At 41.0% G+C, this 72,089-nt stretch overlaps 1 pseudogene across 1 annotated transcript; it reads left to right on the forward strand.

Annotated features, from left to right (window-relative positions):
- Nucleotides 1–26,652: 26,652 nt before the first annotated feature.
- On the forward strand, nucleotides 26,653–39,770 carry LOC104603193 (prohibitin-3, mitochondrial pseudogene; annotated as a pseudogene). The gene is made up of 2 exons (XR_016079829.1): nucleotides 26,653–27,702; nucleotides 39,527–39,770. The product of XR_016079829.1 is annotated as a prohibitin-3, mitochondrial pseudogene (transcript).
- The last annotated feature ends 32,319 nt before the right edge of the window (nucleotides 39,771–72,089 follow it).

Consider the following 72,089-nt stretch of genomic DNA (forward strand, 5'->3'; position numbering starts at 1 on the left):
TAGATCATCCATAAATCTATAATCTTGTTATGAGCAAATTAAAAATATATATGTATAGATGTTTCTTTTTTGATTATTTTATATTTTCCCTAAATTTCTTCAAAAAAAAATCCAAAAATCTACTCATAACACAAAAAAACAAAAAATGAATTTTAATACAAGAAATGTAAATCAGCATAGATTTAAGCTTTCTTAAGCATTCAAACAAAAAAACACAAGAAATCACAAGAGAGAAATTGAAAACTATAGCCATTTTTGTAATATTTTCTTGATCTTAAAAAATGTTCACAAAACTTGATGATTAACATTTGTTTTCTTGTTTTTGTAGATTTCACAATTTGGGAATGGGGTTTGTTGTTTTATATGCTATTTGGGATGAAAGAATGCTTCTTTTAAGGGTTAGAAGCCTTCTTTCCCCCTATATATTTTTCATTTTCACCTTTCAGGAATTCCTAGTGTATTCATTGATATGCCATCAACGTGGTAGTGTATCAGTTGATACGCTTTTGAAACTCACCGATACATTATTAGTATAGAGCGATACAGTAACAAAATAGTTGAAATTCTAAACATTGAATCTGAGGGTTCCAGCTTGACAATAACACAAAGCCCCACAACCTTGTTGAATTATAAGACAAAAGGCTCAAAAGTTAAATCAGTAACTTTGTGGGGCTCTAGCTTGACAATAAATTTGAAAAAATTGGTAACTCTGAGGACTCAAACTAGACGATAATTCTAGAAGACCTGAATGGTCCTACTATATCAAAAGAAAGGCTTAAAAACCAAACTAGTAAAACATTGGTAACTTTAGGGGGCTCCGATTAGACGGTAATTCCAGAAGTGATTTCACACCTCAATGGCCTGACAATATAAAGAAAAGGCTTAAAAGTTAGACCGATAACTCCGAGGGGCTTCGACTCAATAGTAAATCTAGAAAAACTGATATGATTAATGGCCTAGTTATATCAAAAGAAAGGATTAAAGAAAAGCTCCAACTTGACGGTAATTCCAAAAGAATATTCCACATCTTTATGGCTCAATTCAACATCAAAAGAAAAAGCTCAAAGATAAACTATTAACTCCAAGAGATCTGGCTCGACAGTAATTCTAGAAGAATATTTCATGCCTCATAGGCTAACTCAATATCAAAAGAAAGGCTCAAAGCCAAAGGTAATTCTAGAATTTATTACAAAAAGGCTCTGCATCACAAAAGCTCAATGCTATTACCAAAGGTTCCACGCCTCTATATTACAAAAGGTTTCATGCCTCTATATTATAAAAGGCTTTATGCCTCAAAAGCTTAGTGGTTATACATATATAAGAAAGCTCTAGTCTCCCCAGACATTTATCAAAGCCCTAGTCTTCCTAAGCACTACAAGCAAAGCCCTAACTCCCCAGGCATCAACAAGATCATACTTCATGCATTCATATTATGCTTACTCAACATACATGAAAATTTCAGCACAATTACATGAAATGTTATGTTTAGTATTTCTACAAATTCATAAACCTCATGCTTATACCTACATAGCCCACAATCACAACTCATGATTTTATATGCACATAGCTTACTATTTATCACTAATAGATCATAAGTCCTCATGATTTGAACTCTCCTACACAAACGATGTTTGATACATATAATAGGAAGTTCAAATTTAGAAGTTTACAAATGCATGTACTTATGATCTATATACTTGAGCTCGAACCTAGAAAACTATAAACCTACATATTCATATATCGATCATAATCTCATATCCTTACATGGTCATAATTCATATGATAATATATGGAACCACGTAGTCATGTCATAAAAATGTCAGTAATCTAGCTTCATGCCTCACTCTTCAATCATAGTTATTAGGTAATATTAGGGCTGTTCACGGGTCGGGTTGGGCCCGTTTACTGCGGTTTTTCCAACCAACCCGACCTGGTTGGGTTACCTGACATAGAAACTGAAATCAACCTAGTGTTAAGCAAAACCGACCTGGTCGGTTTAGGTCGGTTTCGGTTCTAAGTTCATCCCTGTGATAAAATCTTGCTAATTTTAAAAACAGTCATAAATTGAACATCATTTCAGCCATCTCATATGATAAAATTTAAATGAAAAGTTAATCACAAAACTTGTTCATTAATCACTATTCACTAATCCAAAGTTTCTTGCAATCATTCAAAAACTAGGTGGCCTAATGGGCTTTGGAACTTCATGTTTGAATTAGGAACTAAGTCGGTTCAGTTCGGGTCGGTTTTGGTTTTCTTGTGTGAAAACCAAAACTGACTCAAATCATCGGTTTAGGAATTTGTACAACCCGAAACAGCCCTAGATAAATACTACCAAATATGCAAAATGATATACAATGTACTCAGGGTTCATGTTATTAAACACCTAAACATTATAAACTCATAAACTCACAAATAATTCCACAAAATGATCACCTCATGGAAATCTTATTCCACACCTCGCATGCTATTTTAACCCCATGCCTTGTATACATACTCGTGCATCACTTTTAAACCCGGGCATGTTCCTCCTCCCATAAATACAACCTCGCACCTCGTATGACATTGTACCTCGTGGCTACATACTAATCATGTCTCACTTCTCAATTTGACCTCATGATTATGACATCACTCGTGACCTTGCTCGTTTATTTATCACAAATTTAATCCTAATAACCTTGCTCAACGGGTCTAATCTATCAAAAAAAAATTCTTAGACATTCAGGAGCTAATATTTCATAACTCTCTTCAGAATTTTGGGGGCTAATCTTTAACAAATCTCTTCAAAATTTTAGGAGCTAATCTTTTACAAATCTTTTTAAATATCTAGGGGCTAATATTTCTAAAATCTCTAGAATTTGGGAGCTGACCTTTCTAAAAATTCTTTAAACACTTGGTGGTTAATTTTTCATAAATCTTTTTAGATATTTCGGGGTTAATCTTTCAAAAAAAACTATAGACACATGGGGGCTAATATTTTGAAAATTCTTCAAAGTTGAATTGTTTTAGAATTCGAGGGCTAATACCTATGTGAGTGGAGAGGTAAGGCAACAGTGAGGGTCTAGCTTAAAGACGATAGGTGTGTTAGACAGTCGTATGCCCTTAGCTCCAATCAAAATGATGTACATTATGAATTTATTGTAAATGAATAAAATACATATCTGATTCATGTTCTTGTGGTGTGTTTCTGTATAATACCCTTAAACTGGACACCTGGACACTTATGAGACTCGTGTTAGTTTAGAATGTTCACAGTCGTTGGATAAATCTGGGGAGATTTATCTTGCCAAGGCTGACACTGGTGTGCTGCCAAATGTTGGGGTGGCCTGTCTCATCTGCTAGAGTGAGACCTAAGGCACATGCAGTGTAGGATTAATTGAATCTTTGAACCAGACCAGATTTCTAATATTGCCCTGGACCTTGGAGATTGATGGGCAAAACTGGAGAGTTACACCTGACCCTAGACTCGATTATGATACTGCACTAGGTGTCGGATTGGGTTGTCTTTGAATGCTAATTAGTGAGATCCTTACTGAGGGTCAAAACCTGGGTATGTTGGGACAGTTCGAGAATTCATCTAAGTGGGTGATCATAGTGATAGGATCAGCCCCTTTGTCAGACAAAGGTAATGATCGGAGATGCACTCTCTCTGATGGAAACCAAGACTGCCGGTAGCCGATTTCAATCGTTGAAATTTTGTTTTGCAAAATATATTTATATACTGATATACATATATATATTACGGTTTCCAAACATTTGCAAAAAATTTTTAATTCCTAGGATCCATGTGAGTAGAGAATGCAGCATTGTTCCTTGCAGCCGAGGGAGAGGTCCTCTCTTGTCGGGCAGTGTTTGATCATTATGTGCTAAGAGGTTAAGTGTAAGGACATTGAGGGTAATACCTGATGGGTTAATCTTGCATCTGCCCACAGTCCCTAGGTGTTACAAGGTGGCTTGGCCCAGGGACCACTTAAGGTAAGTGTTGGGCCCATAGAGCCCATGCGATGGGTTTCAAGGGGTGCACTGTCCACAATAGTTTATTCGGACAGGCCTTGTAACAAAGGCTAGGTTGAACCCATGTGATTGATGTGTAGATCAATGTTTGGGTCCCACGCCATACAAGGAAGCCCAACTGGGCAGCAGTTTGGAAGGGTAAGTGAGCTCATAACCTTATTGGGCCTAAAGCCTATTTCGAATTGGGCTGATTTGATCAGTTAAATGAGGGGTGAATTCTGAGATTAGATTAGTAAAAACCTCCTAATAGGATTAGGAGAGGGCTGATCTAATCTGCAGATAAGATAAGGGTTTACCCTTATCACTTAAAGGGAATTCTGATCCAAATATGATTTGGATCAACAACTCCTAATGGGATTAGGAGCCGATCCCTTTAAGCTTATAAAAGGAAGAGGGGGCAGCAGCCTTTAGACACACAGCACAATTTACATTGTCGTCAGAGCTGAAATCATAGAAGAAAGAATTCAGCACCTCTGTGAAAATTCTTTCTTGCCGCCTCCTTCCTGCCGTCGCCATATCTGCCAGTTCGATCTCCTCTTGTCAGTGGGAGTGATCAAGATTAGATCTTGATATCAGTTCTTTGTGAAATGACTGATTGGAAGTAGTGCTCACGTGTTGTCCAGCTTATTCTTGCGAAGGATCTGGTTGTTTTGAAGAACGTTGTTGATTCTGCTCCATCCTGCATTGCGCCATCTTCAGTGAGAGCAGTCTTTAGTTCCTTCCTTGGGCGTGAACACCTCCATTGGGAGATACTATTTCTCTGTATCAAGTATATCCCTTTCCTACTGCTTTTGTTTAGATCTGGTTCGGTTTTTTGTTCAAGATTGACCCTTGAAAAATATGATTTTTCTAAAATAGGGAATACGATTCCCAGTAGAATGGAGAGAAATTTTTTGAAATTCGCCCATTCTATTCCGCAAGATTCGGGCGTCCATACGATGGATCTCTCTTCCTTTCAGTGGTATCAGAGCCAGGTTCAAGTCTTGAACCGAATTGGATCAAATCTGAACCTGCGCAAATGGGCAGAAGGCGTTATACCTGATTTGCGCAGATATAGGGTTTTTCTGGAAAATTTGTTTCCAGTTGATAGGTGATTAATCTGAAATTAAATTTTATAAATCTGAATATTATTTAGAATTGTTCTTTATAATTTTCTTGATTTTTGGGTTGTTCGTACACATGGAGATCGAAATCTTGATTGGCGCAGGGAACCTGCGATTTTGCAGTTTCTTGATTATTTTATTACATTTGGTCTGTAAAATAATTTTTTTTTTATTGTTTAGACTAAATGTATAGGCATTCGATCTGATGTAATATTAATAGAAATTAGGTTTTCTATTTATTTTATTTTGGATCGAAGATGGCGGCGCAAGGAAGGAGATTTCGCAGATGGGAATATCGCTTACTGTGATTTGTAGTTTGTGAAATTGCAAACTGTGATCTGACCTCTGTTTTACAGGATGGATTGTGCGAACAGCCCTATCTGACTGTTTCTTGATTTTCTTTTATCAGTATTTAATTTCAAATTAATTTCTTGAATTAAATCTTTAATTAAAGATCAAACCCTAGACCCATTCGAACCAGATTGGTCCAAACTGGTTGGACCGAATCTAGGGTTCGATCAAGGCTGAATGTCAGCCCTAATTCTCCCACAAATGGGCCTAAGGATTGATAATTAATTGAATGTTTAATTTGGCCCAACCTATAAAGGCCTAGTTTTAAATTGTTAAAACTGCTAAAAGCCCACTTCGCAGATAAAGCTATATGGGCCGAACTAATCAACCCTAATTTGGCCCATATACCTAGATAATATTAATGGTTAATATTATGGATTAAAATGGGCTTTACAAATATTAATTGATTGGATCAATTTTTCCCTACATGTGATGTATGGATGTGTGATGTACTACGTTCATGGGCCATAAGAGCTTGGCCCATGCTGATTCGATAGTGGCTCTTGCGCACACCATGGCTGAATGCACATCATTGCCATGGTGTCCCTGCTGGTTATTGGATGACCTCCCTCAGTGGTGGGCTCCACACCTCCTAAAGAGGAAATGTGTGGAACCCTAGCCGACATGGGCCCACTGAAATCTGGCTTTATGAAAGTCAGTGGGAACCACTTTGGTTTGACCTAATTAAAATAGGGCGTAATTTTTTGTTCCCTCCAGCAAATATGAGTGCATGTGATAGGGAGATTCATATGATGAACTCTCTAAAGGCCTTCCATCATTAGCATGAGGATGGGTCCTTCAGTAATGAGGAAACGCACCAGAAAATGGGTTATTCATTTGTTGTTGGGCTTGTCTGAGTGTTTCATAAGATGATAGGGGCGTCATAGACCGATGTGGGAGGGGCTTCACCAGAAAATGGGAACTCTCTCACGGTACCTTAGTGTTCACGAATATGATGGGTGAGCACTCACTGGACAGAAGGGTTTAACCTAAAATGGCTATGAACCTTGTCTGACAGAGGCCAAAGGGAAAACTCATATAATGAGTGGATATGATCCTTCACAGAAAGGTGGTGGGGTTTTACAACTGAAATAGTTGGCTCCATGCACCCTATGTGGTTTCCCACATTTCCAGAGACAAGTCGCTGTCTCTATCACTAATGTTTGTTGTTTTACCAGAAAATGGGAAACGGACAATTTGCAAAGCTTCTTGACGACAACAAGCTTAAGGGCCCGAACTATGCCGATTGGTACTGTAAACTCATGCTGGTCTTAACCTCTAAAAAATTGGATAAGGTAGTCAAAAATCCTGCCCTGGAGCGTCCGAGTGACAGGGCTTCTGAGGCCAGAAGGAGGGAATTCCAAGATTGGGAGGACAAAAACTCTCTAGCCCGTTGCTATGTCATTGCCTCCCTGGACAATCCAATACAGAGGCAATTCGATCAGATCGAACTAGCCAAGGACATATTGGATAGTTTAAAGAAATTGTACGAAGAGCTGAATCGTTCTACTCGGCAGAAGGTCTTGAAACAGTCATGACCGCACAGATGTCCAAGGGGCAACAGGTTCACGACCATTGTCTTCAGAAAATGGGTTATATCAACGAGCTTGAAGCCCTTGGATCCGGGCTAGATCTTGGCACACAAGTGGATGCCATCCTTAACTCTTTGCCTCCTTCCTTCAATCCGTTCATAATGAATTACAATATGAACAAGCTGAATGTCAGCGTTCAGGAACTCAGCAATATGTTGTTGAGGGCCAAGGATTTGATTAAGAAGGATGAGCCTATGGCTATGCTTGCTGAAGCTAGCAAATCGGGCAAGAAAAAGAGGAATTTAAAGAAGCCCCAGAAAAAAGCTACCAAACCCAAGAAGCAAAAGAAAGACAGGGCATCAGATGCGTGTCACTTCTGCAAACAGACCGGCCGCTGGAAGAAGAATTGTCCTCAATACCTGGAATCCAATAAAGGTAATTTCGAATCTTGTGTCATAGAAACCAATTTATTGGTGGCTTCTGAGTCCTAGTGTATTGACTCCGGGGCTTCAACTCATGCGTGTAGCTCACTGTAGGGGTTCAAGGTAAGCAGAAGGCTGAATGAACATGAAGTGACACTCTACTTGGGGACTTCTGCAAGTGTTCCAGCTACGGCGATAGAAACCGTAGAGTTACTTTTTAGAGAAGGATCCATTATACTTAAAGATTGTCTTTTTGTGCAAAATTTAAGAAGAAATTTGATTTCTGTCTCAAAACTGTGTGCGGATGGATATTCTATCTTTTTCAGTAATACGATTACTATTAAAAGAAACAATGAATTCATCGCACACGGGGAACTAGAGAACGGTCTCTATGTTCTACATTCTTCTCTAGAAACTAACAGAGCCAAAACTACGTCGACTGATATACCCAAGAAAAGAGTACGTGATACAGTTAATCCCACGTGCCTATGGCATTACCGACTTGGCCATACCGGTATTGACCGAATCACAAGACTAGTAAAGGATGGTCCTTTGGATTTTCTAACTATATAACATTTTTCCACTTGTGAGCCTTGCTTTCAGGGCAAGATGACAAAGAGGCCATTTAACGGTAAGCCTAAAAGATGTATAGGCACACTTGACCTTATACATACTGATGTATGTGGTCCCCTGAGTGTTAAGACCCGTAACCAGCACGTGTACTTTATTACATTTACCAATGATTCTTCTCGGTATGGTTATGTGTACCTAATGAGACATAAGTCCGAATCCTTTGAAAAGTTCAAAAAGTTCAGACAAGAGGTCGACAAAAAGTTAAGGAGAGAAATTAAGACCCTTCGATCGGATCAAGGTGGCGAGTATCTCTCTGATGAATTCAGGGACAACTTGAAGGTCAACGGGATAGTATCATAGTTGGCTCCTCCTGCTACACCACAACTTAACGATGTTTCAGAGAGGAGGAATAGGGCCTTATTGGATATGGTCCAGTCACTTCTCGTCCATTCAGAGTAACCCACATCCTTTTGGAGATACGCATTGGAGACTGTGATATACATGCTGAACCGGGTTCCAACCAAATCAGTTCCGAAGACTCCCTATGAGCTTTGGACCGGAAAGAAACCAAGTGTACGACACTTGAACATTTGGGGTTGTCCGGCACACATTAAAAGAACGAGTTCGGACAAATTGGAATCTAATACCACCCGTTGTCTATTTTTAGGCTACCCAAAATGCTCTATGGGTTACCTATTCTATGACCCAAGTGAGCAAAAGGTGTTCTGCAGTCGAAATGCACAATTCTTGGAAAATGATTACATCCTAAACAATCATCGTCAGGATATTGTTCTTGATGAAGAGAGCTCGTATGTAGTGGGAGGTGTCCCACAAGTTCTAGGTAGAGACCAACCTAGAAGATCTACCCGGGTATCTAGGCCACCAGTCCGTTTTGGTTATGACCAGGAAAGTTACCTGGTGGAAGCCTTGACTAGTGAGGAGGATCCCGTGACTTATGTGGAAGCTATGTTGGATATAGACTCCCTTAAGTGGGTAGATGCCATGAGAGTTGAGATGGACTCAATGGAGACCAATGGAGTCTGGACTCTTGTATATCCACCCCCGGGGTAAAAGCAATTGGTTGCAAATGGATCTATAAGAGGAAAAAGGGCCCCGATGGTAGGGTTGAGACCTACAAAGCTCGTCTGGTGGCGAAAGGGTACACTTAGAAAGAGGGCATCGATTATGAGGAAACATTTTCGCCTGTGGCCATGCTTAAATCCATTAGGATCCTACTAGCTGTAGCAGCATACCATGACTACGAGATTTGGCAAATGGATGTCAAAACTGCATTCCTGAATGGAGATCTTACTGAAGATATCTATATGCAGCAGCTGCAAAGCTTCATAATTGTGGGTCAGGAACACATGGTATGTAAACTAAATAGATCCATATATAGACTTAAGTAAGTTTCTAGGAGTTGGAACATCCGATTTGACTCTACTGTCAAAACGTTTGACTTTGAGCAAACTCCGGATGAGCCCTGTGTTTACAGGAAGACCAGCGGGGACAAGGTTACATTCTTGGTTTTGTATGTAGACGACATTCTACTCATTGGGAATGATGTAGGAATGTTGACTACGGTGAAAGTGTGGCTTTCACAGCAATTCTCCATGAAAGATATCGGAGAAGCCTCCTATATACTGGGTCTTCGACACTATAGAGATAGATCAAAGCGGATAATAGGATTATCCCAATTTGCTTACATTGACAAAATTGTCAAGAGATATAGCATGGAGAACTCCAAGAAGGGAAATGTTTCTTTCAGGCACGGAGTCACTCCCTCCAAGAAGATGTCTCCCAAGACCTCTGAGGAGATTAAGGGCATGAAGGACGTTCCCTATGCCTTAGCCGTAGGGAGCATCATGTATGTCATGCTGTGCACTCATCCTAACATTGCTTAGGCAGTGAGTGTGGTAAGCAGATTTCAGGCCAACCCAGGCAGGAGCACTAGACTGCAGTAAAAAACATACTTAAGTACCTTCTAAGGACAAAAGAGTTTTGTCTAGTATTCGATGGTAGCTCACTACAGATCCAGGGGTATACTGATGCCAATTTCCAGTCGGATCCAGATGATAGAAAGTCTACATCTGGGTAAGTTTTCACGATAGGATCGTGTATTATTTGCTGGAAAAGCAGCAAACAGGGGTCCACGATAGATTTCACAACTGAAGCCGAATACATTGCCACAAGTGAACCTACCAAGGAAGTCATGTGGATGAAAAATTTCATTCACGAATTGAGAGTAGTTCCATCCAGCACATCACCCATCCCGTTGTTGTGTGACAATAATGGAGCGATTGCTCAGGCTAAGGAGCCACGAGCCCACTCGAAAGCGAAGCACATCGAGAGGAAGTACCATGTACTGCGGGAGATTGTTGGTAGAGTGGACGTCCTGATTCAAAAGGTAGCGTCAACGGAGAATGTAGCAGACCCATTGACTAAGCCACTGACACAGAAAGTGTTTGATAAACACGTGAAAAGCATGGGACTCCGGCTTATACCAGATTGGACCTAAGTGCAAGTGGGAGTTGTTAGACAGTTGCATGCCCTTAGCTCTAATCAGAATGATGTACATTATGAATTTATTGTAAATGAATAAAGTACATATTTGATTCATGTTCCTGTGGTGTGTTTCTGTGTAATACCCTTAAACTGGACACTTATGAGACTCGTGTTAGTTTGGAATGCTCACAGCCGTGGGAGGTTTATCCTACCAAGGCTGACACTGGTGTGCTGCCAAATGTTGGGGTGGCCTGTCTCAGCCGCTAGGGTGAGACCCAAGGCACATGCAGTGTAGGTTTACTTGAAACACTGAATCGACCAAATTTCCAGTATTGCCCTAGACCTTGGATGGGCAAAACTAGAAAGTTACACCTAACCCTTAGACTCGATTATGATACTGCACTAGGTGTCAGATTGGGCTATCTTTGATATGCCAATCAATGACATCCTTAGAAGGGGTCAAAACCTGGGTATGTTGGGACAGTTTAAGAATTCATCTGAGAGGGTGATCATAGTGACAGGATCAGCCCCTTTGTCAGACAAAGGTAATGATCGGGGATGCACTCTCTCTGATGGAAACCAAGACTGCCGGTAGCCGATTTCAATCGTTGAAATTTTGTTTTGCAAAATATATTTATATACTGATATACATATATATATTACGGTTTCCAAACATTTGCAAAAAAATTTTAATTCCCAGGATCCATGTGAGTAGAGAATGCAGCCGAGGAAGAGGTCCTCTCTTGTCGGGCAGTGTTTGATCATTATGTGCTAAGAGGTTAAGTGTATGGCCATTGAGGGTAATACATGATGGGCTAATCTTGCATTTGTCCACAGTCCTTGGGTGTTACAAGGTGGCTTCGCCCAGGGACCACTTAGGGTAAGTGTTGGGCCCATAGAGCCCATGCGATGGGTTTCAGGGGGTGCACTGTCCACAATAGTTTATTCGGGCAGGCCTTGTAACAAAGGCTAGGTTGAACCCATGTGATTGATGTGTAGATCAATGTTTGGGTCCCATGCCATACAAGGAAGCCCAACTGGGCAGCAGTTTGGAAGGGTAAGTGAGCTCATAACCTTATTGGGCCTAAAGCCTATTTCGAATTGGGTTGATTTGATCAGTTAAATGAGGGGTGAATTCTGAGATTAGATTAGCAGAAACCTCCTAATAGGATTAGGAGAGGGCTGATCTAATCTACAGACAAGATAAGAGTTTACCCTTATCACTTAAAGGGAACTCTGATCCAAATATGATTGGATCAACAACTCCTAATGGGATTAGGAGCTGATCCCTTTAAGCTTATAAAAGGAGGAGGGGGCGGCAGCCTTTAGACACACAGCACAATTCACATTGTCGTCAGAGCTGAAATCACAGAAGAAAGATTTCAGCACATCTGTGAAAATTCTTTCTTGCCACCTCCTTCCTGTCCCCGCCATATCTGCCAGTTCGATCTTCTCTTGTCAGTGGGAGTGATCAAGATTGGATCTTGATATCAGTTCTTTGTGAAAGGACTGATTGGAAGTAGTGCTTATGTGTTGTCAAGCTGATTCTTGCGAAAGATCTGGTTGTTTTGAAGAACGCTGCTGATTCTGCTCCATCCTGCACTACGCCATCTTTAGTGGGAGCAGTCTTTGGTTCTTTCCTTGGGCGTGAACACCTATCTCCATTGGGAGATACTATTTCTCTATATCAGGTATATCCCTTTCCTACTGCTTTTGTTCAGATCTGGTTCGGTTCTTGGTTCAAGATTGATCATTGAAAAATATGATTTTTTTAAAATAGGGAATACGATTCCTAATAGGATAGAAAGAAATTTTTTAAAATTTGCCCATTCTATTCCGCAAGATTCGGGTGTCCATACGATGGATCTCTCATCCTTTCAAGGTGGGCTCTATGGGGAGGAGGAAGAGTTGCAGAAATCTTTAAGCAAGCTTTAATGGAGGTTGTGGAAAGGTTGGAATTATAGTTGGTAGAGCTTATGCCTAGGAGACGATAATGTATATGTGTGGAATGCTTTGGGCCTCCTCTATTTATAGGAAATACCCCTAATAGAATAGGAAGTCACATAATAAGAAAGGGAACTTTCCCCAAAGTGGGAAAGTTTTTTAGTTGGTTAGATTTGGAACAAAGAAGTCAAGAATAGGGTTTTACTACGTGTTACAATGGAGATCTTGGGGTTAAGGTTCCCACCCTTCTCTTCAGGGTTTGCATGTGTGCATGCGTTTGTCTACAACCCTTCTTCTAGAAGCCTCTCCCTTGCCTTAAGCATTTGTTTAAAACATTGACGTGCTGATGTATTATCATAGTGCATTTGTGTCATTATGTTGTGATGCTCAAGCAAAGCATTGTCGTTGACTTTTGTGAGTATATCATGCTATTGCGCTACAACACTTAGGTGATATGCCATCATAGTGCATAAAATCATTGCATTATTGCACTAAATCGCAAGACACTAGTGCTTAAGGTAAGCTCGATTGTGTTCTACATTGTAACCATGATTTACTGTCTTATAGTAAGGATGCACATTTGTTCTGATTAAGGCTTAAGTGACTATGCTATAGAAACTTTTAGGCCGTTAACTATGATAAGGTGTTCTCTAGCGTAGTTCTTGTCATTTAAGTGTGGAGCTTGGGTTTGTGAGTGCGATGTGATTATGCTATGGTCACTTAAGTGTTTGTAGCATAATCTCCTTGGAGCCTAAACCCAAGTACTTACATTAGCCCCTTATTTATTGACAAAAGTCAATAAGCACAATTTGTGTTTGTGCAGTTTTAAAAGGTTCAGGTCATTTTGTGATTTAGTAAATTATAACTCTGCATTTTGATGCCTTAAGGGCATCAATTTAGGGGTATTTTCGGCCTTAGAGTAGTCAAATTGTGTCATTTTCCCAGTTAATTTCAATGTTGTGACTTCTAAGGGTCTTTATGCAAATTCTATGGAAAACTGAGAAGGTTTCATGGCTGAATTGCAGTTTTTGGGAAGCTGGTGTGAAGTCCAGCTGAGAAAGGAGGTGTTTTTGTGAAAAACTGAAAGCAGGAGGGCGCCTCCTATCTGCTAAACCCAGTTGGCGCCCCTCCTACAGTATTAGCATGCTCCCCACGCCTTAGCAAACCCTATGGCGCCTTTTAACCCATTCTTTTCACTCTTAACAAACCCTAGCCGCCCCTAACTACTAAATCCTCACCTTCCATCCCTTCTAATCTCCACCATCCATTCTAGGGCACTCTCTTTTTAGCATTTTAACCTTAGGAGCAAAGTAATTTCTAATTTTCACCATTCAGTCTTTAGCCATTAAATCTCAGCCTTACATAATATTGGGTGCCTTCTCCTTTTCTTCTCAGCCTTAGAATCACCATAGAACTATCCTAGCCCTTCATTCTAAACCCTAGGGCACCCATATTTTTGCTAAAACCCAACTGCCACCCCCCACTTTCTCTCTAATCCTAATTGTATCCACCCTTCTCTATAAAAAGGACCCAAGGACGATGAGGGGTTCCTACTTGCAATTTGCCAACACCACTACTACCACCTCTGGAATCGGATCCCAACCACTTTTGCTTTATTTTAGTTTTAATTTTTGTTTTTTTCAATTCCAGTTTCGTTATTTACTTTCTACAATTTATTTTCATTTCGTTTGATCTTCGTTTTGTTTTCTACAGATCTGCAATTCAGCCAGGTAAGATGAAAGGCCTAGCTCGAGAAGTTCAGGAGTTAAAGGAGAGATCCGGAGACTGCTACTGATGTAGCGCGATCTAGCTGCTCCCTACTGGAGGTGATCTGGCTTCTAGATGGACAGCGGACTGAACCTGCAAGGATATCAGAGAACCTAGGGATGCTAACCCGACGAGGTCGCTTCGATGCTTAAGTCAGTAAACTGGTAGCGAGCTAAAATTGCTTTTAAAAGTAGAGAGCTAGAGAGCAGGAAAATCACGCGTACCTTGCACCCCGGGGGGTGGAGCCTTTATATAATGGAGTCCTCGCAGGTTTCGCGAAGCGGTTCCGAGATCCTCATCACGATGAGATCTGTTTCTGCGTTAATGGGGGATAACTGATAGGGTTTATCAATTCCGCCCGAACCGGTCGGGGGAGATAACGCTAGCTGTTACGCGGCATGATCCCGTGAAGTTCGAGAACCATCGGAGGGATTTTCGGGATCCTCACAGTGGCACGTCGGTATCCCCGAGTTGACGCCTTTAAGTCCCGAACTGGACTGAGTGTCGAAATGCCTTGGCATTGAGGTGTTCCTGTTGCGATCTGGTACCGAGGCAATCTCATTTCGAGGTGACCTTGTCTCGAGGTCACTTTAGCCTGGGGTAGTTGGGTACCCGAGCTCGATCTGCTGCGGACTGGTTCCATTAAGCTAAGTTGTCATCTCTTGGTTAGGTCGTGTCCACGTGTCCCCTCTTTACTAGGTCGGGCCAAATCACCCTTCATCAATTGCCCCCCACTCCCCGAGCCAGGGGTTCCGACCTGATGTGGGGAGTTCATGACAAGACAAGTAGATTTGGCCCGAGGTCCGGGCGGCTTGTCGGATGAATCGCTAGTCGGACCTGTTCGGCTATCCGACTCAACCAGGAGTAGCCTAGGTCGCGTCTGGTTTATCCGCGGACGTCACGCGATCTATAAACTCTGTGGATGTCAAAAAATGCACTAAACTGATTTCAACCTCGGGGGCCGCATAACCGGTTTTCCTAGGAGCCGTTGGATTGCTTCCATCTTAACCGTTGATTCTCAGGTACATCGGCTATAAATAGGGGGACCCAATACTCATTTTCTTCGCCATAAGTTCATTACCCTTCGGTCAGAGGTCGCGTTCAAACTCCTTAGCTCGGGTCTTCTAGATTGATGTTTCTTTTCAGTTCGGTCTTTCTCCTTGGTGAGGCTTCCCTATCTCTCCTCTTTGATTCAGTTTGTCTTTTTCATGTCTAGTTTCAGTTTTGATAGTCTTCTAGATGAGGCTGAGGTGGGTGCCTCGGCCCAGGTCGATAGTTATACCAAAGCTACTTCGGATCTGGAAGCGGTCCGTGGCCCTCCTAAGGTGCAGTCACCTCGGGAGGCACGAGAGGCCTCAGGCAATCTAGCATCCACCTCACACTGAGGTCGGGTGCCAGACAACTTCGGCCCATCGACAATGATAGTGGATAGGCTCCAAACCTTAATAGCTCGGTACAATCTTCCAAACAACCTCACTTATAGTCTTCCGCTAGGCAACTTCCCCTAGGAGCATGATCACAACGAGATCGTGATCTTCGAGGAGCAATTTGTAACTGGTCTTCGTCTTCCATTTGACCCCTTGATTGTAGAAGTCTTGAAGCTTTTCAATATTACTATATACCAACTGCACCCGAACTCTATCTGCAATGAAGTAGGGACCATCTCGCTTTTTCATGACTATAACCTACCCCTTGACCTCAATACCTTCTCTTCGATCCTATCCATAAAGAAGAATGCCTCTTGTGTCCTTCCCGAGCATAGGCGGACCTATTACCTATCTCCTTGTTCGGGCTACAAGCTTTTACACAAACTCCCAAATAGGGTCCCGGCCTGGAAAAGGGGTTACTTCGTGGTCCGTAATACTGAGGGATGGCCCTTCCCAACCCATTGGAGGGCGGCCATTCAGGATCCCGGTGTCAGACTGAACCTGAAAACAATGGAAGTGCTCCAATCTTGGGGGAAGCTCGGCCTCAACTTCGCGGACTACGTGGTTGAAGACAAGCTTGTGCAGGCTGGCCTGAGTTCTAGTAGGTCATCTCTGTTTGTGTTTTTACTTTATTTCTGATAATGTTGCTGACGTACTGCTTTTGTTGCAGCTCCCATGAAGCTCGTTGTAGATAAACTCCTTGGCCAGATGAAGGGGAAGAAGAATCGAGCTGCCAAAAGAGTTCGCATTGAGCCACCGCAGGCTACTGTGCCTGAGTCCGAACAGCCCTCCACTATGCAACCTCCGTAATTAATCTGATCAAGGAGGAACGAGGAAAGGCCTCCCTGCCCCGCGTGCCCGAGGAGGCATCTTCGGAGCCCGCCCCTGCAACCGTCGCGTCTTCGGGCAGCGAGAAAATAGTTTAGAGCATCCTGACTCCAAAATATAGCCTTCTCAAGAGCAAAAGCACGGTGTATTCTGAAGAGGTCGCTAGCTGGGCCGAGCTGTCGGTCGCTCAGCTCGGAGCTCGAGCGGATACTCACTGCATGGTGGTAAGTTCTGTCTTGACTTCTTCAATTTCGCACTTAAGATTTTTCTAGTACTAACTAATGTTCTCTTGGCAAGTGAACTCCGTCGTGCACGCTCTGACGTACTAGTCCGAGATACATTTGAAGCGAGCTCTTGTAGCTGAGTCCTCGTCTCGTGAAGCTCACGCCAAGCTGAATCTGGCTCATAACGAAATCAACCAGTTGAAGAATGATGCACGGGCTCAGAAGGAGATCATTTCAGTGTTAATGTCTAAGAAAGCGGCACTGAAGTGGGAGGTGGAGAACCTCGAGGCCCATGTCAAGGAACGAATCGAGGTACTCCTTCAGGTGGTGGAAGAGTCCAAAGCAAAGGTCGTCGAAGAGTACAAGAGCTCGGAGGAGTTCCAGGGAGAGCTAATCGAGGCCGGGATGGGAGGTTATCACAAGGACTTCAAGCTCAACAGGTGGCTGATCAGGCGCGAGTTCCTGCAGCTTGATCTGAGCGTTATCACCACCTCGAGGGTCACGGATGAAATGGCCATCGAAGACCTAGACTCTAAGGCGGAGAGTGATGACGAGCTGCTTGACATCGAAGAGGCCGGCGCTGACGAAAGGGTTGATCCTCCTGCTGAGGCCTCTCGCAAGGGCGAAGAGCACTAAATCTTCCATGTTGTATATCCCGGGCCTGCGAGCTCGACTTAGAGTAGAGAAATTTCTTTTCTTTTTCTTTTGTAGCGAGCTCTTCACATTAATGAAATACACTTTTTTGCCAAATGTTCTAATTGCAAATAATTCCCTAACTGGCAAACTAACCAAATAAATATAGGCTACCCCGAACTGTCGAGCTGGACTACTAATAGGGGCAACTTCGCATGATGTACGCCGAGGTGCGCAGACATTGTAAGGCGTGTGCCCGATCTGTCTGCGCATGGGCTACTTAGTAATGTTAGTTGCCCCTTCTGGGGTTCAACTTTTTCATCATATGCCGCAGTGAGCTAAACATCATAGGGCTTATACCTGAGCTGTCTATGCCTTAGGCATGAAGAGATGAGTTGCCTACACCGAAGAGGCGATTAGGTCTTGTCTGCCTATGCCAAGGAGGCGACTGGGACTAGTTCGCCCATGCCGAAGAGGCGATTAGGACTAGTTCGCCCATGCCAAAGAGGCGATTGGGTCTTAAGTGGTGCCGAAGTCTTTGCCAGTTCGGCACTTTAGCCCTTAGGCTCCTGGAGCGACTGTAGTCCACTCTCCTTGATTTTTCCCAGGCCGAGGAGGCAACTGGGACTTGTCGTAGTGCCGAAGTCTTTTATCAACTCGGCATCATGGCCCTTGGGCTTCTGGGAGTGACTCGTGGTCCACTCTCCAGTTCGGCGATCACAGGTAGTATCGCCTTAGGTTTCTGATGTTCTACGCTCGAGGTACCTATTTTCCTTCTAAGGTTTCGAGCTCAAACGTATCTTCCCTGAGTACCCATCTTACTCGGTAGGGGCCTTCCCAGTTCGGTCCGAACTTACCGACACTGGGCTCAGGCACCATAACTTTCCGAAGAACCAGGTCTCCAACACGGAAGTGTTGCTTCTTGACCCGGGCATTATAATACCGAGCCACTCTCTGCTGGTAGGTTGCAATTCGGATATATGTGAAGTCCCATACTTCTTCCACCAAGTTGAGGTTGGGACAGAGCTCGTCATCATTGGTTTCTTCGTCGTAGGCTTCCAAACGTAGCGTAGGTACCTCTATCTCAACTGGGATCACCGCCTCCGTGCCATAGGTGAGGTTGAAGGGGGTCTCATCCGTGGCAGTCTTAATAGTGGTTCTATAGGCCCATAAGACACTGGGCAGCTTGTCCACCCACAATCCTTTAGCTCGGGCTAAGCAAGCCTTTAGTCCACGAAGTATAGCTCTGTTGGTGACTTCTGCTTGCCCATTTGCCTAAGGGTGTGCCACCGAGGTGAAGTTCTGTTGTATTCCCATCTTGGCACACTAGTTCTAAAACTTGATGTCTTTGAACTGCTTTCCGTTGTCGGAGATAAGCATCCGAGGTAGCCCGAAGTGGCATACTATATTCCTCCAAAAGAAATTTTGTATATTTTGGGCTATGATTGTTGCTAGAGGTTCCGCCTCTGCCCACTTCGTGAAGTAATCCACCGTACCACCAGGAATCTCCTCTATCCTGTCGCTGGCGGGAATGAGCCAAGAATATCGATTCCCCACTGTGCGAAGGGCCACGGATTGGTGAGATATTTGAGATCAGCAGCAAGTCGGTGGTGGATGTTGGCATGCCTTTGACATTTATCGCACTTCTTGACAAGCTCGAGTGCGTCTGCCGTCATCGTGGGCCAATAGTACCCCTGTCGCAGCGCTTTTTGGGCGAGAGCCCTGCACCCCAAGTGTCTGCCACACAAGCCTTCATGAGTGTCGCGAAGAACGAGCTCAACCTTTGAGGGTTGCAAGCAACGCAAGTAGGGGAGCGTGAAAGATCTTCGGTATAGCTGTCTGTCTATCATAACGTACTTGGCTGCCTAGCGCTCCACCCTTCTGGCCGCATTGCGATCTGTAGGAAGGGTCTCGTGAAGCAGGTACCTCGCGAGTGGGTCAATGCAGCTCGGCTCTGCTTGTACAACAGGAGTGACCTCTTCTGCCCCCCCCCCCCCCCCCCCCCCCCCCCCCCCCCCCCCCCCCCCCCCCCCGAGAATGCTAGGCTGAGGTAGGTTCTCTATATACACGGTCCTCATGGTGTTGCTGCTTGTGCTGGCTAACTGGGACAAGGCATCGGCCTCAGCGTTCTCAGACATTGGAGTCTGCCTGATGAAATAGGACTGGAAGTTGCGTAGAACTTCTCTGACCTTGGCTAGATAAGCAGCCATGGTGGGGTTGTGAGCTTCATAATCGCCGGTGACCTGGTTGACTACGAGTTGGGAATCACTGCAGATGATGAGGTGTTTAGCTTTTACTTCGTTTGCTAGAGTGAGCCTGGCTATCGGTGCTTCGTACTCTGCTTCATTATTAGATGCTACGAACTCAAACCGAAGCGCGTACTCCAGCTTCACCCGCTTGGACCGTACAGAATAATGTCTGCTCTGCTTCCTTGTTGATTGGATGAGCCGTCTACGTGGAGGATCCAGGGCTCCTCGTCCAAGGTCGGCCTTGCTCTAATCGGGATTGGTGTCGCACTAGTTGAAGCTTCCTCTTTGTGCTCGAGCTCGATCAATTCAAGGATTGTAGTGCTAAAGGTACATTCTACAACGAAATCGGCCAAGGCTTGGGCCTTAATTATCGTTCGAGGTTCGTACCGGATGTCATACTCACTGAGTTCGATGGCCCATTTCGTCAGTCTGCCATACACCTCGGGCTTGAGTAGGATTTGCCTCAAAGGTTTGTTGGTGAGGACGACGACGATGTGGGTTTGGAAATACGGACGAAGCTTCCGAGTTGCTATAACCAACGCATATGCCAGTTTCTCAATCTCCGAGCACCTTGTTTCGGCATCCTGCAAAACCTTGCTGACATAGTAGATAGGTCGTTGGACCCGATCTACTTCCTTTATCAGTACCGAGCTGACTACCTCATCACTCGCGGAGAGGTACAACTTTAAAATATCCCCTTTCTCGGGTTGGGTCAAAACCGAGATACTAACTAGGTCTTTTTTTCAGCTCGTCAAAGGTGAGCTGGAACTCTGTGGTCCACTCAAAGTCTTTACTTTTCTTAATAGCCTTGTAGAAAGGTAGGCAGCGATCTACCAACTTAAACATGAAGTTGCTCAAAGCGGCTATACGACCGTTCAGCCTCTGAACCTCCTTCAATTTGCGAGGTGGCCTCATATCTAGGATGGCCTTTATTTTCTCGGGGTTAGCTTTGATGCCACGTCGGTTCACTATGTAGCCCAGGAATTTACCCGAGGTGACACCGAAGACACACTTGTTAGGATTTAGTTTCATGTTATACTTGCGCAAATTTTCAAAAACACATTGTAAATCATTCATTAAAAATTTTGAAAATTGGGTCTTAATGACCATATCATCTACATAGCATTCAACCTTGTTGCCGATCAACGGCTCAAAGATCCTGTTTACAAGTCTTTGGAAGGTTGCCCCGACATTCTTTAGCCCAAAGGGCATCACCTTATAGCAATACAGTCCAAGCTCGGTTATGAATGCGGTCTTTTCTTCATCGGCAGGGTCCATCTTTATTTGGTTGTATCCTGAGCACACGTCCAGGAAGCTTAGCAACTCGTGCCCTGAGGTCGCATCCAATAGACGGTCGATCTTACGCAGTGAAAATAGTCCATTGGGCAAGCCTAATTTAGGTTGGTATAATCGACGCACATGCGCCATTTACCATTCGCCTTTTTTACCAGGACTGGGTTGGCTACCCAACTCGGATAATGGACCTCCCTTATGAAACCGACCGCAAGGAGTTTTCCAACCTCCTCGTCGACTATCCTCCAACGCTCTAGGGCGAGGTTGCGTTTATTCTGTCTAACTAGCCTGACTAAGGGATCAGTGTTTAACTTATGGGTTAGGATTCTAGAATCTATGTTGGGCATTTCTGCCACAGACCATGCAAATACATCTAAATTATTAATTAAAAAGCTTACCAGCTGAGAGTGAAGTGGTTCCTCGATCGAAGCACCGATTTGGAGAGTCTTAGCTAGATCCTCTGCAGAGACCAGGATATGGATTGTCTCCTCCGTTGGTGTAGCTCACTCCTCGGAGGCTGTATTGGCCGATACGTATCGTGTTGATGGCTTCCCGATACGCCCCTATAAGGGTTGTATCGGGTCAGCCACTGGTTCGAGGGTAGTCGGGCCTTAAACCATCCCCTTTGGACCAAATTTGAAAAAAATAAGTGAAACATAAAAAAAAAGCATTGACACAGGCGTATCAACCTGTGTCGATATTTAGAACCATGATCCTAACCAGTAGGGATACCACATGTTGGTCAGATTGCCCCAATAATAGTTCACATTTGCTAGGTACCAATAAAAGAACTTGCTTCAATTGATAGAATTTGCCTCATTGTCATATAGACCTAGGATAAAATCTCACTACTAGGGTGTAGTGTATTAGGATTGGAATTTTGTGAAAATTAGAATGGCCCAACCCAAACTCGAAACCCTAACTAGTGTAGAATGTTAATATAGGGGGTGGGGGGGATGTTAGGCCATTAGGATTCAAGCCCTTTTAAATTTGAGTCCAGATCTTCTCCCCACATAGCGCTCTTTAGACCGACCTTACAACATGTTTTAACCACACATTGGGAACACCTCCCATACTTTTATGTTATTATTCATGAGAGTATATATATTAAAACAAGACAGTGAAGAAATTTTCTCCTTTTTTTGATTTTTATTTTTTTCTTCCATGTCATTTTTAAAAAACCAATGAGATGCTCTCCTTCCTCATAAAAAATTATCTAAAATATCTCTCTCTCATCCACATGTTCCCAACAATCTCCTCTCCTAAAATTTATCCTAAACTACCTCCCCCACTTTCTCATAAATCATCTCCAATTCCTATTTATCTCCTAACTTATCACCAGTTTACTAGAGAATTTCTCTCCAAATTATCTCTAATTCCTATTTATCATCTTTGTCACTTTTTCTCTATATCTATCTAAAGAAAGTTTAAATTAAAAAATTTAAGAATTATTTAAATATTTTAACAAATTATATAATAACTTTAAAATACTTATTAAAAACACAAAAATAATTATAATAGATTTAATAATATATATATTATTAATAGTTTTATATTTCTACAAAATTCATCACGAAATTATGTACTAACAATATAAATTACGATTTTCCAAATTATTCAAATTAAGTGCTATTCAAATAATACAAATTTAACATTAAAAAATAAAATATTATTTCAATATTTCAATAACTAAATATCTTAAATTCAAATAATGAGTATTTTTAAATATTTTATATATTATTTAAATATTTAAATAAAAAAAATATTTAACATAACTATATTTTAAATAGTTAAAATAACGAAATTATGCAATAAAATAAAAAAAATTATAACATAATATTTAAATTAATAATAATTTAATGTTTTTACAAAATTAATAATGAAATTATGTAATAATAGTATAAACTTTAAAATATCTATTAACAACACAAAAAATAATTACAATAGATTTAATAATATTCATATTATTAATAGTTTTATATTTTTACAAAATTTATCATGAAATTATGTACTAACAATATAAATTATGATTTTCCAGATTATTCAAACTAAATGTTATTCAAATAATAGAAATTTAACATTAAAAAATAAGATATTATTTTAATAAATAATTATCTTAAATAATAAAATACTAAAAATAGCTAAATAATTATATAGAAAAATATTTAATTATTTAAATATTTCAATAACTAAATATCTTAAATTCAAATAATGAGTATTTTTAAATATTCTATATATTATTTAAATATTTAAATAACGAAATATTTTAAATAACGAAATATTTAACATAACTATATTTTAAGTAATTAAAATAACGAAATTATGCAATGAAATAAAAAAAAATCTTCAAATAATATAAAATCATAACATAATATTCAAATTAATAATAATTTAATATTTTTACAAAGTGTTTAATGAAATTGTGTAATAATAGAATAAATTATAATTTTATAGATTATTAAATTCAATAAATAATTAAAATTATATAATTTAAATAAGAATATTATTTAAATAACTAAATAATATTTTAAATAACCAATTTCACTTATGTAAATTAATAATTCAAGAAAAATAACTTTCAAAAAAAATAATATTCATTAATAATGATTATAAAATCTTAATCTATATTTATTATATATTTAATATACTAAAAATTATTTATTGTATCTATAAAAATTATTTATAGTTTTTATGATAAATATATTTTCAATAATTATTTATAAATCTATATTTGTTTTTTTATTTACTAGAAAATTTTTTGTAATTATTGGATATTAAACTACTATTATTTGACTTTTTAAATTTAATTCCATATACTTATTGTATTTATTTGTACTTTTGTTGTACTTTATTCATTTATATTTATTAGAGATTAAACTATTATTTGAGATTACAATATTTATTAACTAACTTAATATATTTTTTAGTATTTTTTGTAATTATTGTAATTATTTTATTTTTATTAGTTATTTATTTTATTTTCATTATCAATATACTTTCAATAATTGTGTATTTTCGCTATAAATTTTTAATAATTTTTGGAGGTTAAACTATTTTTATTTATTAGAGATTAAAATATTAATTTAAATGAAATTAAGAGTGTAGATCATGACCTAGTTTAGTTCGGTTGTATCTATTTGGCCAATCAAATCAACATGGTCAGGTTGGGGAGTAGATTACCTGAAGTCTACTGACCATTAGTGAAAACCAACTAAATCAGGTTATATTAGTTTGGGTTGATTTTTGGTTTGCTCAACTGGTTTAAATGATTAAATTGAAAACTTAATTTTAAATTTTGAAAATTATATTAACATTATTAAAAAAGAAATTTATAGTATAAAATATTTGAGACTAAGAAATATAGGATTTACTTTCCCGTATTAAAAAATTGGGTAAATTACAAAGACCCCCCTGTACTATGGGGTCTGTGACAAAGACCCCCTTGTACTTTGTTTTGCAACAAAGACCCCCCTATAGTATGACCGTGAGACAAACACCCCCTTCCATTAGCCTTCAGTTGAAATCCGCTGTTACAATATTTTTTAATCCCCATATTATCCTTATAATAACTATTTAAACAATTGGAAAAAAAACACTGTTCATCTTCCCCAACCTCATGATACACGAATAGCAACGATAGCTATTGCAGCGGCGACAAACTTTCATTGAAGTCTTCCACCCACACCAACCTCACGATACACGAACAGCGGCGGTAGCTATTGCAGCAGCGGCGGACTTCCGTTGAAGTCCTCCACCCACAACGTTCATCCCCACCGCACCCTGTTGTTGAAAACTAGTCACTTCAAATCCATTCCTCTTCTCCGGCTCCGAGAATATGCCATGTCCCTTCACATCCACTGTCGTATATGGCTGTAACTTCATTCCATCATAACTTTTGTTTGTCTGATAATCTGCCAAACCCCTAATACCATCTAAATCCTTCGTTGGAAATATTGACAACCCATGTTCAGGTCATTCCTCTTGGCAATTGGCACTAGTTGCTTCCCTACCCTATAGGATGGTGCTGAATAATCACCGAATGCTACTGGATATTTTGCCAATAGCATAGCAGAATCTGGTTGCGATGAAAGCCTAGTCTGTATTCTGCTCCCATCCCAGAAACCATGACTCCTCACTGGAAAATCTTCCAATCCCGAATAATTGCTATGATCAAGCTCTATTGAAACTGCAGCTCCATCAAACGCATGATTGGAAGTAGACTTCAAGTTGAATGAACTACTGCCTAGTTTGGACGATGCTCAAGCTCCATCAAACGCATGATTGGACGTAGACTTCAAGTTGAATGAACTACTGCCTAGTTTGGACGATGCTCAATTTTCATTGTTCTCTGGAGAACTTGAATTTCGCTTTAAAGCAGGAGTTGGATGGATCAGTATCTCTGAGAATATGCCATGCATTGTTTTCAAAATCAGACCGGATCGGACGGTTGGATTAGAAAAACTGGGAACCTATCACCTGACCGGTTTTGTTTTCCCCCAAAACCGTTGATTTTGATCAACAAACCGCTGAACCGGTCGGTTAACTGTTTGAATCGGTAACTAGACCCCTGACCGGTTCGTTTTTAAAAACCATGATGCCATGTCCCACAACAGGGAAGCAGGAATGAACATTGTGGGTGGATGTTCTTTGGATGAACGTTGTGGGTGGATGTTCACCACAACAGGGAAGAAGTGCGATGGGGATGAAGTGGCTAGTTCAACCTAGAAGCTGAAGCAAGAATTGCAGTAGCTATTGCAGCTATTGAACTGTAATTTTGGAGTAGTTAGTACAGGGTGGGCATCGGACCCAACTCAAGCTACATCGGGTGTCAATGTTCACCCAGAAATCTTGTTTTGGTGTGCCCAGTCTGATTTCTCTCCATCTGCAAAGAACGGATAACAGAGGAAATTGCAAAGAAGAAAGGGGAAGAAGAAAAAGAGAGATCTGGGGAAAGAAAGAGAGAGGACTTCAACTAAAGTCCGTTGCCGCTGCAACAGCTACAGCTGCTGTTATTCAGGGAAGATGAATAGTGTTTTTCTTTTAATTGTTCAAATAGTTATTACGAGGGTAGTATGGGGATTAAAAAATATTGCAACGGTGGACTTCAACGAAAGATTAATGGAAGGGGGTCTTTGTCTTACAGACATAGTACATGGGGGGGTCTTTGTTGCAAGACAAGTACAGTGGGGTCTTTGTCACTGACCCCATAGTATAGGGGGGTCTTTATAATTTACCCTAAAAATTATATTTAAAATATAAAAATATTAAGTGTGTGTGGATGGATGGGTCATTTTATTTTGGTCAATTTACAAATGGCTACAACAAAATTGATCCAATTTCAACCCAAAATATTATAAGCTGAGTAATTTGGCTCGAATTGATCGGATTGGTTGGATTTATTAATTCGATGAATAAGCTTAGCTAAAATAAATTATTATTATTTTTGTATAATAAAAAAATTATTAAAAGTATTATAAAATATAAATAATTAATAATTATTTAAAAAATAAAAAATATAAAACAATTATATACTGTGATGTGTTTTATTATTTAATTTTTCTTTACAAATCTCATACATTGTACAGATACCCATCAATAATAAACTTAATAAGATGTGACTGTAAAGTCGGTGCGAAGAGAACATATCCAATTCTTCAAATTTAACATATAACTTACCCAGCCCAAAATTACCACATACATCCATCTACTCATCAAGCCAATTACTGAAAATAAATAGTTCCAATCTAAATAACCAATATGTTTTCATGTGCACATGATAAATCCGTTGCAATATTTCAGTCGATCACTGTAAGGTTCCAATCAAACAGCTTTACACTTCCCTCCTACCACATCCTTTTATGAATCAAACCAAACGGAGCCTAGAGGGTTTAGCCGTTTAGGGAACTAGGGTTTTGTTTGCCACCATCCTCTCTCTCTCTCTCTCTCTCTCTCCCTGAAACTCGCTCTGTGATTTCTGAAGATGGGAAGCAGCCAAGCAGCCTTGTCCTTCCTCACAAACCTCGCTCGAGCAGCCTTTGGCTTCGGTGTGGGTGCAACCATCCTCAATTCTTCCCTCTACAATGTCGACGGTGGCCAACGAGCCGTACTCTTCGATCGTTTCCGGGGAGTTCTCGACGATACAATTGGAGAAGGTACCCACTTCTTAATCCCCTGGCTCCAGACTCCCTACATCTTTGACATCCGAACTCGCCCCCACACCTTTTCCTCCGTCTCCGGCACAAAGGACCTTCAAATGGTCAACCTCACACTCCGAGTCCTCTCCCGTCCTGAAGTCCCTCGCCTCCCCACTATCTTCAAAACCCTCGGTCTCGAGTACGACGAAAAGGTCCTTCCCTCCATCGGCAACGAAGTCCTCAAAGCGGTCGTCGCCCAGTTTAACGCCGATCAGCTCCTCACTGAACGTCCCCACGTCTCTGCCCTCGTCCGCGAGAGCTTGATTCGTCGCGCCAGGGACTTCAACCTTGTTCTTGATGATGTTGCTATTACTCACTTGTCCTATGGTCATGAGTTCTCTAAGGCTGTTGAGCAGAAGCAGGTGGCACAACAGGAAGCGGAGAGGTCCAAGTTTATTGTGATGAAAGCGGAGCAGGAGAGGAGGGCAGCCATTATTAGGGCTGAAGGAGAAAGTGAGTCGGCTAAGCTGATTTCAGATGCGACTGCAGCTGCTGGGATGGGCTTGATCGAGTTGAGAAGGATTGAGGCGTCAAGGGAAATTGCTTCTACTTTGGCGAAGTCACCCAATGTGGCGTATCTTCCTGGTGGAAACAACATGTTACTTGGGCTCAATCCTTCTTTGACGCCTGGGCGTTGATCATGGTAATTTTCTCTTTCTGTATATCTTTCTAGAAGTTAATTATTTAGTTTAGAATTGAGAATAGCAATGCTTCTGAGTTTTCACTGTTTCTCTAATCCGTTATGGTTCTTTGCTTCTGCAAAATTTCAAATGTTTTTCGTGTGTGTGTGTGTTTCCTGAATTGGAGGCTTGTTAGCGAAAGGGGCTTAAGGCTGCATTTGGCATTCCTTATTTTAAGGACTTATCTCATTTTTGCAATTAAAATCAGTGTTCATAGGGGCATTTTGACAGCAAAAAAGGAGACAAATCCTTAAAATAAGGAATGCCAAATGCAGCCTTATAGAATATATTTTTAGCTTGAATTGGTGTTGTTTGCTTGTCTTTCTGTTTGTTACCAAGACTCCTTATATGGTAGGTATTTACTTTTTTGATGGAGATATTTGATTTTTTATTGATTTTCAATACATATAGTTTTAGATAATATAACATTTGCATTAAATATCAAAATACCAATGTAAGAGAGTGCAAACCAATTCACAAGCGTGGTTGCCAAGTCTCTAAGTTGAGGCTGGGGGACAACTTAGCACCTTGTAGCCTAGGGAATTTATTTATATATAACTTCTAGATGATTGTCACTTGTTCCCCTTTTCTTTTGTGAATTAACTATTTTCTCTAGTTGGTGTTGCAAATAGAAAGCATTAAAAGTGACCTAACATGATCAAAATCAAACATTAAGGCTATGTTTGGTTTGAAGGAAAAGGTAGGGAAAGGTATGAAAACCTATACAAAGTTTGTAAAGGTTTCCCTGCCTTTCCCTTCCCTTCCCTACTTTTTCCTTCAAACTAAACATAGCTTAAAAGGAAGAATAGGTGAAAGGAAACATATTAGGGGATGAGGCTATTGTTATTTTGAATGTGTTGTGATAGATTACAGAAGAGTAGAGGTTGTGCATGTGTGGCTAATTGCAGAGAAAAGGCAAAAGGGCTTGGACTGCTGTGGTAAAGTTATTCAACTCTAGTTCCTTGAGGCAACAGAAGAAGAGAGGAAGGATTATGTGGAGGACCATTTGGGAAGAAGGAAATCAAATAGTCTTCAGTGAGAAGAGTAAATCTGAGGAGGAACCGATTGAAGTCATAACAGTTAGGACAGCACACTGGGTAAAGACCATGGACCTTTTCAATGAGTTCTCAACCAATGACACTTTAAGGGATTGGACTGCTGTAGTGCAATCACATAGATTTGTAGAAAAAGTGCAGATGGATAGGAGACCTCCAGCTGGGAATAGTATGTAATTGAACTTTGATGGCAGCTCGATGGGCAACCCAGGAAGAGCAGGCATATGGGGTGTATTCAGAAATAACCAAGGAGAGGTAGTGGCCTTGTATTCGGGTCCAATTGACTTTGGAAATTAAATTCAAGCTGAAATAAGGGATATGCTACAAGGAACGAGGCTTGCTGCACAACTTGAAATCAGGGAACTGGAAATTGAAGGAGACACAATTAGTCATTTCTTGGACAAAGAAAATCAATTCAGCCCCTTGGAAATACAGACAAGCTTTTAGGGAAATTGATGTTCTAGTAAAAAGATTCAACACGGCTTTCAGATGGGTAAGGAGGACTGCTAGTGGGATGGCAGATGTGCTTGCAAAACAAAGAGTTGACAAACCTCTTCTATTTTGGGAAAAATTATGATATGATGTAATCTGAGAAGGGGGAATGGTTTAATGAATGTTCCAATCTGTACCAAATTTTATAAATTATTAATGAAATATTTTATTGATAGAAAAAGGCAAAAGGGCTGAGCCTTTATTCTGGTTACGGTTAGAAAGACAGATGGGAGTAATTGTATTTAAAAAAAAACAAAAGAAGGTAGAAAACCCCTTTTTGAGGGAAGGTAAAGTATATTGTATCAGATTTGTAAATGGATGGCTGTACATGGGGTGAGACTTCCCCAAGAGAACTTTAAGGAAGATAATTACAAAAAGAAGGCATCTGTAGTAATATTGTGGCTTTTCCTAGGAGAAAATTTTTGCTAACATGTTGTGTATAATTTTGTCAGTATCAGAAGATTTGCCTTAAAAAATTCTGCTGTTCCTCTCCATCCAAATTGTCCAAAATGCAGCTGCAGGAATCATATTCCAAATAATTCTGCCGTTAACAAAGAGGTCTTCAACTCTCCAACCATCTAGGAAGTTCAAGACTGTGTTGGGAAAGATCCAGCATAAATGCAGATTAGCCAACAAATGGTTCCAAATGATTCTACTGAGAGGGCAATGCAGAAAAGGGTGGTCTGGAGTCTCTTGAGAAGCATTGCAAAGAGGACAGTTGGGGGAGTTTATGGGAATACCTCCCTTAGCTTATCTTTTGTGAGGCATTTGCCACGGGCTGCATTCCAGACTAGGAAAGCAACTTCTGATGGCACTTTCCGTGCCCAAACAACTTTGTGTGGGAAAGTTGGCCCATTCAAACTGAGGTGCTGCATCATGGATTTGACTGAGATAATTCTCCTCCTGTCCCATTTCCAAATTCTACTTCCCTCTTCTGTGTTGATAGGCTGAAGTTGCTGAAGATGGAGGAGCATATTTTCTAAATTTTCAATCTCCCATTCAGACAAGTTTCTTCTGAAGACAGGGGACTAATGACCAATAGCTCCTTCATTAGGGAATGTCTCAGCAATTGTTGCCTCTTTGTTTGTGGCTGCATTAAAGAAGCTAGGGTAGATTTCAACCAAGGACCTATCTCCACACCACAAGTCAACTAGAATCTTTTTTTTTTTTATCAGCGAAGAATTTATTTGTTTATGAAAATGAATATCAGGTTACAGATTTTTTAGCTGCTCTACACTCCAGAGTATAACAATATACAAAATGTCCCAGATTACATGGATCAATATCCCTCTGTTGAAAATTTAAATGGCTCTCAAAGGATATGTCAGTTCGAGTGAGATGGGTGAAGAGAACTGCCAATAGTTTGGCGGATAGTTTAGCTAAGCAAGGGGTTCAAAGAACACAGCTGTTTTGGGCACAATTGTAATTTGGGTTGGGTCAGCTTTTTAAAGCTGGATTTCACAACTTTTTGTTGTATCTATTTTTCTTCTAATTAATGAAATCTTTTATCTGTTTCTGATAAAAAAAAATCCCTCTGTTGTAATCAAGGTTCAAAGTATTGATACAGGCCGATACACCGGTAAGGCCTATCGGCCTGTACCGGTGCCTTTTTTTTGTTTTGTTTTTTTTTCAAAACTGGTTCAGAGGGGTTGGTTTAAGGCCCGGCTACCCTCTGAACCATGGTCTGACCTGAAACACCCCCTATAGGGGTGTATCGGGAAGGCCACGATACGATACGTATCAGCCGATACAGGCTGATATGTGATGATATTTTGAACCTTGGTTGTAATGCAGCTGCCTACAGTTTTGCCCAAAAAAGAGTAGGTCTATCGACTCCCTGTTTTGCCAGGGTATTTGTCAATCCATTTGCTGTTCTTGTAGCCCACCCAAATGTAGAGTTAAAACTCTTAGGAAGAATGTCAATCTCCGTGAAAGAAAATCTGTATTTCCATGGTGCTGAATTTACTTGCTTAGCCCAAGAAATGACCAAGAGTGAGTCCCCTTCCACTTCCAATTCTCTAGCTTCTAATTGTTCTGCTAATTTCAAGCCTGGTAAGAGTGCCATTTTCTTAGCCTAAATCAAGTCTCCATACCCAATTGGTCTTGAGAACAAAGCCACAACTTCTCCATGATTTCAAAATACTCCCCCTATGAAGGGATGAGAGATCCATCCTATGGACGCCCAAAGATTGCGGAATAAGGGGCGAATTTCAAAAAATTTCTCTCTCCCTTCAATTAGGAATCGTATTCCCTATTTAGAAAATCATATTTTCAAGGATCAATCTTGAACCATAAACTGAACCAGATCTGAACCAAAAGGAGTGGGAGAGGATTATACCTGATACGGAGAAATACTATCTCCCAATGGAGGTGTTCACGCCCAAGGAAGGATCTAAAATCTGCTCCCACTGAAGATGGCGCAGTGAAGGATGGAGCAGAATCAACAACGTTCTTCAAAAGAACTTGACCCTTCGCAAGAATCAACTGGACGGCTTGTGAGTACAGCTCCAACCAATCTTTTCCCAAAAGATTGAGATCAAGATCAAATCTTGATTGCTCCCAAGAACTGGAGATCGAACTGAAGGAATGGCAATGGCAGGAAGGTGGCGGCAGGAGAGAATTCGCAGTATGCAGGAAATCTCTCAATCTCTCTTTCTTTAAGAGAAGAATGCTGTTGATCTTATTGTGTTCTTCAAGGCTGCCGCCCCCTTCCCCTTTTATAATCTTAAAGGGATCAGCTCCTAATCAGATTAGGAGTTGCTAATCCAAATCATATTTGGGTTAGAAGTCCCTTAGTGATAAGGGATAATCCTTATCTTATCTGCAGATCAGATCAGCTGTTTCCTAATCTAATTAGGAGGTTTCCAGATCTAAATCTTATTTAGATCTTGGACTCTCTGAGTGGATAGGGTCTAAGCCCAATCCTTTTTAGCTGACCCACTTCAGAATTCGTCCCCTTTAAATGACTGATCAAATCAGCCCAGTTCGAAATGGGCTTAAGGCCCATTAAGGTTATGTACTCAAAACCTTCCAAATTGCTGCCCAGTTGGGCTTCCTTGTATGGCGTGGGACCCAAGCATTGATCTACACATCAGCCACATGGGTCCAGCCCAGCCTTTGTTACAAGGCCTGGCCGAATGCACTGCTGAAGACAGTGTACCCCCTGAAACCCATCAAATGAGCTCTATGGGCCCAACACTTACACTAAGTGGTCCTTGGGCCAAGCCACCTTGTAACACCCAGGGACTGTGGGCAGATGCAAGATTAGCCCATCAGGCATTATCCTCAATGGTCTTACACTTAACCTCTCAGCCCATAATGATCATACACTGCCTGACAATGAGGACCTCTCCCTCGGCTGCAAGGAACAGTGTTGCACTCTCCACTCATATGGATCCCGGGAATTAAAACCTTCTTGCAAACATTTTAGAAACCATATATATACTTTTATATCTTATATAAAATATATTTTGCAAAACAAATCTCAACGGTTGAAATCGGCTGCCGGCAGTCTTGGTTTCCATCAGTGAGAGTGCATCCCCGATCATTACCTTTGTCCGACAAAGGGGCTGATCCTGTCACTATGATCACCCACTCAGATGAATTCTCGGACTGTCCCAACATACCCAGGTTTTGACCCCCGCTAAGGATCTCACTGATTGGTACATCAAAGATAGCCCAATCCGACACCTAGTGCAGTATCATAATCGAGTCTAGGGGTCGGGTGTAACTTTCCAGTTTTTGCCCATCAATCTCCAAGGTCCAGGGCAATACTGGAAATCTGGTCCAGTTCAAAGATTCAATTAATCTTACACTGTATGTGCCTAGGGTCTCACCCTGGCAGCTGAGACAGGCCACCCCAACCGACTTGGTGGCACCACAGTGTCAGCCTTGTCAGGACAGGTCTCCCCAGACCGACCCACTGGCTGTGAACATTCTAAACTAACACGAGTCTCATTAAGTGTCCAGTTTAAGGGTGTTACATAGAAACATACCAAGGGAACATGAATCAAATATGTATCTTTATTCATTTACAATAAACTCATAAAGTACATCATTCTGATTGAAGCTAAGGGCATACAAAACTGTCTAACACCCTATTCCTTCTCTCCCAGGGTTTCCAAGGGAGCTACCATCAAAATTCAGCTTCAATTTATTTGGCTCTGGTGGTTTCCAATCCATCTTAGTAATTTCTTTGTGTTCCCATCTGTACCACTTCCTCCCATTTTTATCATTTGTTGAGATATCTTTGAATGTATGAACAGTTTCTACCCAATGTGTAGATCTGATTTTAATTGTTTCAATTACTTCCTCTTTAAGTCTTCTCTTCTCATTGAAAATTCTTTGATTTCTTTCTTCCCAGATGGTCCAAACTACAGCTGCTCTTGTGACCATCCATAAGCATTTTGCCCGTTTTTCTATAGCCTCATACAATTAGAACTGAATAAGCTAACCACATTTTGTGGGGGCTCCCATTTACAGCCAAAGAGTGAAGAAAAGGTAATCCCAAATGCAGGACACAAAAGAGCATGAGATTGGTAAATGAGGTATGGTCTCACAACTAGCTAAACAGAGTATAAAAACATGAGTTGAGAGGCACTTAATTGGCCTTCTTATCTGTATCTGTAGCAAGTCACAGGTATCAACCTTTTCAAGGAACACTTCCCAACAAAGAGTTTGCACTTTGGGAGGGATTGACTTACACTAAATTTCTTTCGCTGGGAAATTCTCCCCGAGTGGTTCTGAATGGAGTTTGAGTTTGAGAGCAACAACTTTGTGCAAAACCAAAAAAGGGTTAAAAGTTAGGCCCATATCCAGTCCACCCTTCCAGCCTTTATTGTTATGATTGGGAGCAATGTATTGGAATCACCAAGAAGGAAACTATAGGCCTTTATGGAGTCATAAGGGTATTTTTCTGGTTCATTTCCACGGTTCACCTGCTATAGATGGGAGGTTTGCTACAAGTTAAGGACAAGTTGGGCTTATCAGGATTATGCCAGTAAGGCTGTTTTTCGTTTGACAGAAACTGAAAGTTGAGAAAAAGTTACTATTTGTGGGGTTATACTCTCCCAAGAGTAGATGGATGTTCTTTCTTAGATTATTGTTTTCATATTTATGAGTTGCATATCCCTGATTATTGCCTTTCCATTAAAACATATGAACTTGATATGGTTTGTTTGGTTATTATTTTTTCACCCGAGGTGGTAGTAACAGCTGATTCTTCTTATCTTCTCTTAGAGTCTAAACAAATTCCCGCTCATTTGGAAAGTAGATAAAAACGGAGCATCTACCATTTTCACCATCATAAGTATCATTTGACCCTTTCTTTAGTGAGCACTTTAAGTATCATTTGTATTAGGGGCCCAACTTGAATGGTTTGAGCATTTGTTAAAATGTTTTAGGGGATGACCTGGTCTTGATGCACTGTAAATTCTTAAAATTGGTCACATGCACCCCTAATTTGTATTCTCCAACAGACGGGTTTTGATTTTTCTCGATTAAACTTTGGAATATTTAACGAGTTCCATAGGGAAAAAGTTTCAGAGAGGACAGCTAATGCTACATTTATTTCCTTGATTCCAAAGAAGAATGGTGCTGTAGAGTTGAAGAACTTCAGGCTGATTATCTTAATCAGTAGCCCATATAAGTTGTTGGCCAAGGTGTTGTGAAAGAGACTTAGAAAAGTGATGCACTAGGTGGTGGGTGAACCCCAAATGACATTTGTGGAAGGGAGATGGATTCTGGATGGAGTTTTAGTGGCAAGTGAATGCATAGTTTCTAGATTAAGGAGTGGGAGGGCGGGGTTAGTTTGTAAGATTGATATTGAGAAATCTTATGACCATGTGGAATGAAGTTTTACAAGAGATTTGTCGATTAATGGGGTTTGGAAAGAAGTGGAGAACCTAGATGTTTCCATGCATAGTTTCTTTTTCAATTCTTATAAATGGTGTCCTTGGAGTTCTTTTCTGGATTCATCAGTTTGAGAGCAATTCCAGCAAAAATTGAGTTGTTAACAGGTTTGAAGGTGAATCTGTTCAAGAGCAAGTGCGAAGAGGCTTTCGAATGCAAAATTGGGGAGCTTCCTTTCGCTTATTTGGGGATGCCGATTGGGGGAACTTCCAATTCAGATGCATTATGAAGACCAATTCTAGAAAGGATTGAGAAGAGATTGGATGGGTGGAAAGCAAAATACCTTTGCTTAGAAGGGGGGGATAACATTAATTAAGACTATACTCTCAAGCTTACCATCTTATTATTTGTTTTTATTAAAGGTATCACCAAAAGTAGCTGAAAGAGTGGAAAACTTTCAATGGGATTTCTTATGGGAAGGGGTGGGAGGGAGGGGGAGGAGGGGATAAGAAACTTCACTTGGTAAAATGGGAAAAAGTATGTAGACCAGAGGAGAGGGTGGGCTATACGGATGGCAATGGGGCGGGTTTGGGGAGGATTTTGTAAATTCTAGGCCCTACCCTTCTCCCTATGCTTCCCAATCCATACCTGCCCCAAAACCTGTAATGGGTTAGATATTGAGAATCCAAACTCTCCCTACACATGAAAATGCAAAAGCCTTCCTAGCCCTACCCTCCTCACATTCAAGGGTAGGGTGGGTTGGGTTTAGAACCCTCATCTAATTTCCTATTATCTCTTGTTATATATAAACAATAAGTAAAATAACATGAGCAAACAACAAAATTTCCAATTATTTGATTACTGTTAGACAGTGTATGCCCTTAGCTCCAATCAGATTGATGTACATTATGACATTTATTGTAAATGAATAAAGTACATATTTGATTCATATTATTGTGGTGTGTTTCTGTTCAATACCCTTAAACTAGACACTTATGAGACTCGTGTTAGTTTAGAATGTTCACAGCCGTTGGATAAGTCTGGGGAGATTTATCCTGCCAAGGCTGACACTGATGTATTGCTAAGTGTTGGGGTAGCCTGTCTCAGCTGCTAGGGTGAGACCCGAGGTACATACAGTGTAGGTTTTCTTGAAACCCTGAACCGGACCAGAATTCCAGTATTGCCCTGGACCTTAGTGATTAGTGGGCAAAACTGGAATGTTACATCTGACCCCTAGACTCGATTATGATACTGCACTAGGTGTCGAATTGGGCTGTCTTTGATGTGCCAATCAGTGAGATCCTTAGAGGGGGTCAAAATCTGGGTATGTTGGGACAGTCCGAGAATTCATCTGAGTGGGTGATCATAGTGACAGGATCAGCCCTTTTGTTGGACAAAGGTAATGATCGGGGATGCACTCTCTCTGATGGAAACCAAAACTGCCGGCAGTTGATTACAATCGTTGAAATTTGTTTTGCAAAATATATTTATATATATATATTATGGTTTCAAAATGTTTGCAAAAAGTTTTAATTCCCGGGATCCATGTGAGTAGAGAGTGCAACACTGTTCCTTACAGCCGAGGGAGAGGTCCTTTCTTGTTGGGCAGTGCTTGATCATTATGGGCTGAGAGGTTAAGTGTAAGACCATTGAGTGTTATACCTGATGGGTTAATCTTGCATCTGCCTACAGTCCCTGGGTTTTTATAAGGTGGCTTGGCCCAGGGACCACTTAGTGTAAGTGTTGGGCCCATTAGGAGCCCATGTGATGGGCTTCAGGGGGTTCACTGTCTTTTCAGTGAATTCGGCCAGGCTTTGTAACAGAGGCTGGGCTGAACCCATGTGGCTGATGTGTAGATTAATATTTGGGTTGCACGCCATACAAGGAAGCCCAACTGGGCAGTAGTTTGGAAGGTTAGTGAGCACATAGACTTAATGGGCCCAAAGCCCAATTCGAACTGGTATAATTAGATTATTTAAAGAGGGGCAGATCTGGGATTTGGATTAGCAGATAGGATAGGGTCTTATCCCTATCCACTCAGAGAGTCTAGATCCAAATATAGATTTGGATCTGGAAACTCCTAATAAGATTAGGAGGGCTGATCTAATATGCAGATAAGATAAGGGTCTATCCTTATTTCTTAAAGAGAGTTCAGATTCAAATAAGGATTTGAATCAGGAAACTCCTAATGGGATCAGGAACTAGTCTCTTTTAGGCTATAAAAGGAGGAGGGGGGCGGACCATTCTACATCTCAACTCCACCAGAGATATCAGATCCCAGATCACGTAGAGAGAAGACAACAACAGTGTGACACTGTGCCATCTCCTCCCTGCGTTCTCCTCTAGTTGCCGCCATAGCCAGTTCGATCTCCAGTTTTGTAGGAGTGATCAAGAATAGTTCTTGATATCAGTCTTTGGAGAAAGGCTGATCTGAAGTCGTGCTCACAGCCTCCATCGAATTCTTGCTGAAGGATTCGGTTATTGGGAAGAACATTGCTGATTCTGCTCCACCCTACACTGTGTCATTTTTAGTGGGAGCAGTCTTTGGAGATTTCTTTGGGCATGAACACCTTCATTGGAGGATACTGTTTCTTCGTATCAGGTATCTCCCTCTCCTACTGTTTTGGTCCAGATTTGGTTTGGTTCTTGGTTCAAGATTGATCATTGAAAATTGCAGTTTTTCTAAAACAGGGAATGTGATTCTCAGATGGAAGAGAGAAATTTTTGAAATTTCACCCAACCTACCTACAGGGTTCGGCCATTCATATGATGGATCTCTCATCCCTTCAATTACATGTAAAAATCACATAAACTATCAATTATCCTTCACATAAAATTCAAAATGTTATTAAAGTCAACACCTAATAAAGTTCGTATGCTTTCCTATAATATCTGTCCTTCAAGCAAAACAACTGCCTTGTTGGTGCAGGTGCCCGTCGGGTAGGGTTGAAATTTCCATCCATAGTGGGCTTGTTATTAGAAGGGTGAGGGTATTTAATAGGGCCTTGACTGGAAAGTGGCTATTGGAGATTTTGGTTTAGGGAGGAGGAAAATTCATTGAGGAGAGTGGTGGCTGGAAAATATGGGGTGGTTAGATTTTACGAGTCAGGGGAGGTGAGATCATCTTATGGGGTGAGGGAGCAAGAATTAGAATTTGGGAGGATGATTGGTATGGTGTGGGCAAGCTTAGTGACCTCTGTCCAAGGCTAAACAGGTTGGCTGAGTGTGAAGTTACTATTAATCACTGTCATGAAAGAAGGGGGGGAGCAGTTGGTTTGGTGTCTGAAGTTCATAAGACCTTTGTTGGATAAATGGATAGAGAGGTTGATGGATGCATTGCTTTGCTGGAGAAATTAGAGAAGGTGAAAATTTCAGATCAGCCAAGGGATGAATTATGGTGGAAAGAATGCTCAAATGGGAAATTCTCTGGGAAATCATACTACCTTGCTCTCTTTGTAGGGACAATACAAGTTCAAATCAAGTTGGAGGTGTTTGGGGAAACCTGGTTCCCCCTAGGGTTGAAGCCTTTGTATGGCTTGTGGCAATGGATAGTATTTTGACAGTGGACCACCTGAAATAGAGGATTTGACATAGTTAACATGTGCCATCTTGGAAAGAGCAGGAGGAAAACATTTGCCATTTGTTTTTTCATCCAAGAACACCTGGAAAAGTTTTCTCCTCATGGCTGAAGATAAGAGGATGCAGAAAAGCAAAAATAATCTGGAATTGCATCATTTTTGCAATTTGTTAGATCTCGAAGAAAAGAAATAAAAGAATTTTTGAAGACAAATCTTAGCCAATGGACAGGATAGTGGGGGCAATTAGCAAATCTATTCCAGAGTGGGTACTGATACTACCAGAACTTAGACAAGTCACAAAGGAGGATCTTGGGGATATACTTGGGGAAGTGTTGGGGTTTCAATTGTGTAATTTGGAAAATCTTGTGTGATTACTTCAGCAATTTTTGGTTGTTTTCTTGTATGTGGTGATTCCTTATCACATATCAGGATGTATCTCTTTTATTATTCTTTTAATGAAATTTTATTTTTACCATAAAAATTTAACTGTTGCCTCTTGCGCCCCACTAATGTATATCTCTACTCTAACAGACAACTCTGGATTTTTCTTGATCATTTATTAGTTTGTGGATTAAGGGTTGGAAGTATGTGACCTTTTTTCGGGAGTGGGGGTGCCTTTACAACTGCAGTTTTTCGCCTTGCGTTTTCATTTACAGCATAACTTTTGGCTGGTCTTCTAGCGATTTTTTTTTTTTCCTTTCTATAATGTGTTAATTAGCGCTGATTAAAGTAATAGTCCTTGTGCAAATTTTCCTGTTCTTATTTATATTTTTAATCGTAGTCTCTAATATGTAATCTTATTTTTGTCACAGGTTTGTTTCGGAATATGATTTAATGTAGGGCTGCAATGTGATTTTGAGGTTTGGTTTATATTATGCACATTCAATGGAAGTATCTTACAAACATTTGATGCTTTTTTCTCTGAAACTATATTTATCATCCGAAACTTTTACGTAGGTGGAAATTATAGATTCAAAATTTATCAGTGTTTACAAGTTACGAATCTAATAACAGCATTATTTCCATTTTGAAATAGCAAATTTTCTACTCTTTCAATTTTCGTCTCTGTTGCCGGATACATGCACTGCCATTCCTTTTAAAAACAGTAATCCAGTGGTCCCTCCCTACCGGTGAAATTGATTCTGCTACAATACGCCCATTGCCCACGTCTAGTCATGGAAAACAAGTAACCGAAGTTCTTTTTTTTTCGGCTAAAATGACTGATACGAAGGAAGCCTTAGGCAGAGCATGTGCGGCCACTAGAACTTCTCACTTTACAGTGGTGAACAGAGAAAACACTGGCATTTGGCATTCTCATCCTATATTTGGTGCCAATTCGAGAGTAAGCACGACAATCGCTATGGGTGACTGTTGTTTCTGCCATTAGCGCCGGTAGGCCTGGGGCAGGGTGGCGTGATTGATGCTGTGGCTGTATTGTGCTCGTTTCTATTATTTTGGGTTTTGATTAAATTTATCACGGAGGAAGAGGAAGGTTGATGATACTGATCGTCCGGCTATTATGCCTGACGAGAACATTTGCTGATTCTGTCTTGGAAAGCTAGAAATGAATCGGAAGCCTATCTGATTGTCAATCCGCTTCTAAGGCTGCATGATTTACAGAGTGAGACAAGCGACACAAAAGAAGAGAGAATGAATTATAGAGTGAGACAATCCAAAACCCGGTTCAGAGCTGCAATGGGCTAGGGTGATTTCAGCGTAGTGAGACAAGCGGCGCCAAAGGGGAGAGAGAATTAGGGGGCAGAGGTGGAGGGGGCAATCACCGCCGCTGGCTAAGGACTGACCAGTTCGGTTTTGCCGCTGTTATAAGAAAGAAGGTGATAAGGGTAAAATTGGGTTTAAAAAATTATACATCGAGTTTTGATGGAATATTAATGGATGTTAACGATAAGGGTAGAGTTAGTTAATGGAATATTAATGGATGTTAACGATAAAGATAGAGTTAGTTAATTATAAAAAATAGTAAGATAGCATCAATCAATTTTCAAACTGTAAAGATATACTTAATCAATTAACTAAATCTTATACCCCTATTAATGGTATAATGATACTTCTTTCAATTAAGGTTCTTAAATCCCAACCCACACTTGAAAAGAAATGAGGCAACAGTACGTATCTATCTCGGTGATTCCATCTCCATTTATTTATTTTTTACGAATAGAGATCTATAGAGTGAAACCGAAAGAACTGTTGGATTTCTATGTACGTGCCTATAGACGTTTTATTTAAATATTTTAAAATGGTGTATCAAAATCAATCGATACAACAACTCGATGTACGAGCACGACAAAAAGTGAGGAGGAGGAGGAGGATCAGTTCTCAAAGAGACTAGATAAACGTTTATTGGTTTTCTATGAAATATGGATCGGGTGGTTGAACCGGTTGAACGACAACATGACTCCAGACTCCTCTAGGTGATTAGATCGACTTTTGGTGAGGATGGAATCCATAAATGCAGGTTGATCAAATCCATCTTCAAAACTGGTGGCTTGGCCACCGTGGATCTATTGAAATCATGCGGACCCCAGTTTTTTTTATCAAAATTGTAATAAAAAATTATGATATAATATAAATAATACATTTTATTATTTATATAATATATAATATATAATATATAATATATAATATATAATATATAGAATATACATATATAATTTATAAATAATATATAACGTTTTATACTTAACGGATCAGATTGGTTCATTGTAGACTGGATCGTAGTATATCCGAATTTGATCCATTAACTTAACGGATCGATTTTTCCAGTTCAATTTATTAGAATCAAGGGAGGTATCCAAATCCAACTCTTATCGGATTTGATTTGAATTCAAATTAGATCTAACTTATTTGCAGCCCTACACAGAATTTTCCAAAAATAAAGTCATCCGAATTTTTCAAAAACATGTTTATTCCATATATCCATATCTATCTACTATCTATCTATTATTTATATATAAAAGGAGGGAGAGGGGTGATCATGGGCTGGGCCGGGCCTGATTCCGGGCCAATGTTACTCATATATAAAACATTGCATATCTATATATTAAATGATATAACATGCATATAAACTTATTTTATACATTATATAATATAAAATATTACATATAATATAAATTATACATGTCATGTTATAATATTTATATATAAAATATATAATATAATGTAAAATAACATATATACATATGTATACATTACACACAAAATGTGTAAATTTAAATATATATAGGGTGGGCCGAGCCTAAACACAAAACACAGGCCCAAGCCCGAAATTTCCAGGCCAGGCTAAAATGATCACCCTTAAGTTTAACGCTCTCCCTCTTTTTAGTCAATGCTCAACTTTTCGACTTTTCATTTCCTTAAAGTTCTAAATTTGTTAATACTCTACTTTGTTATCTCTTTTCTTTTAAGATTATAAATGGATCTGAATCAGCAAAATCCAAATCCGATCCGATTATTGGATTCAAATTTGAATCCTAATAAACTAAGATGGGATTTGGATTTAATCTAACTCCGTTTTAAATTTTAAAAACACAAAAAAAGTTGAATACTTTTAAACTTTTTGACATGTAACTGGATTTGAAGACATTAGATTTGAATTCAAGTCCTAATGTATTTGGATTGGATTCGAATTTAATTCGACTCTGCTTTAATTGTTTAAGATATATACAAAAAAAAAATTAAAATATTCTCAGATTCAGTAAAACCTGAATCTAATCTAATTATTGAATTCGAATTTGAATCCTGACAGGTTTGAACTAAATTCAAATTTATCTGACTCTGCTTATTTTTTTTTTAAAATACAACAAAATTAAAAAGTTATAAAAGTTAGTTAGTTACTTTTCATTTTTCAGCTTTCTAAAATCTGATTGAATTTGAAGACCTAAAATTTGAACTCGAATCCTAACAGACTTAAATTAGATTTGGATTTAATCCAACCCTGCTTTAATTTTAAAAATACAAAAAATATAAAAGTTAATTATTTTTTAACTTTTCAAAATCCAATTAGATTTGAAGACCTTGGTTCAAATTATAATCTTGATGGACTTGGATTAGATTTGGATTTAATCTAACTCTGTTTTAATTTTTTTATATACAAAAAACAAAAACTTAATTACTTTTCAACATTTATGTGTAATAAACTAATGCAAATATAATATATTGAATTTATCACACGTATATATTCACATATCTATCTACTATATAAATTCATATATAATATAATATCTATAAATATATTTTTTATTATTTTAAATATAGCTATATAAATTTGGGAAAATCTATGATGCAGAAAAGATATGATATGAAAAAAGTTTTGATCAATCAAAACCCACTCATAAATTTTAATAAATAACATTATGATTCTGGTTTATATTGGCCTATTGTATTTTGGATATCATATATTTTCCATATCATAGTCGAAACCAATTATAAATTTAATCAGATCAGATGGAGTTGAATCCAAATCTCACTCAATTACATAAACGCATCATTTAAATCCAATACAATTGAAATGTATGTTTGGATGGCGCTATGCATCTAAATCCATCCGAAATCCAATTGGATTTGAAGACCATGGATTCGATTTCGATTCAGATTAGATTCAAATTTAATCCGACTCCACTTCAAAATTTTAAAATACAAATTAAAATATCAATTGGCTTTTAACTTTTTGAAATCTGATTGGATTTAAAAACCTCAAAATTGAATTTAAATTAGAACTCGGTTATGTTTTGGACTTTAACAATCCTCGCATTGGGACTGATTATTGGTTTAGTGTTTAATAATCAATCTAGTTTTTAAAGATGAGAATCTTTTCCACGTTTCCTTTTGATAAAGAAAATAGTTTTATTTATATGATAAATGGTCAAACCTAGAATGCATACAATATCAATATATCTTTACATGATAATTTTATTTTATTTTTTTTACGTGCTCTTCTGCTAGTACATCTAAAGACTTGTTTTCTTTACTCACGGTTCGGTTAATCGAACTGTGGGGCATTTTCTTGAACCGAACTGGTAGTATCGGTTTTTGGAAAATCAGTAATCGGAACCGAATTGAAACTAGTTGGTTAACCAGTTGATCGGTTCAGTTAACTGTCAGTTCGGTTTGTCGGTTTTTCAGTTTTTTAGTTTTTACAATATATATTATAAAAATATATAATAAAAAATTATTAATATATATAAAATATTATATTTTAAATAATAAATAATAAATAGTATATTATAAATATATATTTATATATATAATGCATATTTATTAATTTATAATATATAAAAAATAAAAAAATATATAATATACATAAATATATAAAATATATAGAAATATATGTATATTGATTGGTTCGGTTAACCACCGGTTTTTTATATTAGTTAACCGAAACCGAACCAATACCTTCAATTTTTTAAAAACACTGAATCGAAACCGAACCAAGCGGTTTGGTTAACTAATTTTTCAATTTGGTTTTGGTCGGTTCAGTTTTTCGGTTTTTTTTTTTTGCTTACCCTACCCATTAGTATTTCCTTGGAATTACGAATTCCTCTGGCATAAACTTGTGTAATTATGGACGACAAAAGTCTTTTTCAGCTTAATTAAAGAAAAAACAACCATAGAAAATAAGTGCAGACTATTTTAATGAGTGCCTGTTTGGCAAGTCTTTTCCAGAAGATCTATTACAAGATTTAATGGTTAAAAGACAGGGTGAGTTTTTGAAAATAGATCTTTGAAGACCAAAGATTGTTTGGTTGAAATATTTTACATAGATCTCACAAAAGACCATAAAAGCTAGAAGACCGTTTGGTAATGTGATGAAAATGTGTGTTATGTATATATGAATGACTTGTGTGTGGGCCAACAAACCTTTTATTTAACACGTAAGACCCACATACATTTTCTAAGGAGGGACCCACATACCATTGGTGGGCATGTATGTTGGGCCCATGTACATTTTACGAGGTGGGCCCGACATGCCATTGGTGGACATGCATGTGGGGTCCAAGTGTCGACATGTATGTGGGGCCCATGTACATTTTACAATGTGGGCTTGATATACCATTGATGGCCATGCATGTGGGGTCCATGTGTGGACATGTATGTGGGGCCCACATACATTTTACAAGGTGGGCCGCACATGCCATTCGTGGACAGGCATGTGGGTCCATGTGTGGACATGTATGTGGGACCCAAGTACATTTTACAAGGCGGGCCCCACATACCATTGGTGGACATGCATGTGGGTCCATGTGTGGACATGTATGTGAGACCCATGTACATTTTACAAGGTGGGCCCCACATACCATTGGTGGACATGCATGTGGGGTCCATGTGTCAACATGTATGTGGGGGCCATGTACATTTTACAAGGTGGGCTCGACATACCATTGGTGTCCATGGATGTCAAGTCCATGAGTGGACATGTATGTGGGGCCCACATACATTTTACATGGTGGGCCCCACATGCCATTGGTGGACATGCATGTGGGTCCATGTGTGGATATGTATGTGGGGCCCACATACATTTTTCAAGGTGGGCCTCAAATACAATTGGTGGACATGTCTATAGGGTCCATATGTGGACATGTATGTGGTGCCCGCCTATATTTTGGGCCCCACATACCATTGGTGGACATGCATGTAGGGTCCATGTATGGATTTGTATGTGGGGCCCACATCCATTTTACAAGGTGGGCCCCACATGTCATTGGTGGATATGCATGTGGGTTCATGTGTGGGCATGTATGTGGGGTCCATGTATGGATATGTATGTGGGGCCCACATGTACATTTTACAAGGTGGACCCTACATACCATTGGTGGACATGCATGTGGGGTCCATGTGTCAACATCTATGTGGGGCCCATGTACATTTTACAAGGTGGGCCCGACATACCATTGGTATCCATGGATGTCAAGTCCATGTGTGGACATGTATGTGGGGCCCACATACATTTTACAAGGTGGGCCCCACATGCCATTAGTGGACATGCATGTGGGTCCATGTGTGGATATGTATGTGGGGCCCACACATTTTTCAAGGTGGGCCTCAAATACAATTGGTGGACATGTCTATAGGGTCCATGTGTATGTGGCGCCCGCCAATATTTTGGGCCCCACATACCATTGGTGGACATGCATGTAGGGTCCATGTATGGATATGTATGTGGGGCCCACATCCATTTTACAAGGTGGGCCCCACATGTCATTGGTGGATATGCATGTGGGTTCATGTGTGGGCATGTATATGGGGCCCACATACATTTTACAAGGTTGGTCCCACATAACACCTAATGTGGGCCCCACATACCATTGGTAGGTCCCACTTACACATTCAAGTAGTTTTTGTGAAAAGATAACCCATTTTCTCCCAAGCATGTGCATCGTACCACATGTTCGAATAAGACGAGGCACTAAAAGATTGTAAAAACTTCATTTGAAGCTTCCTAAAAAAGCCTAAATTCGAGCTTCTGATATCTTTTATGGGCTAGAGTTTTTCCCGAATAAATCTTTCTATTACCAAATAGGAAAAGCCTAGGATTCAGGCTTCTGAGCTTCTAAACAGCCCGAAGCCCGCATGAAAAGACTAGCCAAACACGGCCTGAGTTAATTAACATTGATGTGTCTCTTTAACGAATCAACTACTGATGTTCTACATAGTTAGACATGATACAAAGAGCAACAAAAGGATCTCGAGGGATTTATGAGAGAGAAACCTCGAAAAATTCATGAGAGAGAAATGGCAGAATTAATCAATTAATACCATAAAGGGGCAAAGTTGGGTTTATAGAAAAATTTCACCCACCCATATGCTATTTCCATATGGATCTTGGTGGATTGCTAATGGAGGGGATATTTTTGTCCAATAATATCACAAAACAAGGGAAGTCAGGGAGGTATCAGTATTTATAAGAAACTTTAATGGAGGTTTAAGTCTTTTACCTTTTAAATTATTAATGTTTTAATCATTTTTTACTACTACCCTATCCATTATAGTCTCTATCCCTAAGGCCCCAATTCTTTTAACCCCTTTTGATGCGGCACGATTCGGGCATTCCTACCTGGCTGCTGACTAGCTCCTTGCTGGCAGTGGACAACACTTGAGAAGACGAAGAAGAAGGATTCCCGGGGATTTGCCCGGTGGGAATACTCCGATGCTTAAGTTAGTATTGTGTATGGGGAGTAAAGAGAGAAAACGAAAGCTAAGAGTGGAGGTCGCACTTTATCACTATATTCGAGAGGTTTTTTGGTCTCCAGAGAGAGCTTCTCCTCTGCCCTGAGGGCTTTTATAGGAGCGCTCTTGCGAGATCGGGCATAACTGCCACTGGGATTCTGTCGCAGCCGTTACCTGCCAGGTCTGCGCAGGTGATCGTTATAGTGTACTATCCACTTGGCTGAGTGACACGTCTCAAAGGGGCAGGCACTCCTCCATCTGTCGAGAGACGTGGGTACATACTGTCAAAAGGACAAGGACTGCGCCACCAATCGAGAAACGTAGCGCAGTCTGTTCGGTACGGTCTTGTCAGATGGAAGCTTCCTGAGAGCGTTGCATCACTCAGTCGCAAGTTACCTCTTAGCGAGCTATCCTTGCCGCGAGCTACTTTGTAGCAAGCTCTTTGGGGTACTTCGAGGTGACCCTCATCAAGGTTGGTCTTTGGGGCAGTTCTTCTGCCCAGGTGCTAGAGCGAGCTGGTCTCCCTAGCTCGCGAGCTGAAATAGTCTTGGAGTATTCCCTTATTGGTAGCTCGGGGAACCTGGAGCTCGCGTTGTAGCGAGCCTCTCCTTTACCTCGCTACCGCGTAGCAGGCTGCTTTATGGACCTATCACTTAGTCGTATCGGAACACAATGTTGAGCTGTCACTTACGCTGAGTTAGCGTCCACGTGTCGCCGTTTCATAGGTCGGGTCAAATCATCCTTCATCAATTGCCCCCCACTCCTCGGGCTAAGAGTGCCACCTTAGCATGGGGAGTTTATGAAGCGCGATGGACTGATTTGACCGAAATTCAAACTTGATTGACCGTAATAAATGCATTTGTGGGAATCAAGAGATCTTCTGACTTCTCCGACTTCTCGGATTCCGAAAACGTGCTGAGGTGGCCTTTACTTCCGAATGTCGTGCGGCTGCAACTACCTTAATCGTGGAAGATGTGCCGCCAATCGCATTCGGTTTTCAGAAGGCGTGCGGTCAGGGCGCCCGCGGGCCGTTGGATCTGTTTTGATCCGGGCCATCGGTTTGAGAGGGTGAGGGCTATAAATGGGGAGCCCCCCTCGGCCCTACCTCCGTCCACGCCATCTTGCTTTGGATTCTGAGGTTGCGTACTTCGCCTGGTCTACTTGAGTTTCTCAGTCCGCTCCGTTCCGTCTACTCTGGTGAGTCCCAATCGCCGTCAGCCATGTCTGGGTACCCACGCCATACCTACCACAGGGGCGATGGTCAAGATGATGATGATGCTCCCTCGAGCTCGGGGGGAGCCTGGGAGCATACCCCAGAGGCTCAGGAGGCCTCTGGCGACATGGCGTCCACTTCTAGGGGGAGGGAGCCTGATACCTTTGGCCCTTCCTTGATGACAGCGGAGAGGCTCAGGTCTCTGATCCGCTACTTTCGCCTTCCTGGGGACCTGGTTTACAGCCTCCCTACTGGCAATTTCCCTTGGGAGCATGGTCCCAATGACATTGTGATCTTTCAGGAACAGCTCGAGGCTGGCCTGCGTCTTCCCCTGCACCCCTTGATAGTAGAGGTGCTGAACAACTTCAACGTCACTATAGACCAGCTTCACCCCAATGTTGTTCGAAACATGGTTGGGACTATATCCCAATGTCACGAGTACTGCCTCCCTTTAGACCTTGACATTTTTGCTTCTATCCTTTGTATAAAGAATGCTGCTCCTGGGGTTCCTCCGGAGAGGCGCTTTTATTACCTCTCTCCCCATCGCGGCTACAAGCTCTTGTACGAGCTGTCGAATAGGATCCCCGCCTGGAAGCGGGACTACTTTGTGGTCCATAACCCCGAGGGGTGGCCCTTTCCCACTGCTTGGAGGGGCGCTATCCAAGACTCCGGGGCCGAGCTGGACCCTGAGACTCGGAAAACGATGTTGTCTTGGGCATCGGTAGGCTTCCTTTGCTCAGACTACTTGGCTGAGGAGAAGCTCGTGCAGGTAGGCTTGAGCCTGGGTATGTCGGCCTTTTAGGTCGCGTAGTGTCTTGTGACTATTGTGTACACATGCATTTTGCTTTCCTATTGGACTAATATCTTCTGATCTTTTGGCAGCCATCATGTCTAGTGCCGATTCGCGCCGCCTTCTCTCGGGCAGCCAGAGACGCCAGGTGAAGAGGACGCGCCCCGACCGAACCCCTCCTTCGGGAAGCACTGAGTTCGGGTCTGCCGAGTCGGTCCTGCCCTCTCCTCCACCCGAGGTTCCGATGCCCCCTCCTAAGGGGACTAGTGGGGTCAACCCTGGGGGAAGCGGGCCCTCTCTGTCGGGGGAGGCCCCCTTTAACCCCCTTCAGCCCCGTCCTTACCCCCGGTTCCCAGTGGGGAACTGGGAAGGGGTAAATGATTACCTGGTAGCTCGCCGGAGGAGTCGGAAGGCAATCAATAATGACGAGATTGCTCAGTGGGGAAACATGGAGCCCGGGGATCTCTCTGCGTTCGCCTCTGCCCACTGCATGGTGGTAAGTGGCTTTTTTCCCTTTTTCCCTCTTGTTTTGCCCTTTTTCGCTGTCTTCTGATCTTCTTTTTCGTCTATAGGTAAATTCCGCCATCCATGCCATGGCTCTCCAGACGCACATCCATTGCATCGATGCCCTCGACCAACGTGCTACCAATCAGAAGCTCCAGGTCTAGCTCGACCGGATCCGGGGCGAGCTCCATCACACTCGCAAGGGGAGCGAGTCTCAGGAGTTGCTCGTTCACAACCAGGAGGCTCAAATCGCTCGACTTACTGAAGAGAGCGCACGCTATAGGGAGGAATCGTCGAGGATGGCGGGGGAGAGGGAGCTCCTCAGGCAACAAGTGCGGGACCTGGAATCCACTCTTCTAAATCGGACCTGAAACTTTGACCAGATGGTGGAGGCTGAGCGAGAGAAAGCAATCTAGGATTTTAAAGACTCCTAGGAAATTCATGACCTCCAGGCGGAGTATGGCTCGGGTTTGTACCACTCAGGGTTTAAGCTCTACCAGTGGCTGGTCCGGAAGAAGTTCTCCGGGCTTAACCTCGACGGCATTACTATGAAAGGTCTGTCCCCTGAGGCAGTAGATCAAGCGGATGAAGAGGAGCCTGACTCTCCGGAGGATGAGGAGGCGGATCCTTGAGGTGGCGTTTCTATGGGCTTCTACAGCTTCTGGGTGCCGTGAACCCGGTCTTTCACCAGTTTTTCGGTTGGGCAGTTGTGTCCTATGATGATCAAAACCTTTCCCAAGCTGCTTAGCTCGGTTGCTGCACTTGTCATTTTCCTTTGCTGCATTTGTTTTTTTTTTTTTTTTTGACAATGATAATTTCTCCCCTCTTCTGAGCATAATGAACTCCTTTTATTTTTGCTAAAGCGATCTCATCATTTGGGTTATTGAAGTTACTTACCCAAAGTAAGGTTCTTCAGTAGGCGTTCTCCCTATTTGCCACGTTTAGGGCCTCCGTGGCATACCGCGAAGTGATTACTACGTACGTCCGAACTAAGCATTGGTTGGTTATCCTTTAGTTCGACCGACGTATCGAGACGAGCTATGCTTCGGAGGGTTTGAACCCGAGCTGCTTAGGCCTTTAATATTTCATACTTTGCCTTCGCCATTGAGGTAACTGTTTTTCTTCACGCCGAGGTCATTGTTAGCTCGGTTTTTTGGCCCTTAGGCTTAGGGAGGGACCCGTAGTCCGCTCTCGGATTCTCCTAAGCCGAAGTGGCGATTGGGGTCTTCTTGTGCCGAGGTCATGTTAGCTCGGTATTCTGACCCTTAGGCCTTGGGAGTAGCTCGTGGCCTACTCGCTTCTTACAGATAATATTGCCTCAGATTGACAATATTCCATGCTCGAGGTACTTGTTTCCCTTCGAGGGTCTCGAACTCGTATGTTCCTTCCTCGAGCACTCGTTTCACTCGGTAAGGACCTTCCTAGTTGGACCCGAGTTTGCCAGTGCCGGGTTCAGGTACCATAACTTTACGAAGGGCCAGGTCGCCAACGCGGAGGTTCTGCTTCTTGACCCTGGCGTTGTAGTACCGAGCTACTCTCTGCTGGTAGGCTGCGGTCCTAATGTACGCGAGATCCCTTACTTCGTCGAGTAAGTCGAGTTTGGTGCGTAGCTCATCTTCGTTTGTTTGATCACTGTATGCTTCTAGGCGCAACGTAGGTACTTCGATCTTTGCGGGGATCACTGCTTCGGTGCTGTAAGTGAGGTTAAAGGGTGTTTCTCCCGTGGCGGTTTTCTCCGTGGTTTGGTAGGCCCATAGAACACTGGGTAGTTCATCTGCCCACAATCCTTTAGGTCGATCCAGCCGTGCCTTTAGTCTGCGGAGGATGGCTCTGTTCGTGACTTCTACCTGACCATTTGCCTGAGGGTGCACGACTGAAGTAAAGTTCTGTTGGATCCCCATGTCCCGGCACCAGTCTTGAAATTTGATGTCCTCGAACTGTTTGCCATTGTCGGAGATCAATACCCGAGGTAATCCGAAGCGGCATACGATGTTCTTCCAAAAGAAGTTTTGGACATTTCGGGTTGTTATTGCTACAAGGGGTTCGGCTTCTACCAACTTGGTAAAATAGTCCACTGCTACCACTAAGAACTTCCTTCCACCCGTTGCTAGTGGGAATGACCTGAGTAGATCAATGCCCCACTGTGCAAAAGGCCACGGACTGGTGAGGTATTTGAGGTCGGCAGCGGGTTGGTGATGAACATTGGCATGTCTCTAGCATTTATCACATTTTCTAACGAGTTCTAGTGGCATCTGTCTTCATCGTCGGCCAGTAATACCCTTGTCGAAGCGCTTTCTGGGCGAGGGCCCTGCCCCCCAAGTGTCTGCCACACAGACCTTCATGAGTGTCACGGAGTACGAGTTTGGCTTCGGTAGGTCGCAAGTAACACAGGTAGGGAAGTGTGTAGGATCTCCTATATAGCCGCTCGTCTATCATGACGTATTTAGCTGCTTGACGTTGTACCCTTCTGGCTGCATTGCGCTCTGCTGGGAGGGTCCCGTGTAACAAGAAGCTCATGAGTGGGTCAATCCAGCTACGCTGCTTGACGTTGCACCCTTCTGGCTGCATTGCGCTCTGTAGGGAGGGTCCCGTGTAACAAGAAGATCATGAGTGGGACAATCCAGCTCGGCTCTGCTTGAACGACGGGAGCGACCTCCTCTGCCCCCCCGAGAATGCTAGGCCGAGACAGGTCCTCTATGTACACGGTTCTCATGGTGATGTCACTAGTGCTGGCTAACTTGGACAGGGCATCGGCCTCGGCGTTCTCCGACCTAGGGATCTGTCTAATAAAGTGTGACTGGAAGTTGGGCAGGGCCTCTCTGACTTTGGCTAAATAGGCGACCATGGTCGGCTCGCGAGCTTCATACTCGCCCGTGACCTGGTTGACCACGAGCTGGGAGTCGCTACAGATAACGATGTGCTTGGCTTTTACTTCTCTGGCTAAGGCTAGTCCGGCTATCAACGCCTCGTATTTAGCTTCATTGTTAGACGCCTCAAACTCGAAGCATAGCGCGTACTCCAATTTCATGCCGCTTGGGCCGTGCAGAACTATTTCGGCATCGTTGCCCTATTGGTTCGAGGAGCCATCTATGTGAAGGATCCAGGGCTCGTCATCCCAGCTCGCAGTTGGCCGAGCTAGAAGAGGTGCCACACTGGCTACTACTTCACGGGGTTCGGACTCGACCGACCCGGGAGCTTCGGGCTCACCTGAGGTGGGAGCCTTGCGCTCAACCGGCCTGCGAACTTCGTAGCTGAATGTGCATTCGGCTATGAAATCTACTAAGGCTTGGACCTTAATGGCAGTTCACGGCTTGTACTGGAGGTTGTACTCGCTGAGCTCAATGGCCCACTTCGTCAACCGACCGGAGACCTCGGGCTTAAGCAATACTTGCTTCAGAAGTTTGTCGGTAAGGACGATAACAATATGAGCTTGGAAGTACGGGCAGAGTTTTCGAGCTGCAATTATCAATGCGTATGCTAGATTTTCCATCTCCGGGTATCTTGTTTCTGCTCCCTGCAATACTTTACTAACATAATAGATGGGTCGTTGGACCCGATCTACTTCCTTTATTAGTACCGAACTGACCACCTCGTCGCTTGCCGAGAGGTAGAGCTCTAAAACATCGCCCTCATTGGGCCGGGTTAGGGTCGACACGCTAGTAAGGTATTCCTTGAGCTCGTTGAACGCGAGCTTGCAATCTTGGGTCCATTCGAACCCTTTGCTCTTTATTGCCTTAAGGAACGGCAGACAGCGGTTCGCCGACTTAGACATGAAGCGGCTCAGGGCGGCTATGTGGCCGTTCAACCTCTGAACCTCCTTCGGCTTCCGGGGTGGTTTCATGTCTAAGATGGCCTTAACCTTATCTGGGTTGGCATCAATGCCGTGCCGATTAACGATGTACCCCAAGAACTTACCTGAGGTTACACCGAACACACACTTGTTTGGATTCAATTTCATATTGAACTCACGCAAAATTCCGAAAACAGAATGCAAGTCTTGTATTAATTCATGTGAGAATTGAGTTTTGACGACCATGTCATCTACATAGCATTCTACTTTTCTGCCGATTAACGGCGCAAACAATTTATTTACAAGCCTTTGAAAGGTTGCCCCTGCGTTTTTCAACCCGAAGGACATAACCTTGTAACAGTACATGCCGAATTCAGTGATGAAGGCAGTCTTTTCTTCATCCGCCGGGTCCATCTTGATCTAGTTGTAGCTCGAGTAGGCGTCCAAGAAACTTAGCAACTCATGCCCTGAGGCCGCATCCACCAAACGGTCGATTCTAGGGAGCGGGAAGCAGTCTTTCGGGCAAGCCCGGTTCAGGTCGGTGTAGTCGACGCACATGCGCCACTTGTCGTTGGCCTTCTTTACCAGGACGGGGTTGGCTACCCAGCTTGGGTAGTGGACTTCTCTTATGAAGTCCGCCGCGAGGAGCTTCTTGACTTCCTCGTCGACCGCTTTCCACCGTTCCGGGGCTAGGTTGCGTTTCTTCTATCTAACGGGCCTAACTACAGGATCAGTGTTCAGCTTGTGAGTTATGAGTTTGGGGTCTATACCGGGCATTTCTGCCACAGACCATGCAAAAATATCTAAATTTTGAAGTAAAAAACTTACCAGTTCGGATCGTAGGGGCTCCTGGACGGAAGCGCCGATCTGGAGCGTCCGAGCTGGGTCTGCTATCGAGGTCGGGACCACGACTGTTTCTTCCATGGGCGCAGCTTGTTCTTCGCCTTGCTCCATGGGCCGTTCTAGTTCAAGGTCATCGGCCACCTTGGTTTTCCCCTAAAGGGCGGCAACGTAGCACTTGCGGGACTCGAGCTGGTCGCCTCGCGCTACTCCCACACCGAAGTCTGTTGGGAACTTCATAGCCAAGTGGTAAGTGGAGACCACCACCCGTCGGACGTGGGTGATCGGTCGGCCTACTATGGCATTGTAGAGAGAGGGGGTCGCTACCACTAGGAAGTTGTGTTCGAACCTGACCACGCAAGGCCATGTGCCGATCTCTACAGGTACTGTTATTTTCCCAAGGGGTCAGATTTCTTTTCCGCTGAAGGCTACCAAAGAAGTGTCTGCGGGCTTCAGGTCGCTTCTCTGCAACTGGAGCTGGTCAAATGTGGCTTTGAAGAGTATGTTGGCCGAGCTGCCCGAGTCGACGAGTATCCGCCTAACCTCAAAGTTGTTGATTCTCAGCTTTATTACGAGCGCGTCGTCGTGGGGGTAATGGACCCCTCGCGCATCGTCTTCTATGAATAAAATTGGCTCTTCCATTCTCGGCCGCTTTGGGGGGTTTTGCTCCTCCCGGGTAACCTCGCGAACCGACGTCCGAGCTACCGCTAAGGTGCACCCTGCAACGATCGAACCTCCCACTATCATGTGTATGGTTCTCCGAACTGGCCTCTCCTCTGGAGGCTGTCTCTGCGGTTGTTCGGCCGGCCTGCTACTAGACTCGGGAGCGTCTTTACCGTGCTCCCCTTGCCGACCTGTTCTATTACCATTATTATTGTTATTATTATTTTGTACAAAGTTCCTCAAGTATCCGCAACGGATGAGCTCCTCTATCTCGTCACGGAGGTTTTTACAACTCTCGGTACTGTGACCGTGGTCCTTGTGAAAACTGCAATGCATACTTATTTCTTTCATTGGGATTCCCCCTCAGGCAGGGTGACCACTTCACGTATGGGGCATCCTTGATTGCCATTAGAATTTCGGCCCGCTTTGCGTTCAGTGGATTGTAGTAAGCCCGGTCTGGTGTAGGAGCTCGGAGCAACTGACCCGACTTTGCACCCCGAACTATTTCCTTTTTTCTTCGGGTGTCCTCTTGACTGGGAGATTCCCCTTTTCTCTTTCTTTTTCCGAGTACGCCCTCACCCTTCTGGTTGATCTCCTCTTCAATAGCTATGAACTTATCCGCAAGCTTTAGAAACTCGATTATGGTCGCGGGTTGGGGCAGCTGGGGGAACTGCTGCTGATACTGGTACTGGGAGACCTGGTGCAGCACGTGCTGTTGATAGAGCTGAAGTTGTTGGAACTGTTGCATTTGGGCCTGCATGGCCTTCATGCACTGCATCAGGTCCTCTAGCTGGTTCGGGTTGGCCACTGGGGGCACGACCGAGGGTTCGGTGAACGTCGTTCCAACTGTAGCGGGGAGTGGGGCGATGACAGGTGCCATTGTGAGAGGTACGTTCAAGCTGGGGGTTTCGTCCGCTGAGAGGGGGACGGCGAACTATTTGATATAGACAGTAGGAAGCTGGGGTTGTTCCCTGGAGTTATCCATTTCCGTGCTTCGTCCGACATTGCTAGAGGAAGCCATGAGCGCTGAGTTATTTCAAAGAAGAAGTAACTGGAAAAATTTGAAGGGGAAGGCCTTTTGAAGCGTTTTCCAGAGATGGCGCCAAATGATGTGACACGATCCGGGCACTCCTAGCTGGCTGTTGACTGGCTCCTTGCTGGTAACGGACAGCACCTGAGAAAACGAAGAAGAAGGATTCCCGGGGATTTGCCCGGTGGGAATACTCCGATGCTTAAGTTAGTACTGTGTATGGGGAGTAAAGAGAGAAAACGAAAGCTAAGAGTGGAGGTTGCGCTTTATCACTATATTCGAGAGGTTTTTTGGTCTCCAGAGAGAGCTTCTCCTCTGCCCTGAGGGCTTTTATAGGAGCGCTCTTGCGAGATCAGGCATAACTGCCATTGGGCTTCTGTCGCAGCCGTTACTTGCCAGGTCTGCGCAGGTGATCGTTATAGTGTACTATCCGCTTGGCTGAGTGACACGTCTCAAAGGGGCAGGCACGCCTCCATCTGTCGAGAGACGTGGGTACAGACTGTCGAAAGGACAAGAACTGCGCCGCCAGTCGAGAGACGTAGCGCAGTTTGTTCGGTACGGTCTTGTCAGATGGAAGCTTCCTGAGAGCGTCGCATCACTCAGTCGCAAGTTACCTCATAGCGAGCTATCCTTGCCGCGAGCTACTTTGTAGCAAGCTCTTTGGGGTACTTCGAGGTGACCCTCATCAAGGTTGGTCTTTGGGGCAGTTCTTCTGCCCGGGTGCTAGAGCGAGCTGGTCTCCCTAGCTCGTGAGTTGAAATAGTCTTGGAGTATTCCCTTATTGGTAGCTCGGGGAACCTGGAGCTTGCATTGTAGCGAGCCTCTCCTTTACCTCGCTACCACGTAGCGGGCTGCTTTATGGACCTATCACTTAGCCGTACCAGAACACAATGTTGAGTTGTCACTTATGCTGAGTCAGCGTCCACATGTCGTCGTTTCATAGGTCGGGTCAAATCATCTCTCATCACCTTTCATTTGTAACAAATCATTTTTAATTGGGGTTATATTCGGATTTCCTTTGTGGGGTTGTCGGTGGCTGATTGCGAAGTTGCTATGGCTTAGTTTGAAAAGAGTACAAATGCAAATATGTATAGTGCAAATATATATAAAATAATAGAAAATATAAAGTTTTGCACTCTACTATTTGCATTTGTACTCCTTCCAAACTCAGCCTATAGGAAAGCTCCGTAGGGAGGTTAGAAGAGCTGGTGAGAGATGGGATGGTGCGGTGAATGTGAACTACCACAATTTAAAATTTAATATCCAGATTATTGGCTAATCGTGCATACACACCTGTGGAATTTATCCTTGTAAACTTAAATAATGGCCTTTTGTGCTCTTTGGAGCAGGCTGGAATTAAACTTAGGGGGCATTCTTTTTTAGAATTTTAAGAAGGGGGAAGTAGGTCAATGGGATTTTGGTTCCCATTGACCAAAACTCACATGTTTTTTTTTTTTTTTAGATTGATCTAGGGACTAGGGAAAGTTTATTTTTCCTAGGTATCACTTATTCGGGTAAGTGATACCTATCTTCTAGGTGGATAAAAAAATTTTCCACTAGGGAGAAAGTTTCCAACACTTGAATGGGACAAAAATGCCCCTTTTAATAAATGATTTTTATTGCTAAAATGATCATTCCCTTTTTTACTTGGGAAATAAAAGAACATGGATAAATACACTTACCTAGGTAAGTGTTTCCCAAGAAGAACTTACCCAATAATTGTAATTACCCGGGTAAATAACTTACCGAAAAGTGAACATAGCCTTAGAGGAAATGCTTTGTAAAGATTTAATCACTTGATTTAAAACTCTTTGCATCACAATGGGTAGCGTTTCTTATTTACCTTAGAAGTTGATCTTAAGAATTATACTGATCGGAAAGAATCATCACCAGAAAGTAGCAAAACAATCAGTATAGTAATACCGTTGATCAATTAATCCATCACTAAATACAGAATAAAATCCACTCAGGAAGCTGTCGTTGTAGATCTAGGACTGCACTGATGGGTGCAATGTCTATTGCTATATATATATATAGGAATTATACCGGTGGGCAAAATTCCATTAGGCTATGTTTGATTTGAAGGAAAAAGTAGGGAAGGGAATGGAAAGATAGGGAAACCCATTAGGTTATGTTTGGTTCGCACAGGTTTCCGGCCTTTCCTTTCCTTTCCCTACCTTTTCCTTCAAACCAAACACAGCTTTAGTAAAACTCTATATAACGGGATCTATGTCTGTTGCTATATATTTAGGCTCAGTTTGGAAGGAGTAAAAATACAAATATATAGAGTGCAAAACCTGTAATTTGTATTATTTTATATGTATTTGCATTGTATGCATTTGTATTTGTACTATTTCCAAATTGAGCCTTAGGGATTATATTGACAGATTAAAATCTATCTATCTATCTATCTATATATATGTACACATGTACTGACCGTCGGTATTAACCCAAAGGGATATACATCCCTTTGGATATTGAGGTTTTATCAATGATTTTCGAGTTCACATCTCCGCCCCACAATACATCCCCGTCATGTATTGGGAACGTCTCCCGATGATAGTACCACTCCCGATGATGTCATCATTGGGAGATGTTCCCAATACACAGCGGGGATGTGCTGTGGGAGGAGTTGTGATCTCATGATTTTCATGTATGTATTGGCATGTCAGTTTTGTTGTACCTAGTGCCTTTCCTTTATCTAATGTCTAAAACATCAAGCCTTTTCCTGGCCTTATAGGTGCAAGAACACATTAGCATTTTTAAAGAAAAAGTTAGAAAATTTTGTGATCCTAGTGGCTTTAATAGAAAATAATCTCACTCGAGAATTTAATAGAAAATATTGTGATTCAAGTGAGTCATTGAGTTAAGCCATTGCCTCTTGTTTGCTTTATAGTCAATCAAAGGACATTGTGAGGGGATAAAATAACATAGCTATCTCAATGATGGTCATGTACCTATGGGTGCATGGAATTCATGATTTTGGCTTCTTAAAAAGGATTTCGGTCACAAGTAGGGGTGAGAAAAAAAATCAAAAAATCGAATCGATCAAAACTGAACCAAAAAATCGGTTAACCAAATCAATCGGTTCGGTGTTTTTAAAAAATCGAAGGTACTGTTTCGGTTTTGGTTAACCAATATAGAAAATCGGCAGTTAACCAAATTGACCGGTATACATATATTTCTATTTATATATTATGTATTTTTTATATATTTTATATATTTTATAAATTAATAAATATGCATTATATATAAATATATATTTATAATATATGATATATTATTTATTAATTAAAATATAATATTTTATATATGTTTATAATATATATTACAAAAATTGAAAAAACCAACGAACCAAACCGATCAACTGAGTAACCAACTAGTTTTGGTTCCATTTTCAATTACCGGTTCGGCCCAAGAAAAAGCCCCACGGTTCGGTCCCCTAGTCACAACTTAAATTTCCTATTCTGTAATCAAAATAAAGTGGTATCTTTGGGTTACTTCTTGCAAATACAAAGACTTTGTGCAATAAAATGGGGTGAGTGGACTATATTTTGAAAAATAAAAAATAAAAAAGAACGAGTGAAGATATTGTCTGATAATTAGAGAAAGTTCTCAAGAAATTTCACAATGTTTGCTAAGTCATGGCCTAAGATGCTTATTTAGAAGTATCTCTCCAATAGAGAAACAAATTGGTTTGCAGGAGATACTTGGCTGGTGAAAATGAAGAGAGGTCATAAATCCATAAAGCCAACAAGATGTGATGTTATGTGTCTAGAAAATATCATGCAAGTAATAAAATAAAATAAACTATCAAAAAGCTCTTCAATTTATACCAAATTCAAATCACCAAAAACGTAATTCATTAACATAAATGAAGTGTGTGGATCAAACACTTAAATTTCTGAAACATTACAAGTTTGGCAACATTCAAACTGTAAACCCAAAAAGCTACTTGAATATTAACTAAGAAATATGATTAGAAATCTGCTGCTAAAACAACCCCTTTAGGTTTCTTTTTTCCCCAGCAGGAAGCTGGGAAGACAGAACAGCAGCCCTCCCCCGAGAATGATCCGCAATAACTTCTGCCAAGATAGTATTTGAACCACCCAGAATTGCTTATAACCATCGCCGGATGTCCTATTCAAGGTTCAAAATATTGATATGTATTGAGCCAATACATATCATATTGGGAGCTTCCTGATATGTCCTTATAGAGGGTGTATTAGGGTTTGGATCGGTTCAGGAGGTGGATAAACCTTAAATCGGTCCCTCTAAATTAGATTTGAAAAATAATAAAAAAAAATATCGATACTGTCCGATACATCTCTACTGGCGTGTTATAAAAAGAAGGGGAAGTAGGAAACAACCCCTCTACCTTCGAGACTACATATTCTGACCTCCAAGTAACAAGTGGAAGCAAATCCAACCCTAGTTGATGAATAGACACGATCTAGACAATAGGCACTAGGCAAAGGGGGAAATCATGCTTTAGGGGATAACACCATAAAAGGAAAATAATAGATAATCTAAAGGCAACAGCTTCTTTGGTAGCCTCAATAGTCTTTTCTTGCACAATCAGAACCAAAGCAAAGAGGAATACACCCATCTAGAGGTATAAATTGGGTCGTGCTATCCGTGGCCTAGCACGAACTTGGACTGGCCCGACACGATGGTTTACAAGTCGTGCCAGACCCGACACGACTATGTGGGCCGTGTTAGGCCTGAGATTTTAAATCCACGGGCCGGCACGGCACGACACGACCGAACAGGCCATGCCGCCCACAGCCTGCTGGCTGGCACGACTCATATATATATTATATTATATATATATATATATATATTAATATTATATATATTTATATATTATAATTATATAATATATTAATAAAATAAATATTTTGTTTAATTTTATTATACTAATTTATTTAATTATTACATATATAAGTAATTTTATACACAAAATTCATATAAAATTAAAATTTTAAGTTTGTTTTCACTTTTTTAAATAAATAGCTTTAACCCGATACATGGCCCAACCTAGCCCAAGGCTCGGCCCATGGGCTGAACCCTAAAATTTTTACCGGGGAGGGTGGCACGGCCTGTAATGGCCTGCGGACTAGCACGGCATGGCCCATACAAAGTGCGGGCTGCCCACGGGCTATGCCAGCCCAACACGACACGCTTTACACCTCTACACCCATCATCACAAGCCATGTATGGGATTTGTTGTTAGCATCTTGCTATGTCTAGAAAGTGAAGAAAGTGCTAGAATTCACCCATCGACGACCATGGGTGGGTGTGAAGAAAGTGCTCAATAATCATTTGATCACCAACACGAGAAGTCATATTACTAGGTTCCAACCTCGCAGGAAAAATACCCAAACCAGGGAAATGCTCACACAGAAACATAAACAAAAAATAGGTATTCACAAACAAGAAAAAGGTACACGAGTCTCCGAATGCCAAAATACATCAGCAACAACGCCAATATATTGATACAAATAACCCGTACGGCTGTTCATGATGGCGTATACCCGCACCCACACCTACACCCATGCCTGTGCCTATCGTGCATGTATGAAAAACACCCAACTCCCCTGGGTTAACTTTGGCTGTTGGGGCCCAACAGCCTATTCACGTCCATTCACGCTCATGTTTTGGTTTTTAGTCAAAATAAATTAAGATATAATTATTAATTTACCCATTCTCATAGCAACGTGACATTTCCAGGAATTCTCTCAACAGTATAGGCTGTTGGCCCCCAACAGTTAAAGTTTTTCCCCAGTTACTCATAGGGAGAGCAATACTAGTAACATATTCAAAGCCAATTCTCCCAATTAATGTGTGACAAGAGTCTTATACATGCAATAGGAGGGAAAATAAGAAAAAACAAAACCAAACAAAGGAGGGAGAGAGGAGATTCTTGAAATTTTGAATCTCCCTCTCTAATGGAAAACAATTGAGAGGAAAGAAAACCCAGTGAGTTGGGTAAGTTCTGGGTGCTATACTTATACTTGTACATGAAGAGTTTTACAAATACAAAGAACTAGAAAGATAAGGGAACAGAGAGAACACAAGATAAGAAAGTGTGAGGGGATTGAGTTTAAAGTACATCAATTTAACAACCACTACAAGAAATATGACCTTTACCTACGGACAAAATTGTGGCTAAGGTAAAAAAACTGTAACTATAGACCTATAGCTACGGATAGAAAACTGTAGCCTATGTTTGCATGGCTATAGCCTACGGCTATGGTTCAACTAATTCGTATATATATATATATATATATATATATATATATATATATATAACCCATCTATAGCTACGATATATATCCGTAGCTAAGGGAGAACACAAACCATATGAACCTTTAGTCACGGGCTGAACCATAGCTAAAAGATGCACATAGCTACAGTTTTTAAATTGTCCTTAGTTATATATATCCAAATTTATAATCACTGATTTTTATAAAATCGTAACTATAATTCTTCTATTTATAGCTACGGTTTGCTACAAAACCATAGGTAAATGTACTAACCTATAACCACATTTTTTTTTTGTTAAAACCAAAGTTAAAAACTCTAACTTATAGCTATGTTTTTTTTTTTTTTTTGACAAACCGTTGCTAAAAGATGCAATATGTGTCCACAATTTCTTGGAAAACCATAGCTAATTGTTTCAATCTATAGAAAAACTATGGCTATATTCCAAATAAAATAGTAAAATAATGACAATTAGGACTGCCACCTTAAAGCAACACCTATTTTATTCATAGATCACATAAAAATTATATAATAACTTCTAGAAACACTTATATTATTGTAATAATTCAATATATGCCACATATAATTTGAATACATCCATTGTTCTACCAAAAAAATACATCCATTGTTTAAAATGCATTACAAATGTCAAATTTCCCTCAATACATATTAAAGTCTACATAACTTTCAAAAAAAATAGAGAAATTCTAAATATAAAAGAATTATCCATTGTCTGCAACTATGCTTTAAGAGTCATTCGTTGCATCTTTACTTTGATAATCTAATTAAATATGCAATATACAATGAAAAAATGTGAAGAAAGATAGGTAACAAAATCTACTAGTATTTTGTTTAATGCAAGATAAAATTTGAAATTCTAATTAAATGGGCTTGGTGCATTTGTTTCACGATTTTCTTATGAGAAAGGAAAAAAAAGTAAGTTACATATAGATTATGATATTGATTTCAAGTTTCTTATATTTCAGAGTTATGTTTTACTTAATATTTAGATATTTCTTTACATAGTAAGACATTTTAAGAAGGATGACATACAATGATTAAATTAATGACATTAATTTAAATTGTTTGATTAAATTAATGACAAGAAAGGATGTCGTAGTTTGGCTCATTTGATGGCATAAACGGTCCCTAATTTGTTTCTCTGATCTGACATTGATATTCATTAAAAATATCATGTAATTGGTGTCTTTGAGAATTTTGGGTTGTGAAAAAGAGTAAAAAATGGTGGGAAGATGAAAAGGAAAAAGTAAAAAAAGGAAATGTTCTCATGGGAGAATAAAGGGGTATAGACTTGAGATTGCCATGTGGCATGTCAAGTGAAGCAAGTTCAATCGGAGGATCATTGGTCACCTCTCTCACCACACAACCCTCCACTTGAACGCCATGGTTCTTAGGCCAATGGTTGTTGAGGGACACGACAAAGGTCGTTTGCTGGTAAAGGCGTTGAAAAGGTTGTCGGTTCAGAATGGTTGCAGGTAAGGTTAAAGCGGTAATGGGATTGCAGAAATCCCCTGCAGTGCCAAAGCCAGAGACCCCTAATTATTCCCCTCAAATCCTTGCAATCCCTTGCTCTTCCGCTCAATCATACACAGAAGAATTTCTTAGAATACACTATTCATTGTCAAGATTTAAACGAGAGTTTTGCTTAAATTGATGGGCAATTTTCTTAAACTATCCCTATTCCTATTGTTTAGTTAATTGACTAACTCCATCCTTATTGTTTAGTTATTGTGTTAAAGTACTCTTATGTTTTCTAACAATTGTCTAAAACTTCCCTTGCCTTTAGTTTTCCGTCACACTTCGTTCACATGTGACATCACATGAGTGGTAATTATTTTAAAATTCTTAAAATACCCTTACTGTTCATTGCCACTGTTGGAAATTGCAATGGTGACGGTAATTTTGGTAGATCCAAAAACAGAGCTAAAGGAAGCGGAGGAAACCTTGATCCCTTTTCCCTTTGTATTTCACCGATAGAAACCTTGTTGTAGGGGCGGCGGTGATTTCGCGGTCAGAAACACTAAAGAAGTCAGGGATGAAGCTATGAGTCTAAACTTCTCTGCAACTCTCTCTCTCTCCCTCTCACCCCTATTTCATCACCGTCGTTGCTGTAGCAGCAGTGGACCTCTCTACATCCGACCTCTCTCCCTCCCTCTCTTTCTCTCTTCATCTCCTTCGTTCTCTCTCTCGCCCCTCATTCCCTTTGTTCTTTCTCCCTCTCGCCCCTATTTCATCACCGCCACTGTTGCAAGTTGCAGTAGCGACGGACCCCTCCACATCTGAACTCTCTCCCCCTTGAGCAAAACCGGATCTGGAGAAGTCACTAAATCTGTCGGCTGATCTCTTCTTCTACGTCTCTGTAGTAGCGGTAGGGGATTCTTTTCGATTTCTCATCAGATTCGAGGGAACCAACTCCTTCGACCTTCTTCACCTCCTTCTCACCAAACTTTTGTCGTTCAGAAGTTGTAGTGGTTGTCGTCACCTACGACGACAATAGTGCTCAATCTCCAGGCATTCAGTTCAGATGAGTGAGCCCTTCGCTGGTGGTAGTTCTCTGTTCACCGTCAGATGATGAACAGAGATGAAAATGGAGGAATGAGAAGAAGAGGACCCTGTTTCATCACTGCCTTAAACTTGGCGGCACTCCTTCTCCTTGTTTTTGTTTTTTTTTTCTTCCTCTCCCTCTCTTTCCCTAGATCCAGTATATGGTTGACAAACTCTAATGTGAAACACACTCTAAGAAGTTCCGGCAGCGTTCTAGTAGTACTGCACGACTGGAGGTAGGGGAACACCACTGTCTTCACTGTCTTCCGGTGGCAAAACACACAGTTCACCAGAAAAAGGGATCAGGCATCATCATTGAAACTGTTCATCAGTTGGGTTTTATTTTGAAATTTGAGGTGGAGGGCAAATTCGACATTTAGTTTCTTTCCGTTAGCACTTAACGGCGATGTCAATTTTTAGAAACAGTAAGGGTACTTTAAGACAATATGTAAACAATAAGGGTATAGTTAGTCAATTTCGTAAATAGTAGGGGTAGTTTAAGGAAACTGCCATAAATTGAATGATGTGGAAGTGGCAAAAGAAAAAAAAAATTAAATGACCCTGATGGGTATTTATGCCAGTTTACTTATTTGTTAATGTCTTAACGGATAGGGACCTATTGGACACATTCTTGAAAAATTTGGATACTACAGAAACACGTTTTGAAGTTTGGGGACTGAGACAACCCCTAAAGTTTAGGGTATTGATAAAGTATTTTCCCCTTTTATTTTGTAAATGTAGAAACTTCCAAAAGAAATTACCGATGTCACATTCTTAATTCAAGCGGAAAAGTTAAATTTTAAAATTTCTTGGTGTACGAAGTGCGGGGGTAGTTTTTAAAGTTTCCACACATATGAAGCATGGGCTAGTTTTCAAAATTTTCCCCACATACGAAGTGTGGGGGCTAGATGACTAGTTTTAAAATTTTACTCACCCATGAAATATGGGCACTAGTTTCAAAACCTCCTCACCCACGAAGTTTGATATTCTTCAAATTAGGGGATAATATTACAAAAACTTTTCAAAATGAAATTACTTCAGAATTCTTCAACGTTAACAATATATTTTGGAAGCATTGCTTTATGATCTTGCTCTGAAAATGGATGATAATATCTGAGCACAACATCCAAAATACCTGTTTCATTTTCTATTTAACAAATGATTTCTACAATCGTTAAGAAGGGGGCTAATGTACGACACTAAACAAGAACTTCGACACAAAGAAGCAAGTCATCACCAACATAAACAACAAGAGATACGAAAATAATGATACCTTGCATCATACAACAAGGATAAGAACCAAAAATCATCTTGCGAGGCAAGGAAACATCGGCAACCTACCTTGTTGTCAACACCCGACTTTTGTTCAGCCCCCTTTTTGTCTCACTTCTCACACTCCAAATGGCCAATTGAACCTTACCAACATCTTTAGAATATGTCAAAACCCTAGAAAACCAAATATCAACTCAAAGACCTTCAAATCCATCATTAAATATACAAAATTCACTTCCGATGGTTACGATTATGCCACATCGCCATGCCCATCACATGAAACAAAACCTTTGAGCAACCAATGACACTAATTTCATCCCTAAATTCCTTGATTTTTCCATTCATCCATCCATCAGATGTTCTATTTCAATGCATTTGATACTACAACACTTCTCGAGCCTAAAACCTATAATCCACATGTCCCTACCATGATTAAACCCTCCCAACATCCGTGTAATTCGAATACATGCCATTCCACCAAAGTCCAACCTAAAATCCCCTCATTTACTCATCTATTAAGCCAAGATTCCATTATGAGACCCCTTATTGACCAAGATACCCGCTACCTAAATTCCTGTGATTCCAACACCTCTAAAGAGATCAAACATACCCATTAGACTCCAAATATCCGAATCAACTGAATTTCAGACCCAAAAATACCTATCTTCTTCTTTATTGAAAAAGATAACAAAATCCTAGATCTTCATCATGAAACTTTTCCCGATACACCTAAACCTCACCAAATCTTTCATCAACCTCCTAATCAATTATCCATTCAATTTTAAACCCAAAAATACCCATATTTCCCCTCATCTAGAAAGATTCTAAATCAACCACTTCCGTCACGCATACCATCTAGGACCTTTAAACCATCACCACTCTCCCGATTGACCGTCCATCAAAATTTTGACCTCAAAATACCAATTTTGCCCCTCATATGAAAAATTTTCAAATCAACCATCCTCACTGGCTGCTATTTTCCTATTTCAAGATCTACTATGTGGCACACCTTCCAAGACCTCCAAACCATATCTAAACCCTCATCAACTTCCTAATCGACCCCTATCGGATCTTAGACCTTAGAATGACCTCTTTTTTACGCTTCATTTAAAAAGATTCCAAATCGAGCCCTCTCATTAACCACAATTATCCAGTCCAAGATTTCCCTCGCAGTACACTATCTAAGACCTCCAAATTATATCAAAACCCTCATCAACCTCCCGATTGACTATCCATCAAATTTTAGACTTCAAAATAACTGTTTTATCCTTCATTTAAAGGGATTTCAAATCGAGTACTTTCATTAACCGCAATTATCCAAATCCAAAATTTCCATCACGTCACACTATTTGAGACCTCCAAACCATATAAAAACCCTCATCAACCTTCTAATAGACCATCATCTATCAAATTTTAGATCTTAAAAGAACAGTTTTACCCTCTGTTTAAAAGATTTCGAATATGCTATCCTTATCAGCTGAATTCAAGAACTACATCATAAACCACCATCCAAAGCCATCAATCCTAATCAAAACCCCAATCAACCTACTAATTAACAATATGACCATTTTACCCTTTTCTTAAAAAGGTTTTGAATAGATAACTCTCGTAGCCTAATACTTTTCAAATTCAAGATATCCATCATCGCTCATCATCTGACACTTTTAGACTCCATCAAAACCTCTCGATCAATGATCCATCACATTTCAGACCTTAAAATGACCATTTTACCCTTCGCTTAGAAAGATTCCAAATTGATCACTTTCGTTGCCTAATACTTTCCAAATTAAAGATATTCGTCATTGCGCATCATCCAATACCTCCAAGCTCTATCAAAACCTCCTGATTGATAACCTAACGAATTTTGGACCCTAAAATGACAATTTTACCCCTCATCCAAAAAGATTCCAAATCAAGGGCTCTCATTAGTCGTAATTATCCTATTTCAATATCTTCGTCGTGACACACTATCTGACGCCTTTAAACCCTGTCAAAACCTTCTGATTAACAACCCAACAAATTTTAGACCCTAAAATGACCTTTTTACCCCTCATCTGAAAGGATTCCAAAATAAGGGCTCTCATTGGCCACAACTACCTAGGTTCAAAATCTGCATCATGGTACACCCTTTAATAAACCTAGACCTAGCCATTGCCTTTCTAGATCCTGGATCAACCCTCCATTTGTTAGACCCAAAATGACCATTTTATCTCTCAATCAAGAGAGATCCCAATCTTACGGTCCTCATTGCTCAATACGCTCTAAATCGTGATTTCTCACTTTGATGCACTCCCTAAGGCTATCAAACCCCATCATTGCCCATTTTGGATGCCCTAGAACCCCATAGAAAATTTTGTTGCAAAATTCCCCATTTTACCCTTTCATCCATGAAGATTACAACTCGTGCAATCTCGATGGTCGAGATGAACCCTAAGGCTACCAAACCCTCACACTTTGAAAATCACTTAGAGCCCTTAACAACCCTATATCCAATCTTAGCCATAGATCTAAACCCCTTGCTCTCTTTCTGCCCTAGGATTGGCCTAATCATCACTTAGCATTCCCAAAACCCTAAACTAAAAACCCTAGCCGCCCTCTCTTATTCCCTCTAAAAAATTTGGATAATCTCTTTTGAATTTAAATTTTGAATTTCAATTTTAAAATCCCCTCTTCTAGACATTAAAGGAAAGGGTACAAGGGGAGCTATCCCCTATAGCATAAATTCTATTAGGAGAAGAGACTAATGAAAGAAAGAAAAAAATGGAAAAAATGTGGCAACCCTCCCACCCCACATATTAGCATAAAAAATCTTATCCCTCCATCTCTTTTGAAAGCATGACCCTGAAACCCTAACTAACCCTCTCCAATCCGGTCCAAACCCAACTAGACCTTCCTCTACTTGGTTCATTCCTAACCAAACGAAACCAAACCAAGAAGTGTACCATCCCCATTTCGGTTCTCAACAAAAAATACAAAAAGAAAAAAAAGAAAAAAAAAACTAGACAAAACCTTGACCAAACCAACTTAATAAACAAAAACAAAAAGGACTCATTCACTATCAACACCCAATTTTTGCTTAGTCTGACGCTTGAACCTCCAATTTACTCCAAACACCCGATCAAGCCCTTTCAATCCCATTGAAATACCCAAATACCCTAAAAGTCCAACTTTCAACCCAAAAGCCTTCAAATCCCACATTAAACATACCCGATATCAATCTGATGGCCCCGGTTAATCCTCATATCAAACACCACCATCAGACTCAAAACCTTTCAAAATACCTACCCAGCAGATCTCAACTCAAAACTCCGCTTACCCTTTCATCAAGCGAAGATTCCATTTTGACTCCTTTCGTTAGCCTTAAACACCCATAACCCAGATCCCTTGATCCAAACACATATAAGCCAATTAGGTCATATGATTGAGTTCTAAACACACCAATACACCTACCCATAAAGTTTTTACCCAAGATCCTCTCATTTACCCTTTCATCAAACCAAGATTTTATTCTAGATCCTCTCGTTGACCCAAAGTCCTATGATCTTGACCCCCTGAACCAATTAGACATTACCACCAAATCCTGGACACTCTAAAATATCCACATGGAAAATTTCATCCCAAAATACCTTTGTTTGCCGCTTTTTCGCACCAAGATTCCATTTCAAAGCCCTAGATCGATCGAATCATGCCATTTTCAAGTTCTGCTTGATCCAGGCCCAGTTGGGCCAACCTAACCTTACCAATCAACCCAGAATGTTCAAAAACCTTACCTAATGAAGATTCAACCAAAAATACCCTTATTTTCCCATTCATCCAAAAAGAATATATTTCAGCCAATCTCACTAACCCGTGCACACAAAACCCCTCTTTGTGGTTAGACCCATGTCAACCCTCTAATCTTTGACCTAAAAATCCCCGCCATTGAGCTAGAACCTTGCTTTAACCCCTTAGATTGATTGTTGACCCACATATCTCAAAATTACCGAATTACCCCTCAAACCCTAAAATTACAAAATTGCCACTATTCCATGATATAAAACTGAACCTAACTTGCCAAAAGGGTGGGTGGGAAATTCGAAGCACTGTTCATCGTTGTCTACCTCTCAACGAGAATAGGGACGGTAGCGGCCGCAAGAACCTCACTCTTATTCCCTTTTGGACTCCTCTCTCTCTCTCTCTCTCTCACTCTCTCTCTCTCTCTCTCTCTCTTCTTCTTCTTCCCCGTCATTTTCTCTCTTTCCCTTTCCGTTTACTTCCCCTTTCTCTTTTTCTCTCTCTCTCACACATTTTATCTCTTTTTCTTCTTCTTCTTCCCCTTCATTTTCCCTCTTTCCCTTTCCTTGTTTCATCACCGCTTGTTACAGTGGCGGATTCGAACTCAATAGTGTCACCCCTTATCCTAGACTTTCTTCTCCCTTCATTCTCCTTCTCTCACATTTTTCTTCTGCATTCTTGCACCCTCTCCCTCTCTCTTTCTCACTCCCTATCGAACTGAAACAATTACTAATCTCCAAAATCATTGAAAAACTACTATTCGCCTTTCTTCTTCATCTCAACATTGTTGGAAGGGTTTAGAATCCATCCTATGGATGGCAAGACCATAATAGATGGCTGGGAAATTTTTCAAAAACTTTCTCACCCTTATAGGAACTGATTTCCTGATGAATTTGAAAATTGAATTTTTCGAATCGATCTTGCACTGACCCAGACCAGATTTGAAACCAAACAAAGAGGGAGATGTATACCTGATATGGATTCCATAGATGAAAATTCCAAGGTGGAAAGTTCACATTCAAATCAGTCCTAAAACCAGCCTCTATTGAATATGGAGCAGTGTGTAGGTGAATCTGGTTTAGCAACACTGTTTTTAGCAAAACTGTGATCCAACTTGCTTGAATTGAATGAGGTAAGTGAGCTTGATTTTCTTTTGAGTTTTTCTTCCAAAAAAAAAAAAAGAAGAAAACTGATCTAAATCAGTTCTTGAAAGCCTAGGTCGTGATAAGGTTTCTTGGAAGACACAAAAGAAGAGAACAAGAGAGAGTGATGTTCTAGTCTAGTTCACTCTTTTCTTCTTTTATCTTATCATGGAGCACTCTCCTAATCAAATTAGGAGATTATCCAAATCTAATTTGGATCTGGACTTTATTAAGAGATAAGCCTTATCCCCTTAAGAGTATGGGTGCTCCATATCCATTTCCAAACCCATATTTGACCTAGAGCACATGACAACTTACTTAATCTTATTAATTATGGGCCTTAGGCCCATTACTTTAAAGGTTCACAAACCAAGATGTTGCATGGAAAACTTAGGCCTGATTTGTATGGTGTGGAACCCCACAATGACCTCACATAAGAATGCATGGGTTCAGCCCAACCTTTGTAAACAGGCTTGGCGAATTCACTACTAAACGTGGTGAACCCTTGAGCACATCACTGTAGGATCAATATAGGCCCAACATTTACACCTAAATGATCTTTGAATTCAGTCATCCAAAATGAAGACCCAAGGATAATAGACTTAAATAAGATAAATCCCATCAGGTAATCATCCCTATAATGGTCTCTTACCCTTAACCTCTTGGCTCATAATGATCAAACACCACCCGACAAGGAAGGACCTCTCCCCTAGCTGCAAGGTGTAGTGTCACACTCTACTCGGATGGATTCTGGGAATTAAAACCTTTTGCAAACATTTTCATAAAACATTAATATATTGCAAAAGAAGATTTTGAACACAATTGAAATTCACTACCGATAGTTTAAGTTTCCATTAGTGAGAGAGTAAACATTATCATTCACTTTGTCCAACAAAGGGGATCCTATCAATATGATCACCCACTCAGGTAAATTCTCAGACTGCCCCAACATACCCAAGTTTTAACCCTTGATGAATCTCATTGATTGGCATATTAAAGATAGCTCAATCCAACACTTAGTGTAGTATCATAATCAAGTATGGAGTTATGTGTAACTTTCTAGTTTTGCCCATCAATCTCCAAGTTCAGGGCATAACTAGAAAACGGTCTAGGTTTAGTGTTTCCTCCAAAAGTACACTACATGTGACTCTAGTAGCTGAGATAATCTGCCCCAACTTCTTTGGCAGCACATTATTGTTTGCCTTAGCAGGATAAACTCCCCAAGTCTATCCAACGGCTGAGAACATTCTAAACTAACATGAATCTCATAAGTGTCCAGTTTAAGGGGTAAATATATAGAAACATACCAATATTAACATGAAATAATAATTTACTTTTATT

This window comes from Nelumbo nucifera, chromosome 8, assembly GCF_055504915.1.
Source record: "Nelumbo nucifera cultivar China Antique chromosome 8, China Antique-T2T, whole genome shotgun sequence".
NCBI classification, from domain to species: Eukaryota; Viridiplantae; Streptophyta; class Magnoliopsida; order Proteales; family Nelumbonaceae; genus Nelumbo; species Nelumbo nucifera.